Source organism: Uloborus diversus, chromosome 2 (assembly GCF_026930045.1).
Source record: "Uloborus diversus isolate 005 chromosome 2, Udiv.v.3.1, whole genome shotgun sequence".
NCBI classification, from domain to species: Eukaryota; Metazoa; Arthropoda; class Arachnida; order Araneae; family Uloboridae; genus Uloborus; species Uloborus diversus.
The window spans coordinates 100754822-100826910 of record NC_072732.1 but is presented as its reverse complement, the minus strand read 5'-3'; the positions used below and the strand labels follow the sequence as shown (position 1 = coordinate 100826910).

Below are 72089 nucleotides of genomic sequence, written 5' to 3'. Positions count from 1 at the left end.
ACTCACTTTTGGTTTCGCCGTAGGCACTAATGTTAAAAGAAATGAACTGTTCAAAATTGAACGGAAAATAGTTCAAATCAAAAAGATATTTCCTATACATGCTCTTCTTCAAAAACTTTTTCCTACAAAGTTTGTTAGAAGCAAATTCGCCTCTAAGTTCGGGATTCCTTGAATTTTCCCGTAGGCGCTAATGTTAAGTTTTTTTAACTGTTTGAAATTGAACGAAAAATTATTCAAACCAAAAAGTGAAATATGGGAACGAGGTATCCTCGCCGAGATCTTTCGAACAAAAAAAAAATTGTTTGAATCGGACTATTCACTCAAAAGTTAGTTATTAAGGGAGGGGGGCAGATAGACTGACAGACATTTTCCCCCCTCCCAGTACCCTAATTTCCATTTTTATTTTTTAGATATTTATTTAAGTATCTTGTTTATTTATTATTATTTTTTATTTTAAAGTTATATTTTAAAGATGCATTAAGCCTTCTTTCGTGCTTTTTTCTTATTCCTCCGACTTATACTGGAAAAGTAGGCTAAAAAGGTGAAGATTCTCGATATGCAGTTGAACACTAACAATCTGATCAGTTACGCAGCACCAACTATCATCATCATTTTTTTAGTTATAATCCTTTTCACTCTATTTACTGTACAGTAGTATTATAGTGTTGTATTTCATTATTATTATTATTGCATACTCTATACATAGTGTTGTACTTTTATGTCTCTCTCTCCCACTGATTATTGGTTTTGTGCATCTCATAACAGATTTCACGTTAAATAATGTAGGTTTATTTACTTTTTTTCTATACGGTATAAATTTAGGCTTTGTCGTAGGAAACAGTAGATATAATTAAGTAGTGGTCTTTAGACAGCTTGAGGGATGTTTACAAGTGGCTAAAATAATAATGTATGTTTATCAAAAAGTCGTGTGCATACCCTTTTTCACAAAGCGAAATTTTGACTAACTCGAGGAGTCTTACAACGCAACCGTCACGTAAGTTGAGACTCCGCTGTAGTTTTACTTCAGCAAAAAGGTATTCATTTTTTTATTAAATAAATATTTTATTTCGGAAAACAACATTCTTTTCTTACGATTGCTATTACTTTTTGATTAGTAAACAAAAATCTGATATATATTTTTTTTGTCCTTTGTTTTCGTTTTTTTTACATTTAAGGTGTATTTTTCTTTATTTTCAGAACTTTTAACGGGTGCAATAGTTTTTATAACTAACTAGCTGTACCCGACGCGCGTTGCTACGCCAACAAAAAATACATCATTATACTGATTTTCATGACAATTGGTTGAACGGGGCAGAAGTTGCTAGAGGAGTGACTTCAATGAGCATATTATGCACCTTCTCCGTGGAAAAATACACATATATATAGCAATTTTCATAATAATCGGTCCAGGTATCAAGTGAAGCCGTGACTATACTCAAATTTTGTACTCATGCAGTTTGCAAGATCAATCAATCGCTAAAAATATCAAATAGATAAAGTTTTAGATCCCCCCGTTGCATGAAAAGCCAGAAAACAATAAAGAAAGAATTTATTTGTTCAAACTCAAGAAAAATGGCAACAGCTAACTTCTTATCAATGAGATCTTGCACGCGAATTAATTTCTGCAGCCGATAATTTTATTCGTATTTATCCAATGGATTGTGACTCAAATTGGAATAAAAAAGGAACTATCGATCGGATTTTTTTCGAACGGTGTCGGTCTATAAACATTCCCAGTACCAAAAATAACAAACGGTGAAAGTTTCAGCCAAATCTGCCGGGTAGTTTTTGAGTTCATGGATGACATACAGACAAACATTCATTTTTATATATAAAGATTAGGCTCTAATCCATAACAAAAAAGATATACACACCTACATTCCTCACAATTCATGCTCATGTGTAAAAGGTCTGAATTCCATTTCATAGATGAAAATATTTGGGAAAATATAAAGTATAATTGCTGCTCTGCAGCGGGCCCCCATGTCAATTAAGCGGTGATAAGTATGGAATAAAACGAAAAAACAAATACAAATGTAAACTACGGACAGCTTTTAGAAAATCAATTTTTTTAGGCACTCTTGATTTAACAACATTTCATGCTAATTTAATCATTTGACTACTTTTAAAAAAACTCATTTTTCTACTTCAAAATTTTCCTAAACATACACTTTGAAAAAGTTTCATGTTTTTTAAATGCTATAAACAATTATTTTAATATTAATTTAACTCCAATTATAATTTTCCCAGGCAGGCTGCATGGGATTGATACTTTTAGAGAAAGACCCACAGCATAAGAAAACATCTTTTATTACTATAAATAAAATTTTACGATAAAAATGGCAACAAACTATGTTTAAGCAACAACAGCACATAACAGTGAAACAGATATAAGCACAAGATATAAGTTAGGGAAATATCATTTTCAGACATGACAAAGTCCTTTGGCTGATGATAATGGAATGATTTTAAACAGACATGATCCACACAATAGTCATAAAAAGCAGGACCAGCCAGAAGGAAGTGCCAATGTTGCAAGTTCAATATATATCCTACCACTGGCTGCATTTTTAAAAAAATAAATGTACTGAAAAAAAAAAAGCAAACTTTCATATAGCTCAAATGTTCTTCTTACTACAATTTACTCAGATATTCGCAACTCCAATAAACTATAGGGGGCGCTGCTGCCACTGTCTAATGGCGGATGAAAAAGGTAAAACAAACACATGCCGTAACCCCGTAACTTATTATAACTTGCTTTGACGCTTAGTGAATGGCAGAAATTTTTCATCGTGTTTGTGGAAGCTTTCTTTTCTATTGTTCTGAAATTAAATTACACCACAAACTGTATGAAGCCTGTAATTTACCACAAAGAAAACAAATGGAATGGAATGTTTTACCTTTTTCTTAAGTATTATTAATCACCACAAGGGTAGCGTATTGGAGCTCCGGAGTTGCGAATAAGCAGTCCAAGTTAAAAAAAATAAATAAATAATAAATTAATAAATAAAAACAGAAGCTATTCAAATAAAACAATAATAAGCAGATACATAAAATTCACCGCCAACTCGGTCATTCCAGCTGAGGACTGCAGTTTTGTGCTAATTAGCACTCATCAGCCCGGCATAGGAAGTGACTGAGCTGAAGGTGGAAAAGGTCTTAGCCTTGGCTACAGGGCGGTAACTTACTGAAAATAATAAGCAGGTTTACAAATTAACTTTTTTAAATAAAAAGTCCAATTTCAAGGTTTTTGTTAAAAAAAAATAAATAAAACCTAAAAAATAAAATAAAATAGTGAATACATTCAGAGAGCATATAGCCCAACTTTGCCTCCTAGCCATGAGGACCTTTTGGCTAAGAGGTAAAGCATTGGGTTACCATCACAAAGGTCAGCAGATCAATGGATCTAAACCTACTATAGTGCTACATCCATACTATACAAAATAAAAAATAATTTACTTAATTTCAGAAAAGAGAATAAAAGGAGTCGTTTCCGCTGTATTCACCTGTCTATTATGATTCATCATGCTTAAATAAGTACGATACTCCACTTTGCAGTGTTTGTAGTCCCCTATCCCCTTATCGTCAAGTAGTTATAAAAAAATTTCAATTTAAAAAGAATATAAATAAAAACTCAATTTTTTTCTAGCAAATTAAAAGATTTTGCAGTCCAGAATTGTAGATGGCTGATTACTTTTTTTATGTTCCTAAAACTTGTAACTTTGCCAGGGTGCTCATCCCTCTCAAGGGTGATGGCGCACCCCCCCCCCCTCAAACGTTACACAGACCCCCCCCCCCCAAATGAGATAAAAATCCCTGTAAAATCAAAATATCTAAGATGCAGTGCTCCTTTAACTCCCTTTTCTGCATACCCCTGATTTTATTTTAGTTTATCTTTTCAGACATTTTTTTTTCAACCTCAGACTAAATAATGTTACTAGTTCATGGGTTGACATAAGCCTTCGTATATTTTTGGCAGCAGATTATCACATTAATATGACGCAAGCTTTGTTCTTCAGTGACTTGCATTTTTGGAAAAAGAAAAAAGAAGATATTTTTTAGTTTTTACCAAAATGGTGCTTTCGCAGCTACATGTGATTTCATTTAAAAAAAAAACTGCTGAACAAATTGAGGCAGTGAAAATCAAAGGGATGCAAGTGGACATTTTGAAGTTTTGAGTAAAACACGTTTAAAGATCAGATCCTAGGTAGGCTTTCATTGAAATTTTTTTCTAAATCAAGCTGTATACCGGAACCTATCAGGGCTACTAGTACTATATCTTGCTCTAAGATAGAGGAGGGGTTCACCTACCATTTGTACTGGTTATCTCGAAATTTTTAATTTTGCCACTTGCATCCCTTTGTTTCTCACTGCCTCAATTTTGATATTTTGGATGTATTGATAAATAGAAAGTTTGTAAATTGTTTGAGCTATCACATTTTTCCGGATGGTTTTATGGTAAAAAGATATTACAGATGAAAGCATACCTTTTCCCTTCAATGGCATAGTAGATATAACGTATTTTCTTGTGAATGAGTCAACTGGTTAACTTTTCAAAATCATTGAAGTTTTATGTATTTTTGTTGTGAACTCTATACAATCAATTTGCAATGTGGTTCACAACAACAATTCCATGAATCATTTGATTTTATAAAATAGGTTTTAATGCTCCACAAATCAACATCGCACCACATATTGCTGTTTTTCTGGATGGCCCCATTAAAAAGCAGAGGTGGTTGATGACTCATCAAATAATTTGAACATATACATAACAAACATTATAATACTTTGTAAGAAGATTTTTTAAAGTAATTTACTGCAAAAATCATATGTCATACAACAATATCGGGACATAAGTAGTACAATAACATGGTACAATATAATCTATTTTCTAGCGAAAAAAAAAACTGTTTAAACTTACAACTAGCTTTTTGGCAGCAAACTTAATTAACTGATGAAAAAGTAACAAAGTGCATAATGGAGAAAAATGATAGAGTTTTCAAAGAAATTCCTTTAACTTAACAAGTAAAAGAATAAAAGGAAACTATCAGGTTTATTATCACATCTAAAAATGTTTCAACTTTTATCATCCTTTAGACAGTAAAATTTATGAAAAATAATATCGAAGGCCAAATTTTCTATTTAAAAAACATTGAATTTTGGTTTCAATGATATTTGCACACATATTACAATTTTTACAAAAATTCAAGATTTTTTTTTACAAAGCTACAACTTTTATCTCAAAAACAAACAGTAATAATAATAATAACAATAAAAAAAAGGTATGAAACAAACTAAATGTAACTTTTATTGATTGCATGTAGTTATAGTGCCTAGAAAGAGTAGTGTGCCGATCGACGGAGAAAAAGTGAGGTCAGATGTGAGGAAAATCCAGATGGCGTTGCACTCGAGGAGTACGTTAGGCTTCTCAATCAGACTCGTTTTAAATCAGCGATTGCATGCTGATTTCACAGTTTAAAAGCCCCGTTTTTCGGATTGAACTTATTTCAGTGCAAAAGACAAAATCTGTAATAAATGCTATTTGTTACATGGGTGTTCATTTATTTTTTGAAGTATATAAAATTACCTAATGCTATTTTATCTTCAATGAAAATAGTAGACTATAAGTATTCAATAACTGCGCGTCTCAAATTTCTCACTAATAATGAAGCTGAAAGTTTCTTTGTCTGGATTTCTGTCAGGATTTCTGTCTGGATCTCTGTGATGCGCATAGCGCCTAAGACCATTCGGCCGATTTTCATGAAATTTGGTACAAAGTTAGTTTATAGCAATAAAGTGTGCACCTCGAAGCGATTTTTCGAAAATTCGATTTTGTTCTTTTTCTGTTTCAGTTTTAAGAACATTTTCCGGAGCAAAATCATCAAAAGATGGACTTGTAAATTACGAAATTCGCTTATTTTTATATATGACGTGGAACTGTAACATGGAAAGAGTGAATGAACATAGCCAACTGGCGAGAAATTCATCATCCATTATTTGAAAATATACAGGCTAATCAAATGACCTTTTAATTTTCTACTACGGGCAAAGCCCTGTGGGTACCGCTAGTTTCAAAATAAAACTGCTTCTAAATTCTTGAAGCTAATTAAAATTATCAGGGCTTTTCATTCTGAGTCGAAGAGTCGGAGTGCTTGAAAACGTACCGACTCCGACCTGTTTTTTTTATTTTTATTTTCAAGGACTTTCCTTTCATTAAAAAAATAATAGGATCACTTGCTCCGATCACATATATAACTACATACTAATTTGCAAATAACTGCAATTGGCAAACAGCTGGCTTGATTATTTGTTGAATTTTCGGTAATACTAATTAATCAACGACAAACTGCTAGTTCGCTTATTTTTATAACGTTCTTTAGAACCTGTCAGCAAACGGTTTAGTAGTCGATAAGCATCGAAATAGAAGTAGTTTTTGAACCTGACGTTATCACTGTCAAAAAAAAAAAAGTATTAATTTATTTTTACCTTTTATTTCATATGTAAAGTAGCGAAAGAAATGTATCTTTAAAAACTAAAAACAAATGGGGAACCTCCTCGTCCCTCTCCTTTGTCTAACATTGCTTATGATAGCTTTAAAATGTTCTTTTAAAAGGAAGCGCAGCTTCTGAATCTCCTTACCCTTAATCAGGAAACAACATGACAGTGTTACAATTAAAAAATCTAAATAAGTAGCGATCAAAAGAACATTGTGATGCATGTTTTTGGATGCAAAAAATATTTTCCCGTTGTCGATATCTGAGATTTTAAAGCCTATGGGAATTTTAAGAAAAGCGAGTCTCATTGTTTCAAATTTAGCTAGTTTCGATGGGGACAGACATCTTTCTCACGCTCTGTATATATGGATGTCCTGCCACATGCAGACGAGGAAATCGTCTGTGAGAAATTGGTACCTTCGATCCCTTGCCAAGTGTTTAAATTTGTCACTTTTCTTAAAATTTCGGGAGACTTAAATACCTTTCATCTCGATAACGAGGGACAACAACGATAATAATTATCAATTTCGTACAGAATTTTAAAAGGCTGAAATTCAAGAATTTTTTTTTTTAAATATAACTTACGTGCTCGTGGATTCCGTTTGTCAGAAAGTCTTATGGTCGGTCGCTAACAGTTACTAGGCGTAGCGTTGCTGGAGATTTCCAACCTATTCTCCAGAAATATTAACTGTAGAAGTGGTGCTACCATATACCGAACCAAAGTCGGACTCTTTTTCATTTAGGGGCTTCATTGACTCAGAAGTCGCTCCTTTCTGCTTTAAACTCATGCTGGCTATATGAATGGGGCTTGAGACTCCTAAGTGGCATTAAAAACAACAACAAACTGCGCCCTAAGCCATCTCGATTGATAATGCACACGATTCTAGCTTCAACGTCAATAAAAAGTTTTCTGGCATCCGATACTGATTTAAGGACAGGATAATCTACTTTTACACCTTTGACTAAAATAGTAGCATTGATTTGTAAATTTTCTTCTACTTCAGTAATGATCTTTTTATCATCAATATTATTTCCCACATAATTTTCATTATATACAAAAACTACAATATTTGGAGATTTTTTAAATTTCATACAAACCCAATATTCGTTACTTAAAATACACCGCCAGCTCAGTTATTCCATCGGAAGACTGCAGTTTCATGCTTTTTAGCACTCATCAGCCCGGAATAGGAATCACATGAGCTGGAGGCGAAAAATCTCTTAAGGGAGCCAAGAGAGCCAAACAAACTGGTAGCTAATGCAGAATTAGCAAACCAGATGATCGACCGCAGCAATGGTGCGGTTCAACTCAAAGATTGATGGCAAAGCTAAGGTATTTTGTAGTAAGTTACTGCTCTAAAGCCAGGGCTAAGGCAGAAATACTTAAAATACAACCGCACCATTGCTGCGGTCGCTCATCTGGTTTGGTAATTCTGCATTAGCTACCAGTTTGTTTGGTTCTCTTGGCTCCCTTAAGAGATTTTTTGCCTCCAGCTCATGTGATTCCTATTCCGGGCTGATGAGTGCTAAAAAGCATGAAACTGCAGTCCTCAGATGGAATAACTGAGCTGGCGGTGTATTTTAAGTATTTCTGCCTTAGCCCTGGCTTTAGGGCAGTAACTTACTACAAAATACCAATATTCCTTTGGCAAATTAATATTTTATAATAGATTTATACGTGGTTATTTCAGTTTCATATGCGGAAAGATCAAGTTTTATTTTTTTTCAAACAGGGAACATTTTTCTTAACTGCATAATTCCTGATGGACCTTTGCTTTGGTAATTTTTTAGTAAATTATGTTGGCAGATTTGGGAAAATTGTTGGAATTGCCTCATCTTTCAAAAAAGGTTTTCCCCGAGGAATCAAAACTTCCTCACCATTTATAATATGCTTATAATGCGTTTCAATAAAATGTTTTTCGAAATGCAGAGCACAAATTGAGCAATATTTATCAAAAACTTTATCTAACCTGGGAATTAACGAGTTCCACTTCTTTAGTTTTTCTTCATCTGCTGGAGCTTTAAAAAGCGAAACTTTTCTTTGCATGTTTTGTACCCACTTTTGCACTCTGGTATGAAACTAGATGAAGCTTTACTTCTTCTAATGTTTAACTTTGATGCCTCCATTAAAAGCCTTAAATGCTATTTCATGAAATATTCACGAAATAAAGGTAAAAAAGATTAACGCGGAACTAAATTGTAACAAAATCCCGCGTCTACTAATATAAACACCGCGAAATTGAACGTACACCTCGACCGCACTGCCATCTAGCGGTTTTCATACAATTTGTCTTCAATAATCACGGGGGGGAAAGTGCCGATTGGCACACTACTCTTTCTAGGCACTATAGTGTAGTATTTAAATTGCCACTTAAGTTGAAAACATAAAAATTATCTCAGAGAATGAATCAATTTGGTGAATGCTGATTATTAAGATTTTCTGTAGGAATTTCAATTCATCATTACAACCAAGCAAACACAAAAATAAAGGCCTTTACTATCGCTTCTTCCAATAGTAAGGCATAAGTTGGTAAACAAGTACATTAAATAACATTTGTACATTATCAAGATTTAATTAAGATTGAAATGAATAAAATAAAAACATACATTTCAAAATTCTTACAAATTTGTAAATAGAGAAATCAATTTGAAAACATAATGAAAACGGAAATAGCATGAACTGGCTATCGAAATTGGCATGAATATATTACATTAAAAATAAAGAAGAGGCAAAAAAAAAAAAAAAAAAACTAATGGAAAATGCAATTTGCTTTGTTAAATAAATTTAAACCTCCTTAAGTTTGCCAAACTGAGAGGAAAAAAATCTCATGTTTTTCAGATGACCAGCTTTTTTGATTCCATTTTATCACAGGTTAAAAAGCAACTCATCAAAGCATTTAACATTTACATACAATACAAATGAAAAACTTTAAATTAAGTAAAGTTTAAATACAATATTTTTTTTTTCTAATTCTCGGTTAAAAAATATTCAAAGACATTGTTAAAAAAAAGACAGAAGAAAGCTAAAGGATCTTAGTGAAAACATTCAATACATACAAGGTAAAAGGAATAAACTAAATGAAGAAAAAAATTGAAAAATTATTTTCATAAGGCATCTCTACAAGTAAAAACAATGAAAGGATTTTGGCTGAACACACACATACACAAGCAACAAAATCTCATATTAACTCGTTTTAAATTCACCATAAAATAAGTCTCAGTGAATTCTAACTACACCTATGTATAGTTGTAATTAATGCATTACAAATACAAATGTAGAAACAATGTAGAAAATAAAGTAATAGGCAAAAAAAAAAAAAAAATCCGCTTTTTGTTATAATAAAGATATTTTATAAACAAAAAAGTTTCAAACTCATACTTGCTTACATACTCATTAAAACGAAACTATAGTTGTTGATGGTTGACATGAAATTCTTGATTGTTGGCATAAAAATAGAATTGTATAATAGCTGACAGATTATTTATATTTTGTTCATGCAGCAGTTTAAAATTAACAGCATCTATGATTCAAGCAAAAAGATGACTATACTTTTTATATATAAGCTTATGTAAAACCTATTTCATACTTAGCCCAATAACATTTTATTTAAAAAAGCAACAAACACAACAAGATGGTACACAAATCTTTGGCAAATAAATAGAATTAAAAAGCTTAAAAAAGATTTTTCTTATAACATGCAATATAACAAATTAATATGTACAAATAACAAAATGATAACAAGCATTTTAAAATTTAATAGTCCTTTTTTTCAGTAAAATATACAAGTTGTCTAAATTGAAATACCTTATTACTAAGAGTTTTAAAAAACAGTACATTTTTTTTTCAAGTTTTACTTATCCAAGACATATTAATGTCCCTCCTTATTTTTTTTTCTACGTTTGATGTGCTGATATTGTTGCATTGTTGTCAGCAGAGGTAGCTTGATCAATAAGGCAATGAACTCCTATGAGGAGAGTCACATGTTCCATGAGAGCTGGTTGAAGATCCTCCTTGTTCGCCAACTGTGACTAGAGCAATTAAAATATATGGTGATCAAAGTCATCCAAGTTCACACACTCCAAATTAATAAACTCGGGGGGTGCTGGATAAGAGATTGCTTGGCTTCTGGCCTGGATCAAAAAAATAGAACTTTCTTCAGGGCCTCATCCAACTGCTAGAACCACAAACAGTGGTAGGTAGGGGAGAGTGTAGTCTAAGTGTTGTACTGTTGTCTGTCGAAGAGATAATGTCAGTTTAGAAGAAGGCGCAAACTGCTTTGCTTTGTGGAGTTCAAACTCATTGTTATTGTGCAAATGCATATTATACTACTTTCTGAAGAGGACTACTAGATACCAAGAGGATAACATCATTGCATAATCAGTTTGTGGATAATGACAGCATTATGAAGTCCCATGCAGGGAAGCAACATATTTTTGGAGACAAGTTGAGCATGTCTACCAAACGCTCCACACGAATTTAATATCTTAGGGTTCATGCAATGTAAGTTCTTTTCAGAACTAAAAGTGACATACAATTCATATTTGTGTGTGAAAAATACTTGTGTGTGTGTGTAGGGGGAGGGGAGGGGAGTGTAGAGCAAAATTAAAATAGAGCATTTCCATGTAGACAACTTGTACACAAGAATTAAACAACCTTTTTTAAATAACTAAAACAGAGATGATATTTTAAGTGAAAAGAATTCTAAAAATAAAACAATAATCTCTATCTGTACATAAAATAAATACAAGAAGTAAAACATTTGCCTTAGAGCAGAAATAATGAACACAAAAATCAAAACATAAAACATGCATATAGCAATACAACTGCAGAGACTCTTCTGGGTTAAGAAGCTAATTTGTTTTTACTTCTTATTCATACAATTTTTTTTTTCAAATAATGACTTTAATACTAAATATCAATCAGACAGCTTGATTATTTGAAAAATCAATAAAATATTTAATAGATCACCGAGTATTAAAATTTTCCAGTAGATATAACAATGAAAAGTTGATGTACCACAGAATGGAAAAAATAATAATAATAAATTAAAATAAAAAAAGAAGTAACTATTTAATGATGGATGAAAAATGTTCATCTTCTTATGCTTAATTAATACAAATCAATTTTTACAAATAAAAAAGTGATAAAATAAAATAAAAGTAAATGATAAAATAAATAAATGACAAAATTTAGGTAAGAACTCTCAACTAAAATAATACTTTTCAATTATTTTAAGGATAAAAGGATTAATAGAAAGAGATAAAAAAATCTATCATAGAAAAGTGTTTCATTCAATGAACTAAATAGCTTTCCATGATACATTTTTAGAATTATTTCACTTATTTGTTGAACTAAAACAGCTATTATATTGATTAAAATTTGTTCTACTAAAATAATACTTGTTATTTTAAAGATAAATAGATTAATGGAAAAATAAAAAAAAAAGGCATTAGGAAAAATTGTTTTCATTCAATGAAGACTACAAACTCAATAAGATCTTTTTCATCATTCACACACCTAAAATCAGTTAAATAGAATAACTACAAATACAATGTGGATTAGTTTGTAGTTATGCATTTATGTTCAATATAAATCCAGTAAAAACATATCTGAAATGTTTTTTTCCTAATAAGATTTGCCTTGAGGTTACGATCATGTAATACCTATTGCAATCCACAAATAATTTTTAATCAATATTAGTTAACTAACTGAATTAATCAGTACCTGCCAGCATATCCATCACAGTAACCTTATTACTTTTCAATACTTAAGAATCAAAAACCTTTTTACAAATAATTACGGAAAAAAGATATTTAAAATTACATAATACAGGAAATCATGATTCAGGGTGGATTCAGGGGAATGTAACAGTAAAAACTTCTTTTTACAAGTCTTTTGATAGAAATTTTAAGCATTGAATATCTTACAACATGAAAACTGCTATAATGCACATAATAGGTACATTAGTTATGCTTCAGCAAAAAATAATGCAATTATGAAAAATTGGCATTTTGCTGCAACCACTGGATGACTGAGGCTTCAGTATTTTCACGCCAACGAATATTTGCTCGTATCCTTTCAAGACTCTGTTGTAGCGATTGCATTCCAGAACCAACTTCAACTCCACTAAAGAAAGTTTTAACCTAAAATCATTAAACAAATGAGAATCAATTTCACAAACAGAAATTGCTAGAAATTTTTACTAAATATAAAAGGAAAAAAAACTTAAATTTGTTTTTGACAAACTAAAAGTTTTTGCAATCAAGAATTGCTGCCAGGTGTTCCCTCTATATTTCTCAAAGTTTGTAACGTTACACATAGTTCAGTTTACCTTTTCATATTAATTTTAAACATCATAATCTACATTATTTTACACTAGAAAACTGCTGTCAAGACATGATGGGGGAAAATTGCTTCCACATTTGAACGAAGCAATTGCATGTCTGGTTATATTTTGATAGTTGAAATTACCCCCTAGCTCTAGTGGACTAACACTAAACTCTAGGAGATAGTGTTAATTGTTGACCACTTTTTCGTTTCTTCATTCCCCTGAAATGAGTCTTACCAGTAAAACAGTTAAAATACCGGATTCAGTTCAGACTCGTCACAATAAAACTCTTCCCTGCATTTTAAATAATACCAAAACATATTACCAAATTATCATGCCGTGACGTGAGTTTCATTGTGGATGACATCAGGAACGTCACTCAATCATTGGCTATTATATGTATGAGGATTTTTAAGACTTCATAGGAATTAACTTTTTTTTTAATCGTCTGCAGCATTGCTTGCTTAAAATGAAGTTATATTTTACTTTCAGCTGTAATTTCTTTAGTGGCAACCCTTGGTTTGTTTATTATCATTTGTTGTTAAAATTTATTCATTTATTCTATTATAAGAAAGATTAACATGTGCAAAAATTATTGATAGCAAATATTTTTAGTACACGTTGAATAAAATGGATTTTTTCTTGATGACCTAATTTACTTTTTGGCAGATATTTTACATTTTAAAACAACTTTTCGGGGAATTATCAACTTGGAACATGCCAAATTGGTAATAAGTTTCCCATCCAGCATTCATTAAGAATATTTTTTCTGTGATTGAACTTTTGGGTGTGATTTGTTGCCAGATTTCTTTCAACCAAAGTGCAAGAAAAAGTGTATTCTCTACGAAAAAAAAATAAAGATAAAACATCAGCTAGGTTAAGTGAGAACAATAAGCAATTCATGATTGCTCAAAATAAAAAAAAAACGCACACACAGTAAACAAATTAGAAAACCTTTATCTTCAGTTGCACAGTTTTTAACATGCCCTTTCCTTTTTTTTTTTTTTTTTTGGAAGGGAGGAGGGAATTGTAGCTATTTTAGAACATAAAATCTGACATGCAAGAAACTTATGAATGTCACTTATGAAGATTTATAAAATGCCAAGAGCATTTAGAACTAACGCCATAAAATTTAACAGATGAATAGTTGAAATTAAGTCAAAGATAATAATAAAATGTAAAAACCATAATAATTAAATTTTATGAGGAGATAACAATACTTTAAAAAATAATATGTTTTTCCTTAGATTTGTTTTAAACGTACAATCCTGATTATCCACTAACAAATAACTGATTTCTTTCACAAATCTAAATTTAAAGATTATTAATTTTAAGAAATAAACAAAAGTTAAATTCAGTAAGTTGTCTTTTTATCCATAAGCTCACTTTTTCTGCATAGAAAAATTCGTACCTTGTAACCTCCAAACTATTTCTTGCAAATTTGTGCATTCATAACGTCATTTAATTTTCTTCTATAGGTGTTTTTGTTTTCTGTTTCACTTTTTCATCATAGTTCACTTTCTTCTTATTAATAAAATTATTGTTTTTTAGATATATTATCGTTTAGGTTAAATTAGTTAAATGTAATAAAGGCATTCTACAAAAATATAATAGTACTCTCACATACAAACCTCATCATAATCGAATCTGGAGCTGAAATGAGATATAGTCTCAGATATAATCATATCCATTGAAAATGAGCCTTGGCCAAACCTAAAAATATAAAAAATATATCCTTAAAACATGATAGATTTATTTTTCAAATACAACTCTGCAATGTTATTCTATACACTGTGAAAGTCGATCTAGGTATGAGTCAGCTATTAAAGTCAGACCAAACAACGTATGTAGAAGCACAAATTTGTAAATTACAGCAGACACGTGTTTCGGCGTTACAGGGAACGCCTTTTTCAATGCAAAAAATAATGAGCTTATGGATGAAAAGACATCCGACAAAAGCCAAGAGCAGATAAGCATGCAGCTTAAAAGATAAAAACAGCGGATTAGCCAAACACCAATGACAAAGTTATAAACCGAACAGGAACCAATAGAAATGCAAGCAAAGGCCAGGAGCTTTCTCTTAGGTACGAACCCAGAAAGAAAGAATTCAATTGGACAAGGATTAAGCCGAAGCTTAAACAAAAAGAAAAGAAATTGTCAGTAACCGTGAACCGCAAGAAAGGAAAAGCAGAATGGAAAACCATGAAATAAAATAAACAGAAACAAAAAATGTTCGAAAAAAGGAAAAATAAAGATAAATAGAAGAAAATTGGGGGGGGGGGGGGTCAATCAAGACAAAAAGGTAAAAATAAACAAAGGAAGATAGATAAAAATGAGTGGGAAAAAAAAGGGGGGGGGGGATGGGGAAAGAACAGTATTAAAGATATGGGAGCCAAATGTTAGAAAAATATGGAACTGCACTAAGATCGTTAACTAAGTTAGAACTGTTCCTCAAAATATGAAAGGATTCCCAAAAGTCAAGATCTGATGAATTGGGGCATTTTTGGATAATCTGATAAGAGTTAAAATCAAAAGAGTGATTTGAATCCCAACAATGTTGAGCAATACTAGACTTATTTAATTGTTGTTTTTTCACATAATTTTGATGCTCTTTCAAGCGAATTTTTAAAGCACGCCGAGTCTGTCCAATATAGGCAAGTTTACAACTACAATTAATTCTATAAATTCCACAACAATTAAGAGGGTGAATAGGATCTTTAAGAGAAGAGAATGAAAGTTTATTAATAGGAGAGAACACCAACTGGAATTGGAAACGTTTTAGAATCTTAGCAACCTGATAGCTTACAGATGGAAAGAATGGCAAAACAACCAAATTCTTTCTGGTGAAGGTTCGGTTAAGAACATTAGTTTGGGATTTATTTGAAAGCTTTTTATAAATGGAATCAATCAAAGTTGGCGGATAGTCTCTATCAATTGCCACAGCTTTAAGATAATTAAGTTCCACTTTAAGAAGTTCCGACGAAGAACAAATATTAATTGCGCGATAAACAAAAGAATTGAAAGCAGAATATTTTTGATTTGGAGGATGAGACGATAGTCTATGAGGAGGTAAAGTGACAGCAAAAGGTTTGCGATAAACAGTAGTTTCAAAACCAATTTCAGTACGAGAAACAAGTACATCAAGAAATGAAATGCAATTATTCCGTTCTTTCTCACAAGAAAACTGAATATGAGGATCAATGGAGTTTAAAATAGATAAAACCTCATCACTCTCAAACTGATTCTGGTTCATTAGAACAAAACAATCATCAACATACCGAACATAAAATTGGAACTGCAGTTTTTGGAACAGCTTAACCTCAAAATAATGCATGTAAATATCACTAAGAATGGGGCTAAGTGGGTTACCCATAGCCAGACCATCTAACATAATATAAAAATTCCCATTAAAAACAAAAGAACATTGCTTAAGACAAGTACGGGTAAGGAAAATTAAATCCTCAATTTCCGTATTAGTGAAATGAAATTCAGAAAGTCTTCTACGAAGGCATAACAATGAACCCTCGACGGGAACGTTCGTAAATAAAGAGTTAACATCAAAAGAAGCCATAAAAGAATTATTTGGAACGAAACTATGAATTTTTTTTAACAAACTCAACAGAATTTTTAATAGTAAATAAATTGTGACTCCTAAGGGGAGAAAACACAGAGACTAAATATTTTGCAAGTTTGTACGAAGCCGTACCAATATTGGAAACAATCGGCCTGAAAGGAATACCAGCTTTATGCACCTTAGGTAAAGCATAAAATCTAGCACAATTAGCAATAGATGGAACAACAGAGCGTTTAACATTTGAAGGAATAGACTTAACAGACTTGACAGCATCTGCTGTCAAGTCTGTTAAGGTTGGTCGGTCTGACGTTGTTTGGTCTGACTTTACTATTCAGCACAAAGGTATTTATTTATCTTATGAGTGAGCTATGTCCAGACCAAGCTATTGCATATATAGAGCCAGTGAAATTTGGCAGACAGATAGTTTTCAAGGGGCTTCATGCACTTTGAACTGAACTTTAAAATTTTACCACAAAAATATTTAATTTAATGTTCTGGTTTATCTTAACATTTATCAATAGTTGGGGGAAGGGGGAGTATCCCCTCCTGTCTCTCCTAAATGTAGAGCCTGCCTTTAGAATTAACTCTGATATAATATAAGGTTGTTTTGTAGCTATATGGGAACATGTGCATTTAAAATTACAAAAATACATTTAGAATACAAAATAAAGTATTGCTTTCATTCTTCAATACTTTAAGTTTAACAAAAATTGTATTTTTATCAGCTTTCTGTTTAAAATACATTTACAAGCTAATCTGGGACAAAATTTGAATTAGTATTTGCGCTTACATTTATAGTACACTAGCTGTGTTGCCCGGCTTTACCCAGTCTACCTTGAAAAAAACCATTGTGTCAAGTGAAGTATATTCAATAACCAGAATTAAATGAAAGGAAAAAAAAGCCATCATGCAAAATTTCTCCGCCAAACAATGACGACAGGTACTAAAATACTTTGAAGAAATTAAAATAAAATGAGAAAGATGGATTTAAAAGGCGTAACCATGGAAACACAAAATAAAATAAGTTTAAGAATTGAAAATAAGAAAGATGAAAATAAACAATGGATTCAAAAAGCGTTACCGTGGAAACGCAAAATAAAATGGTTAAAAATTTGAATAGAAAAGAGATTTTTAAATTTCCTTTAATTCGCTTGTAACTTTTTTTCTAATGGAAATAGAGGGTTAAACTTTCGACCTTAGGTCGAGTTAGATCTAGAATAAAAAAAGGCAGCTCTTTCCAATGGAGTCAAAACGAAAACTGTGGGACAATTCCTTCACTTTTTATAGATGGATTTAATGAAGAAAGTAATCCCTAAATTTCAACTAAGCCTAAAAAAAAAAAAATCGAGTTAAAAACGCAAATAACTCCCGCCGTAATGAAGTTAGAGCGTTGAGACAAATTACGTAGAACGTGGAAAATTCTACTCTTTCCAACGATATATAATATTAATATATGCAAGTAATTTTTCACCTCCATATTCGGGAATGTATGTGAAAAATTGGGCCTAAATTGGAATAAAAAAAGAACTATTTATTGAATTGCTTTCGAACTGGTCTCTAAACCTTCTCAGGACTTAAAGGAACAAACTGTGAAAATTTCAGCAAAATCGGCCCGGGTAGTTCTCGAGTTTTGAGAGTTCAAACACACAGACGCTTTTTGGAGACTTCATTTTATACTATGTAGAGATTCCTCTACTTGCTTAAATCCATGATATCCAAGAAAGATCTTTACCATTGTAAGCTTTAATAACAAAAATACTAATAGGTGAAATCAAATGCAGTGCATAAGAAAGAAAAACTCTAAAATAAAATTTTCTGGTATGAATGGCCTGGAGTACGGAGCGCCAGTTACTGGCCAATTGAGCTAAGAAGATGGCGACTGCAGAGATAGCATAGTGTTTGTTTGGTTAGATGAGTTCGTCAAAAACCATGCAAAAAATTTTTTGACCATAAAGATCTACCAAGTGTAACATTTGGTGGATCTTTACGGCACATCCAATAGAAATTTCCTTGTAAGTTTATTGGTGGCTTTTTTTCAACTAACTAGATTACATGCCATGCTTTTTCCTATACAGTAGTCATTTTCTTTTCGTAGCTTAACTGGTTAGCAACTGCCATCACTTCAGATGATAAATTCCAAAATAAAAACTTTCAGAGTTTTACATTTTCTTGGTGGAAAATGCATTTTATTTCATTTGTTAGGATTTTTGTTGTTGATGTTTGGAATGATAAAGATTTTTTTTGGGTTCTGATCCCCTGTATTATGCATTGTAAAATCTTAGTAGCATTCCGACTATACTGTGAATAGGACATATTTTTTAAATATTTTCAAATGAGAAAATTAAATATTGGGCAGTAGTTTAAGAAGTTGAGCTGTTCACAATAAAAACATTTACAACAATGGAATGAAATTTACGAGGATGGTTGAATTCACAATAAAATCTAGTAACATAACATAGAATTAACATAATGTGGAATTTATATCTTTAATTTCCAATAGTTAGTTTGTATAAGTATTAGACAGTGGTGTTCCCATACTCCATATATGCCGTACACTCTCCAACATTTTTCAGACACATAGCGTATACCCTCAAGCTTCAAAAATTTTCATATTATGACATATTATATATATGATTGCTTTAGAGTAATTTTAATACTGAATCAAAAGTAGTTTTTAAAAGCCATTTAAAGAAAAGAACGAAAATTAAGTTTCAACAACAGCTATTTAAACAAAAAAAAAAAAAAAAAAAATAACCAGAACAATTTTCAACTTACATTTCCAGCAGCTGAGGCCAATTCATACGGACAAATCTCCAAGTTAGTAATCGCCCAACTGGATTTCGAGCAGCAACAGCAATTACTAAAGTCGTATCTTGTGGCCGAATTTTATTTTTGTCCAGAGAATAATTCAAATACCTGAAGAAAAATATATAGTAGATTAAGTATTAACTACATTTGAAATTACAAAGGATTTAATTTTTGAGTTAAAAAAAAATCTAAAACTATAAATACTAATACTTTGTGTATTTAAGTTCATTTTCTCTTGATATATTCACTTCCAGGCCATAAAACAAGACAAACCTCATTTATGAGTCAAACAGTGTTGAAATTTCGATAAAAAGTACTACATGTAAAATTAAATTTAGTGTTTCGACACATTTAGTGAGGTACTTCTTTTGTCAACAAAATGTAATAAAATTATGTGGTCAAAGTACTTAAATCTGCAAAATGTTAGCATTTGTTTATTTTCCCACTTAAAGTAAGCTGTGATTTGGCACCGTTTTTAAAAAAAGTTGCAAATAAGTAGTTGATGAGAGATGATCCATGTTTAGAATAAACGTTTTTGTTATAGATTTAAATTCCTTGCTACTTATTTCATTTTCAATGAACGTTTCAAATATTTCTGATTTTGTTACAACTCTATTCATTTATTTGTTATATCTAAAATTTATGTTTTTATGTTAAATACAATTTAAAAAAAATCTAAGTATAAGTTATTGGAGCAAACAATAAAACTAGGACATATTAAAATTACCGTTAAATGTTTCATTGTTTATTTTATATTAATTTTATTATAAAATTTATGTGAGAAAAAAGTCAATGAAAGTTAAAAGATAATAAATTAATGAAACTATAAAACCTACTGCAAATTTGAGCAATAGCACCAAATATCTTCTAATACGCCTATTCCCATTTTTGAGTACTGTTTGATTACAACAGGGGCAAGTACATTAGAGTGCCACAAAGCAACCGCCCAACACAGATTGTTTCCATTTTTAATTATATTCTACTTATTTTTCGTGGTAAAAATTTATGAATAAAACTATTTTGAAGATGTAGCCTAAATATTATAATGAATGAGTTATTTTTTAAAGTAAAAAAGTATTAACAAAAGATCAATAACCAGATTTAACAAGTGAAATCTTATTACTGATGAGGTTCATCAATAGTTTTATCCTCACTGTTGACAGCCGCACACCAAAGTATCTTCCAAGATTTTATTATATTTTTGCTAGAAATTTTTTGCCTATCCCATAAAACCGGAAAAATGAGTGTGACCCATTTTACTCATGTTACATTACTAGACAGGCAGATAAGAGTGTTTTTAATATACACTTACTAAGAAGCTTAAGATTAATACAATTATTCAAATAATATTGCACCACATTTGCTCAACTTTTAACTACCCAAAATATTATAAGCATCTTAAAGCCTGATAGAACATCCATATCAAATCTGAAATTCATTGCTTGCTAACGAGTTGAGTTTAAATTAGGGTGAATAAAAATATAAGGTTTGTTGCCATTTTTTTACTCGACTGTGAACAAATAAAATTCTTGATTTTGCTTTGAGGTAATTTTTCCCCCTTTTGATTATTTTTTTGCCCCCCCCCCCTTTTTTTTGTACTGCTAGCAGAAGACATTTAAGGACTTTAGTTGTATTAATGGCGGGTTGAGTTTAATTTATTCGGGACTTTAAGATTTGCCGTTAACAAAATTTAAGAATCTTTATTGTGACAAGAAATTTTATAATTAATAATTGAACATTCGTCACTTGATATAACTTTTGTTTTTGAGGTAGACCGTGCAAAGCTGGGCAACTCAACTAGTTATAATATAAATTTGACATTCAAAAGCAAAAATAAATTTCTTTTTCAGTAAGTTACGCCTTATAGCCAGGGCTAAGGCATGAAATACACCTCCAGCTCAGTTATTTCCAGCCGAGGACAGCAGTTTTGCGCTTATTAGCACTCATCAGCCCGGTATAGGAAAGTGACTGAGCTGGAGATGGAAAACCTCTTAAGGGAGCCAAGAGTTTCAAACAAACTGGTAGCTAAAATAGAATCAGCACAGACCAGACGAATGACCGAAGCAATGGTTCGGTTCAACTCTAAGATTGAAGGCAAGGCATGTTATTTTCAGCAAGTTACCACCCTATAGCCAGGGCTAAGGCAGAAATACATGAAGTTGGTAAAATACAGAAGTGCATTGAATAGAAACATAATTTGTAGCATTGGTTACAAGTCAAAATAACTACGAACTCTGAAATCATTATAATTTGCACATTATAATTAACATTATCTCACACACACAAAAGATATACAATGAAAAAATTTTGACCACCTACTGAGATAGTTGCCACATATCTTGGGTGTTACCAAGAGCAGTCAAAAGTAAACGCTTCTCCGATGGCACCTGAGTTTCTTGGTACTGCTTCCAACAGAACTGCCATTCCTCTTTACTACCGTATTTCACCCCAGCACCATAAACAACATTTCGTAAATTTGGAGGAACTCTACAAATAACATGAAATAATTTTTGCTGAAGTAAATGAAGTAAAAATTTTCCTTAAAATGACAGCCACAATCAATTTAGTGGTCAAAACGATTGAAAGTAGTCATGTTCATTAATAGCAAAGTCGAAGGGACTAAATGAAAATTTTGCTACAGCTGCAATTTTATTACAAAAAGTTAAATGATGCACATTAAAATATGAAAAACATTGAATTTGAGGAATTGATGCTATTTCCTTATAGCCATAGTTGGCTATAAACAGCCATGTATTCGGGAAATTTTTGGAAATAATTTAAGTTAAATGTATTTGTTTCATATTTCATACATAGAAGTTAAAATTTTAAACTTTAAAAAGGACTATGATTTTAAAATAATCAAAACTGCTTTTGTCATATGTAAAACATTTTTTTAAATAGCAGTGCTCTCATGTAATGTGAAGAAATATGAAACTCGTTAAAAGAGTTTAAGTGAAACTTTACATTGTTACAGAACACACAAGTTACATTTGATGTTTTTCAGAACATTTAATATAGTCAAAAAATAATAATTTCTTGTATAAGAGGTTAGGTTTTTTTTTTTTTTTTTTTTTTTTTTTGAGCTACAAACATAGTTACATTCAAGTTAATTAATGAATACAAAAATCATGATCTTAATTAAAGGATGGAGACTCTACTATTTAGCTTCAAAAGAAAAAAAGAGTTACTTTTTGCCATTCTGCATCCAATTTTGAAAGTATTTTTTAGCCTGGGAAACAGTCAGTTCATCATGAAATCTCATTGATGTAACAAGTACAGCAGAACGCAATTTTCTGAAAAGAAATATATATATATATGTGTTCTTTAAAATGTAAGTAAATGACAGTGCAAATACAAGGACACAAGCAAAATACTTAAAAACATTTCATTACTTTTGCAAATGATCACCTTCATCTTCCCATCCCAGAGTTCCAAGTACTGGTTTCAAAAGTTTCAACATGTATTTCTGCATGAAAATAAAACTATTTAATTACCATACATATGAGAATTAAAAAGTTAAGTACCTGGACGACCGAGCCTCGCTCGGTTTTAAAAGAATTATTTTTTGTCAACTCGTGTTTTTTTAAGGTTCAATACTTTTCCAAATATACTTGAAAAGCTTCACGTTAACGAAATATTAAGCACTACCTTCTTTTAACACTAAAGTACCAAGCAAAGAAGATTCTAAATGTAATTAAATCAACATTTTGCTTTAAAATATCTGATACATTTGTGTCCACTATACAATTTTCTTGTCAGTAATTAAAATATTTTGACCTTGGAGCCAGTTTTGCTATGGTGAAATCGGTTTTTAACCTAATACTTCCTTTCATACTATGATGCGTTTCACGATTTTATCCCAATCGAGATTTTCTTTTTGAATAAGTACTTTTAGTGTAGTTGGTCACTTTACGCCAGAAAATGCTACATACAGCATGATATCCATCAAAACTGATGATCCACAAACCATTCCTACAAATGATAACAACTGTCTCAACAAAACAAACAGTCTCAAGACATACGTTTCTTCGAAATAAAATTTAGATGCGTGATTTAAAAAATATGTTAAACTATTTGAAGTGTAAAAAGAAAATAAATAAATAAAATAAAATAGGACAGTCAAGCAGTAGTTTCACTTAAAAAAGAAAAAAAACCTTACATCGACTTACATAATGCTTTTGAATTTGTTTTCAGCCAAATGTATTTAAAATAAGCCAAAATGGCCAATATCAGCCAAACCTGGCAGCCCTAAGCAAGTTTGAAATTTTAAAGCGAGAAGAGACAAATTTTCATTGTTATGGTTGCAAATCGTCTGCCTGATGCGTCAATTCACAATTTACTTCAAGGCTTAACTCAATTAGACTTTGTTTTAAAAAACTTTTTTTGTAAAAAATCGCCTTTTTACAGAAAAAACACTGATGTGGATGAACTTAGAATGCTAAACTACAATTAAATCCAAAATTTCATCCGAATCGTTAGAGCCGTTTCCGAGATAAGAAATATATATATATATATACCCACAAGAATTGCTCGTTGAAAGATATAAGATGTAAAGAGACACATTAGGGTGGATCAAAAATACATGTAAAAAAAAGTTTCTTCTAGATGCCGGGACACCCCTCAATATTTTTAGACTCGTGGTTAGCAATATACTGGATGAATTTTAGCTTCCTATTTCAACTGAAAGAGAGTGCTCAACCCCCTCCCCCAAACTTCAAAAATATGGAAAGGAGGTTAAAAAATACTTTGAACTGAAAAAACAATGCTACATATTATAATATACACAAGAAATATGCATATACATTGCAATAAAACACTTATTTACAAAAAAAAAAAAAAAAAAAAACAAGTGGGGAAATTAAATATTTCTCAATTTGTGGTATTTTCTATGATACGGCTAATGTTAAATTAAGGGTTCGATGAGCACCGTCTTAAAATTTGAGTAAGAAACTAAAACTTTTACAGCATAATACTATCAGTAAGTGTAAAAAAAGGGGGAGGGGGGTCCTGGACTCTAGCTGAAAAAACGTTTTTTTCGAACCACCATAAGACATATTTATTATGTCATTAAACACTCATAACAAACATGCCCCACTTTCTAAATTTCCTTTTAACATCTATAAAAAAAATTCTACAAGTAAAAATATAAGTAGCAAATATACCAGCAGATCCATTGCCCTCCAACGAGCAGGGCCTGATTAAGATATTAGTGAGTATAGGCCAAATACTTTTTTGGGAACCCCCTGTGCTCAATCTTTACAATTATAGCGAATGACTGCAACAATTTTATCCATTTTGAAGTCCCCTAAATAGTGGGGTTCCTAGGCCACAGCCTTGTTGTGGCCACAGACCCGGTTTTAGATGAAAAAGTTTCAAGAGTGCCCACGAAAAATTGTTTTCTGGTTTCATCACTGCCAAAAAAATGTGATTTAGAAGTATGGTACTGATAAATTTCCTAGGAAATTCCGCCGTACCCTTACTGTCACCAAAGACAGCCTGAATTTGCGCCTTAGACTTAAATTTCGAAAAATTTGGATGAGAGGCATTTGAATCCCCTTCTCTTCCATAATGTCAACAAAGATAACTCAAAATTGCGTGTTTAAAACTTCAACTGTGGAGAATTTTCGGGAGTGCCGCGACCCTTCCTAAGCTAAGGTCACCAAAAATAGCTTAAAGTTGACTCCAGTTTTGAAAGAATTTCAGGAGGGAAACCCAAAATAACTTACCCTCAAAGTCTCCAAAAAATTCCTAAAATTGACCTTTGAGGTCAATTTTGAAAAATGTCTTCGTGGACTCAATGTAAAACTTTTCTTACTTTTTATAAATTCATTCTTTTTCTTATTTAGTAAGTTACCGCCCTATAGCCAGGGCTAAGACAGAAATACATGAAATACACCGCCAGTTCAGTCAATTCCAGCCGAGGACTGCAGTTGCGTGCTTATTAGCACTCATCAGCCCGGCACAGGAGTGACTCAGCTGGAGGTGGAAAAACCTCTTAAGGAAGCCAAGAGTGCCAAACAAACTAGTAGCTAATGCAGAATTAGCACTGACCAGATGAGTGACTGAAGCAAAGGTTCGGTTCAACTCGAATATTGAAGACAAGGCCTTGTCTTGTAGTTTGTTTGGCACTGTTGGCTTCCTTAAGAGGTTTTCAACCTCTAGCTCAGTCACCCCTATGCCAGGCTGATGAGTGCTAATAAGCACGAAACTGCAGTCCTTGGCTGGAATTGACTGAGCTGGCAATGTATTTCATGTCATTCTTTTTCTATTTTTATTTATTTTTTTATTTTTAAGATCAAACTTGATTTAGTAATTGGAAGAGCACAGATAAGGATGTTAAGTATTAGTCAAACTATGCAAAATTCTCTAGAGGGGTGACACATTAGGTTTTTGCACATGGGCGGTCGACACCCTAGGATCGGCCCTGAGGCTAAGGCAGCCTCATTAGAAAGAAGAAAGAAAATATTCAAAATTGTGTTATGGAAGTAAAGGAGTCATGGAAGATGTGAAAAGAAGTCAGAATGTATTTTCTGATGAGGCAAAACCTTAACATTTTGCGCCAATCTTCGCAGTATTTTTTTTTCTCTGCAAGACAGATGTTTAAACTAATTTGTTGTCAATATAATTGAATTAATCATCTAGCTGACATGCTATCTACAAGTATGTGAAATGTAGTTTGTATTTTCGGGATGAGCTAGTGAGAAATTTAACAATTAAAGCTTCATTAGCAAAATTATCTTGTTAATAATCAACAATAAAAGCACTTAATTTAAATAAATTTTTGGCTGTAGATACAAAATCGAATTCAACTTCAATGTAACCTCCCAGATATGGGTGCTTTCAAGAAGATTAAAAAAATTTTGTACAAATATATATCACAATCAACATTCTCTTCAATGATACCAATACAAGAGAATTTTTATCTTTGCCCATAAAAACTATAAGTCATGATACAATAATGAAAATTTTGGAAAATGATTTATAAATAAATTAACTATAAATAGAAAACATTACATGAAACAACGACAGGGCTGCACTTTCTTGCATCAATACATCCAAAATTTCGAGATGTAAAATTGCTGTTTCCCATGGAACGTAATCTTCTTCATTTTCTAAGTATCGAGTGAGATTAAGAGCCAAACCACTATCTAAAATCCCCACTCTATAAGAGAAATAAACGTATCATTACATCATTAAGTACACACAAAGTAATCCGAAAGATAAAACAAAAAAGAATTAAGAGCATACTAATTTGTAACAGAAGGTAATGCACATAAAAATATCTAACCAAGAAAAAAAAACATTAATTTTGATTAATAGACATATTCAATCTAAATTTGTAGCATTGTGTTCATAACTAACATTGGTTAAATTTTGCCATTTAATAGCTTCATACTACACTAATATAAACTAAATATTTCTTTTTTATACACGTTTATCATTACTGCATACATTTTCTTAGTTTGTATATTTACATATTTTCAGTATTTTTAACCAATAGTTTGAAATTTGGTTATCTTAGGAAGAATATTTCTTAATATTTGATAGTTTAAAAGAACATATCGCACCCCAGCAAGTAAAGGGACACAACGCAAAATTTTGGAAAAAAAAATACTAACTATTGATTTAAACTCTAAATTTAATGCTCTCTCTTGCCACAAAACTCAAAGTTAGCTCACATAACTGGTGCCTAGTGGCATAAAAACAATATAATCAATAGTGACACATCATTAAAATTCCACAGCTTAGGAGAACAATTTTCAAATGTATGCATTGTTATAATTTATACAACAAAAACTAACTAGCAAACATCACATCTTAATGTTTTTGAGTGTATAGTAATATTTCTCACCTAATCCTTTAGTACTATTGCCTAAAACCTTGAATTACTCCAATGCTTTTTTTTTTTTTTTTTTTTTTTTTTTGAGCTACGCCACTTTTTTTTTTGCCAGGGTGCAATATGTTTTTTTTTTTTTTTTAAAGTAAATTTGCAGGTGTTCCATAACTTTTGGATCATGAGAAACCACCTAGTAAATCAAAAATTGATTCAGTAATTGCAAATTTTAACTATAGGCATGAGAACAAGCCAATTCCTTCTACAAGTTTGTAATTTTACTTCAACAAATTATTTATACATTTGGTCTAATTTTACTGTAATTATTCCTCATTCGTTTTTTAAATAAACTTTTGCTATTGAATTTTGAATATAAATAAACAATCAACAACATAACAAGTATTATCCTAGCTGAATCTAGAGCCTTTGTCCAGCCTACACCTTTACACAGAAAAGTCCTACCAAGGTTTTTTTCCTCTGCTTATTCAACATTTTTAAAATTATTTTTAAAGTGTCTGAGATATGTTACAAGATAAATATCACAGCAAATTTGTTTTTGTTAAGATTCTAAACAGTTAAAAAACTTCACTAAGAACAAAAATAGTTTCTGTCTATTAGAACAAAAGTCATTTTCACATAACTGCTAAAATTATAAGAATCTTGGTTATTTAATTTGCAATTACCTTAAACAGTAAACAATTTAAAGAAAAGAAAGACAGAATAAATATTATATAAACTGCATACAATCGTTGAAAACTATTTACATTACCTACACATTACACATATAACTTAAATCACTTGGTGAGTGTCCTTATCAGTTCTATAGTTCTATGCATACAAAATAGCATTTTCATTTCTCAACTAAAATTCACTTTTCCAGTGGAAAATTTAGATATCACAAACCTAAAAGCTTCGATATTTTTTATAAAGGTTTTAAAGAGTTCTATCAATGACTGAAAATTCTTCTGACCTACTCACTTCAAGGAATAGAAAGAGTTATATATAATTTTTTTTAGTGACAAAAAATTAGTAAAAGTTTTGAAAAAATTCTGTACCATACCGAGAAAGTGTCAAGGCATCATCCAATAGATTAGCTCGATCTGCAGGCTTGAAAACCTATAATAAAAAAAAATTAGAAATTGAAGGAAAATATGTAAAATGAAAAATATTCAAAATTCTATCCAAGTGTCAAACTCTTACTTTGTGATTGGTTCGAAGTAAGTTGATTAGGGTGTTCCATAAACCTTCATCATACATTACCCTAAAAAATCCAGTCTGGTTAACATTCAGCTTAAGCCATTTTGTTCTTGCAGGCAAAAAGAATTGTCCTGTTTGAAACATAGATCTTTAAATATAAAATGCAACTATTGAAACTATATAAAATATGTTTAATGACTGATATCTATAAATAAACATGCTTGTAAATTCCAGTAAAATATGGCACAATATGAATAAATGTAAACAGTTATATGTACATGCAAGATCCAGTCACGTAACTTCAAATTTTTGGCCCCTCTGCAGAATCTGATTTTGGTCCCCCCCCCCTACAAAGCCTGTATTAATCTTTACTCTTAATACAATTTTTTTGAGTTTGTCGGCCCTTATTTTTTTTTCAAACAAATATATATATATATTTACATATATATATATATATATATATATATATATATGTACAGAGAGAAAGAAATAGAGGGGGTGGGAGATTGAGCTTTTAGGAATCATTAGCAGCAGAAGATCAGAATTCGTTACAATGAGAAGGAAAATAAGTAACAATATGAATTTAATTGTTATAATTCTTTCACAGAAATAGAAGGTTGGGGGAGGGAGGGAGGGAGGTTCTAAAATTCTGATTAAATTCTAATTTATAAAACAGAATTTTAGACAATTTTTGGAAGAAGGAGGTTCAGGGCTCTTAGTCGTAAATTTTTCAAAATTGAAGTCTTAAAAAAGTGACTTTGAAACGCAATAGGAAAGGGTCACTGACTCGCTTCCTGCATTATTTTGATACTAGCAGTACCCATACGGCGATGCCTGTGCTAAGAAGTTAAAAAAAATCTGTTGAACAAAAAAAATCTACTCCACCCGCACCCCTTCTGATGCAAAATGATCACTTTTTTTCAGCTTAGAGGCATACACACCTTTTCAAAAGACCTATTAAGTCTCGATGGAATTTAAAACTGTTTGACAAAACACATAAAATATTAACAGTAGCTTTAAAACTCAAAATAATCCTTCAACTACATAGTTCATCGCTTAATGCGCCATGTAACTTTGATACCGTAACCCTGCCCTTTAGCGAGTGAAGCGGTTCTTTTCCCCTGCAATTTAAAATGTTTTGCAAATGAACAATGCTATAATAAAAACGTTGTAAAGAGCAATCACAATTGAATAATACGACAAATCAAATTATTTACTTAGATAAGTAACTATCTTCAACTATAAAAACATAAACAAACATTGAAGAAATAAGGAAAACAAAAAACAATAGAAAAATCCTACAAAATCAAATTATGTACCTGAACATCAAAAAAAAAAAAAAAAACATTCAAAAATATGTTTGCTGATAACAACAGTGTAGCATGGGCTTGGTTCCTTGCAGCTATTGACACTGTCCGCCAGCGCCCTCTCGAAGAGTTAACTTACCCCGCTATCTATTAGGAATTCATAGCACTAAGCTTGCCCCACCACCTATTAGGAGATCATAGAACTAAACAATTAGTTAAACATTTAGTTTGAAAATTACAAATATTGAGGTCAATCTGATTTCAAAAAAAAACCTATAGCCTTCCTCAATAAATGGACTATTCAACACAAAAAGAGTTTTTCGATACGAACCATTAGTTCCTGAGATTAGGGTGTTCGAACAAACTCTTCAGCTTTATATTATTAGTTAATTAATAAGAAAAATAAGACAATGATACATTTGTATACATTTTTTTTGCAAATCATTTTAACATCGTTTAGGTTTTTCTGTGAAAAGTATCCTCGAGATTTGCCATATGGCTGACTCAAACCTATGCCCGCATCTGCAGGTGGAACCACCGTGGCTACTCATTTCCTGCATTCCAAGCATTCATTATTCACTCCTGTTTGTGAAAATTGCAACACTATGAAGGAAGCATCATAGTTGAATGAAATTTAATACACAGTTGAGTGATAATGGTACAAATAAATAATTACATTTTCAAACCAAAGAAACAATAAAAAGAGAGATTTACTGTTGATGACATCAGCGTTATTCAATCAGTGAATTCGCTGTTATATATATATATATATATATATATATATATATATATATATATATATATATATATATATATATATGAGGATGGAAAAAAATAAAAATAAAAAATAATTATGCAAAAACCTTAGTGTTTTTTTTTTTTTAAATCAGTGCAAGACTTGATAAACACCTTGAATATGAACAACCAAACTCAAAGCAAAAATATGCATTTTAATATCCTACCATCTGTCATATTAAGCCAGAACATGTTCTCCTTGTCAGATTGATCTGTAATGTATGTAACAGGAACAAACCATTTATAGCCATATGGTGATAAATCTGAAGGAGCTGCATCATCATATTCAGGGGGAGTTAAAAGAAATCTTCTTTGTTCCAGTATTACTAAGCGATGTTTAAGTCTTACAGTGATGACAGGGTATCCTTTTTGACGAGTCCAAGTGTCCATAATTTTTGATACATTTAAATGAGTGCTAGTCAATGCAACCTGAAAAAGATTAAAATGAATGCTTAAACTTCAGTTTCAACATATGATACTTCATTTGATGCTAATTGGAGCTTAAGTCATGAAGAAAACCTTTCAATAAAATCTTCATAAGCTCGATTTTTTGCAAGGTACAATTTTTTCTATTCTTTTTTTTTTCAATCAATGTTCAATCAAACATCAAATATTACATTAATTACATAAACATCTATTTCAAGAACTTTTGTCTGCACCAAAAATTAGATTAAAAAGCTAATAGTATATTTTAAAGTAAAGAAAGTATATTTTATTTTATTTTTTATTTTCTTTCTTCTTCCTTTTATGATGCTGTTTTAGGTAACTAAGTGGTATATGAAATGGCAAATTGAAAACCAGTAGGCAAAATTGTGCTTTTCAAAGCATTATAAGTCTAAGCAAACTCATACCTGGGTAAAGCAATCCCACAAATCTTCAGTTTGAGCGTTTTTAAAGCGATATTTGTTCAAATAAACACTAAGACCTTTCTTCAGTGTATCCATGCCTAAGAAATTTTTTAACATGTAAAGAATTGCAGCTCCCTATAAAAGAAAAAAAATTTTTTTTTCAGTAAACAAACAGGGAAAAGATATGCCAGATACAAAGAAAATCAAGTAAAACTTGATGAAAGTATTGTTCTAGATAATAGTAGAACAAGAAAATAATAATCTAATGATGCTTATACATCACAAACAAATCATACTGTTCTTATCAGAGATATGTCACTACGAATCTCAGCTGATGATTCACCATGGAAATTCCATGAGCGATGTGAGATACATAAAAATTAAAAAAAAAAAAGAAAGGAAGATACAAAAAGAACAAACAGATATTAGTTTTGTAGAGAAATTAGACAATTAGGTAATTTGCAAGATTTCAACTGCTGCAAACTACTCCTGCTTTTATAAATCTGTAGTGAGGGAAAATAAATGTTAACATGTAGCAAGCATCTTAAACACTGAAAGAATTGGTAGTTTTAAAAGCTATAACAAGGTAAAATATACATATGTCTTTATATACATATATATATACACTGGTGGACAATTGCTAAGGACAGATTCCAATGGGCAATTTAGCGCGTAAAAAAGTGTAATTTGATGCCAAGCCAAATGATGATGATGCCAAATGATTGCAATGATGATAATTTATTGAGCTCTGAAATCCAGAAGGTGTTGAAAAGTGTTCAAAGGACGAAATGGTCATTTTGGATTGAATACTTAAAAGTGAATAAGTGTAATTACCGCCCCCAGGGATTTTGGCGTAAGATGTCAATATGGGATATGGCCACCATGGAAAGCCATGCAAGTTTTCACACGTCATGTGATGCTTAAACAACATTATCCAGCAGCTGTTGGGGTAATTTATCCCATTCTTCTGTCAGCACGGATAAGGGTGTCCTTGCTTATTGGAGGGCGTTGTCGACCAGCAAGACTGCTCCCCAAAGCATCCTAAACATTTTCAATATGATTCAGATCTATAGAACATGGTGGCCAACCGATGGGTTGAATATTTTGAGTGAGCTAGACGCTCTTGGATGGCAATTGATAATGACATGTTATGTTGCCATCCATGAACACAAACAGCACTATACCCCCACAGTACTACAGAACACATGAACATGAGGCAGTAGAACAATATTAATGTATCACTAGCTGTTATATTGTTTTTTGGAAGCACACAAGAAACGTACAGCCATTGCTCATAATCCTACCCATACCATGACACAACTTTCAGGATACTAGTCCTTTTCTTTTATGTTTGCCAGCTTGCATGCTGTACCACTTTCATGTCAGGTTAGTTGTCGTCCACAATTAGACAACAGATTGAACCTGCTTTCATCTGAGAATAGTACACAAGCCCAGTCGACTTCTCTCCAAATGTGATGCTAAAGACATCATTACAAATGAGCAAAACACTAAGTTGTACACAATGGGATGTACAAAACAAGCTGACTAGCGTATAGTCTTACTGCTTGCAAACGTCTGGCTACAGTTTTTTGGGATATTTGCTAGCTAGTAGCAGCAGGAAACTGCTTTGATACCTCAGTAGCTGTGTTGCGCTGGTTCCTTTTCGTTGCTAGCACTAAGTACCAATCTTCTGTTGAAGTTGTATTGCGTACACGACCTCCTTTGCTACACATTCCATTTGTGTGAAATGATTTCTAAACTCTAAAAACAACCCTTTGACCGACGTCGAACTCCCTGGCAACATCTAAATTTTTCTGCCTTTCTTCGATGTTGCCAAGCACACAGCCACCCATAAAATCATCTAAGGGATGTCGGGAAGACATACCAATAAATGCAAGTTTGTCAGTTGATTCTTTCCCGTCAAACTTTGCTTTTGAACAAAAATGTTCATCATGTGACCAATCTTTTATATCACTTATCAGTGCTATCACGTGACCAGCAACGTTGTGAGTCTAAAACTTGCATACTCACAACGCATCTTAATGTGTCCTGAACTTATGCTCATTTCCATATTTCCTTGCCTTCCATTTTGTGGTTGCTAATGCAGCTATTGACATCGGTCCTTAGCAATTGTCCACCAGTGTATATATATATATATATATATATATGCATAAAGAAAGTTTTTTTAGTAGTATACCAACTGCTCCAGCTCTTCAAAAACCTAGCAGTTACTGCCCATTTTATTTTATGCTTTCATGTTCATATTGTTCAATGGTTTTTCGATTTTATATTGTTGAGATTCTGTTAAATTTCTTGTTGTTGTTTCATACACTTAAAATCCTGCTGCCCCCGAGTGTGGCACTAATAATTAATAATATATATATATATATATATATATATATATATATATATATATATATATATATATATATATATATATATATATATATATATATATATTTGAAAACAATAAATAAATAAGTTACTGTTAAAATAAATAAAATCAGAAAACCGAAGGAACAAAATATAAGGTTAAAAGTTATTTAATATACTTTTTATCTTTCTAAAATTGATTGGGCATCAGGGACGTGCACAGAAATTTTGGGGCCCATCACAAATGACTTTTACGGCCCCCTCCATACCAGTTACCCTTAAGTCCCTACATATATTTCACCTCTCATTTTAAAAATCTCGGGGTCCCCTTCAGGCTCGGGCCAACAGGTGAGCTTTCTGGCAACAGGTGTCCTATGCATGCCCCCTGTTCCCAGATTGGGCATGCATAATAGAAGTCACTCAGGAGATTTACTCCATTGAAGAAACTTTCCTCCTAAATAATGCATGCAAAAATTATAGCAAATTATTTTTACAGCAAAAAGCAATGCTATCACAATTAAGAATTAGTATTTAACAAAATATAAATTCTTTTTTATCTTTACAAATTTGATCTGGATAAACAAGGTTCAATTGTAAACTAAAGAAATGTTGATAAAATATCACTCAAGGATACAAACCATTTTGTTTACATTTGAAAAACAAAGTGTAATTTCTTTACATTAAACTAGAAGAAATGCTTTTAAATCTACCTTTTTATATGAAATGGCGTCAAATATTGCCTCAATTTCAACAGGATCATCAACATCAGTCATAACAGGATGTGAACTTTCCAAGCTATCTAAAGACATTGCATCTTGAGTAGTGCTCACAATGAATTGATCCATCTGAAACAAATTTCATAAAATGAGAAGTAAAGACATAAAAGATATTTCTTTTAGTAGTACTAATCTAATGTTGTAATAAAAAGTCACATTAATACTGTTTGACCATGAAATGTATGGAATGGGCAGATGATTCCATTTGAATGAATCTAGCACAGGGAGAAGGGAAAATAGTTATGGGGATATTGATGCACACTTTTTATAATGTTACTAGTGCCTTATTAATTTATTGCATTCTCTAAGTTGAAAATGAGGGGAAACAAATAGAGTTCCTGTGGGAGTAATAAAAAAAACATAAAATGTTTTCATTTTGTCCCGAAATGTAAAAGAAAAATTGTGAGCTCAAAATTTCAATGTAAAAAAATATATTAATTAATTTTTGTGGTGAGAACATAGATCAAATATAGTTTTAGACGTAAAATTCTTTGCCATGAACAAATTGTTCTTCGTACAAAACTGTGTCTAAATAATTAAAAAGCAAAAGCATACTATAAACTGAATGTTTGCCCTTCCATATTATTGTTGGTCAGACTGTACTGTCATAAAAAAAAACTAAATTAAAATTTTTCCGAATAATTTGAAGTTTGGCAAACATAGCAAGAAAACTAATTTTTAGAGCAGTGTTTAAGTTGAGCTACAGGATATTGAAGTTATTTTTGTGATACAGAAAATTTATCACACATGTTAAGATCAGCTCTATGTATTTATATTGCACACAAGATTCTCAATTACACTCTGAAAAAATAAATTAACTTGCAATCAAAACTCCACTACAATAGACATGGAGCTCCACCTAACAGCAATAAGGAATACTCTGCCTGATTAGGATGGAAAAATAAGAGTGGATCCTAATAAGGATGGAAAAGGTTCCATCTAAAACCCCACAGGTGGTACACGTTATGGGTACATGCTGAAAGTCAATTTGAATGGAAATTTATGAGAGTCACATTTGCTGTGAGATAGCTTCGGGAATTAGTCTTTATGTATGACACTTATTACAAAAGGATTAAAATTTTTTAAAACTTGTACACAACAGTTAGAGGCTAACAGTAAGTTAATATTTGAATTCATAAAAATTTGATTTGAAAGTGACATTTTGTTTAATTTAAAAAATCTCATGCATTATAGGATCACAAATTAATTAAATCCAATGACAAAAATCAAAAGCTAATATAATGCCATAACAAAGAGCACAACTACAAAAATTAAAAAAGTTTTTTTCATTACCATTTTCCATTCAGGTTCAACATGATTGGTTCCAAGATACTCCATAAAACTTGCAAAACCCTCATTTAACCATAAATCACTCCACCACTGCATAGTAACAAGATCACCAAACCACTGAAAGAATAAAACATAAAATTAATGTACAGTTATAAATTGCATTGTAAAAGTTCAACTAGAACAAGATTCTCAGTCTTATGTTACTAGCTTTGCCAAAATTTATCAGTACCCATACTTGATAGGCACTTATGCTCAATTAAACCTTGTATTGGAAAAAGATTGCTTCAAAGAGGCCTGACTTAGAAAAATTCTTTAATAGGTATTTATTTTTTGGTAAAAAGAGATTAAAAAGTAGCTTTAATAGAAGGGATGATTTTTAATGATTGAAAATCATTTTAAGACATTTAGTTTTTTTTTTTTTTTAATAGTCCATTATTATGAACAATAGGTAACTTCAAAAATTTAATGGATGCAGGTTTAATATTCAAGATATTGGAGTTGATATACATGAAAGAAAAAAAAGTTTACTGAATATATTTGGATTCTTACAACTTCATTACAAGTTTTAAATAATCAGTAAAATAAAAAAATGGATAATTTCACACAATTTTACTATTAATTTTAAGATATTATTTATTACACCAGATTTACAACTTTAAAAGAAAAGTTTCATGATCAATGCAAATTTACGAACTGCAATGTTCCTAGACATATTAGAAAATTAGTCATCAGGGCATAAAATATTCAGGAAAGCAGAAAGTAATGACTTAATCCAAAGCAATACAAATAAGCTATGATATTTAAAAACTAATAGAAAGTGTTTATCAACAGTAAGCAGTTGAGGGGGAACAAAAGAATTCCGCTCCATAAACTATTAATTAACAGGAGGAAAACCTTTTTTCATGCTTTTTTTCTTATAAAAGCTAATAATGAGTAAGTTACATACTTTGAGGAAATAAAATAATTATACATTAAATATCCTTGGTGTATACTTCATTCTCTTTTTAATTAATTAAGTATACTAGATTTGAATTTTATTCTGAATCCTTGAATCTTTATCCCAAATTAAAATGTCATTAAGATTTAGGAGCATCATTTCTATTCACTACTGATTAAAATCTAAAAACATATTTTATATGAAAGCATTAAGGGGGAAAACCAGTTTAGACAGATCAAAAAGTCTACTTTTTTTATGTCATAAAATGCTAGTAAAACTATTCAAGAATATGTTGCCAAAATTTCAGTTAAAAATTAAGAGTAGTTCTGATGCTATGAGCACTTAAAGTGACGGTGGAAATTTGAACACTTTTTTTTCAAACGAATTTTTCTCGAAACAATTTTTTTTTAACCGGTGGGCATTCTAGCTCAAAAAGTTATTGACCAATTGTTCTGGAAATTTATATGAATATTCTTTATTCAATTATAGGGGAGAGGAGGGAGGATTGGGACACTTTTCACATAAATGATTCTTATTCATAATCCTCTACTTATTCATTAATGCAAAAGCTCACACAATAAACTTGCATATTGTAACTACATTTTAAAAATATACACAATCTTTAAACATTTTATTATTTTCATACTTGACTAATTAGAAATTTCACGAATTTTATCCCATTCCTCCCTCCTGGGTGGGAGGAGTGGGACATGAGTATGGGAGGAGTGGGACACATTTGAAAATTACAGAAAAATTAGCGAATGTCATAATTAGAAAGGTCCACATTAAAAGAAAAACACAAGACTGTGCTCTACTTGTCCCACCAACCAATTGTGGTGGAGGTAATTTCATGATAATATCTGTTTTATCTATAATGCTACAGTTATCCTGTTGAGGAAAATTAAAATTTCATGTCCTTTCTCATAAATTTTGCATTGTAGCTTTCAGTATCATAAATGCTATCCACCCTTGCAACATAGTTAGGGGGGGGGTTAGCAATTTGCTTATTTTTGCTGACAACGGGAGGAGGGAACGTTTGAGTGATGCTTACGTAAGACAGTTTCAAAAATCTTAAATTGTAAAAAAAAACTAGAAAAAAATTTCAAATGGCTAAGTTCTTTTAAAATTGTGGTCTAAGAATTTTTCTTAAATAAGGAAATTAAACAAGCATTTTTTTTAAAAATTAAGTCTCAATTTTTTTAAATTGAATTTTTACTGTTAAGAAAAGTGGGGGGGGGGGGGTTGCTATTAGCTTATGTTATTATTTCTGGGGGTTTGCAATTTGCATATTTCTGCTGACAAGGGGGAGGAGAGGTCAAAAATTGATAAAAAACATGCTTACATAATATTTGAACAGCCCCTTTACAGAAGGGACATATTTATGGGGCATGTCCCATTCCTCCCTCTACACATTGCTTCTAAAAAATAACTTGTCACATAAACCATGCTGGTTTTAGGCTTAATTAAATTGCAGGTAAGCATACATTATGTACTTAAGATTACAATGATAATATATTATGTTAGTTTCACAAATTACATAAATAAAGAAATAAAACTAAAAATAGATTAGAAACTTACTTTGGAGGTGAGAAATTTAACTTTTTCTATTAACTGAAACTTCCTGCTGGATAAACTACAAGTATGAAACAAAAAGAAGCTATAAACAGGCCCTCTAGTGGTCAACCTGACAATAAAATAAAGTGATTTTGCCATAATTTTAGCTGTCCCACTCCTCCCACTGTCCCATTCCTCCCTCCTCTCCCCTACTTTATATGAACCTAACTCTTTAATGATATTATTAATAAAAATGTTTTTTTAATGCAAGAAATGTGAAAAAAAAATGGTAGAAAAACTTGACATTGTAATCAAACACCTCAAAAACGTGCAATTTTCAACTTTTTGGATCACAATTAGATTTATATTCTTAGGAAATATGTTGTTTAGGAGAAAGAAAAATTGTAACGATTACAGACAAAATTTTTGGCTTCCGTAATGCCCACCAGCAACAAGCTCTGATGGCAACCACCCACGGAGAGCTGATTCTAACTCCACTAATTCCAGTGGAAATGACTTCAAAAAATTACAAGGTGTACTTCAAAAGATGAATAAAATATCTGCCAAATTTAAAGAAACTCTGATAATTTCTTTCCTGTTAAAAAAAAATGCATGAAAAACACTAAAATTTCAGCCTCCTAAATTGGTTTCCCCCTTTAAAGTAACATTCGAAAGATTTCAGATGGAAGAAAAAGTACTAAAAAGCATTAAAACATATCTTTTATGCATGAAATTGTATTACTATAAGAAGAGAAATGTACAAACTTGATGAGCTAACTCATGTGCAATGACTGTGGCAACATGTTCCTGACTTTCACTTGAAGTTTCTGATGGATTGTACAAAATAGTTGTCATGCGAAATGTTACAAGCCCCCAATTCTCCATTGCACCAGGTCCAAAATCAGGTATAGCTATCATATCTGCATTAAATGCATAACAAAAAGAGTAAAAGCAGAAGAATTAATTTTAACACAATTAAAATTATGAACAATAATCAAAATGTCAAAAAGAATTTAACTCAAAAAAGGAAATATTTTTATTTTAATTTCATCTTATAATTAATCAATTTAAACGTGTATAGTAGGGGAGACCGGGGCAAGATGACAAGCCGGGCAAGATGACAAATGCCTTAATTTTTCCGTTTTAAACTAGGTAACTGCATCAACTGCATGCTACTGTCTCTCGTATCCGCTGTTCGTTCAGCAATAGTATAGAGACGATGAAATCGCCATATTTGTATTAGTTCTGAAGCTCTGATTGTTTACCGTTGCCACGATATAACTTTTATGCATGTGTAAATGAGCTCTGCTGCATATACATACAAGATATATCGTGTCTCTTGAGTATTTATTAGTAACTTAGTTTAAATACAACCTATTACCATTAATATATGTCAATTAATCGCCTTCTGTTATGGCAATGGAGAAGAATCAGTTCAAACAGGCAGTCTGGGGCAAGATGACGAGCTTGCCTATTGCTCGTGTTTCGGAATTTATTAAACTAACTATGTTATCCACTTTATTAAATTCCTGTGAATGCTGTCTGTTTGTCCATGCGACCTTGCGCTTCTCCTCTGGGGCTAAAGGACGCATTGAATCAAGGTAGGTATCGTTCAAAAGTGGGTGACCAAGGGCTATGTATAAACTAGTTGACCAAATGACTAATTGAATGAATTAAACCAAGCAAAGAATCTCCTGCTCTGCTGATTATTGACAATCGTAAATCTCACAAAGCTTTGCAGGCTATCTTATATCGCAGTGAAAAAACATTATCATAGATGGGTTGCCATTTCACACATCCCATCGTCTCTAGCTCCTAATACGTCATTTTTCTGCCCATTAAAAACCTACTATTGCCAAGCATGTGACAGCTTTATGGTCATTCATCAAGGACAAACTATCACAGAAAAAAAATATTGGTGAGCTTTTGAGCACCGCTTGCTTCAAAGCAGCTATAATTGGAAATGCCGATAAAGGGTTTAAAGAATGAGGTATCGAGTCTCATAATTTTCTTGTTTTTTAGCGGCCTATGATGTTGTTGGCTCTGAAACTGAATAATAGTGCTAATCCTCAGACCTTGGGAGTAGAAAACAAACATATAAACTCTCCAGACGAAGCAGAAGTTATGGCAAATGCTGATTCCGATACACCAAAGAAGCATGTTATGTTTTTGATTTCAATGAATTGCCTAAAGCAACACAATGCGAGAAAACAAAAACTGAAGCTCAAACAGACATTACCGTCAAAGAAATGTCAGAACAAGGAGCAAAGCGGAAAAAAATAATTATTTTAAAAAAAAACAGAGAAAATAAGCTCGTAAAGCTAAAAAGGGAGTAAAAAAAAAAAAAAACCGACCGAATTCCTATAGGCCCAAGTCTATTAGTGCGAGCCCGTATCCATGCCAAGCAATGCAGTTGCAACAAATTCAAAGAATAGTGTTCTAAGATGCCTTGCTTGGAAAGTGGAATTTTGAGACCCTCCAACAGAAGAATGGATCCAGAGCTGTAAAAGCCAAGAGTGGTGGCATGAGGAATGTTCCAATCATGAAAATGGTATTTTTATTTGTGTCTATTTTTAGCTGCAGAACTTAACACTTGAACATTACGCTACAACGAATTACGCTTACTTTGATACTTAGTAAGATGTTAAAACACAGTTATCATTTGTAAAACTAGGTAACATATTCAAAACATAAAATATGTTCAACCTTTTTCAACGTTGTCATCTTGCCCCTAGGTCAAAGTCATCTTGCCCCAGTACTGGGGCAAGATGACGATTTGTTAAGGTTATGAAAAAATAAAAATATCCTTCGTTATTTTTATTTGAAAAATTAAATGGCAATATATTTAATACTACAAAGGACTACTCTAACAGCTCATGTAAAATTAATTTTTCTATCCTTAAAAATAAATTAATAAACCACGAAAATTGTTAGCATAGTCATCTTGCCTCGGTCTTCCCTACACAAAATTCTGTTTTTGATTGAACATTTTTACATAAATTAAAATTTGATTTAAAATATAAGTTCAAATTAAGTAATTTATTCTTTTTTATGAGTCATTTCGTTTTAATATGAGTGATCCAATACTGATTTTTTCTCCCCAATAACTGATTTTTAATTATTCATTTATTTATTTATTCAATGAAAACCAAATTTTATTTGAAGCAAAGAAGTGAACTTCTACTTTCTATGTGTGCTACAATACATAGCTGAGGCACAAATAGCTTCCATATAACAGATATTGAAAGGATCAACAAATACCAGGCATCAGTGCACAGGCGCGGCTAGACTTTCAGTTCTAACATTTAAAAGAATGAAGATAATATTGTATAACATTCTCTACAACTCTATAATATGAACTGGCTGCTGATCCCCCCCCCTCTCTTGCTTATAAATCTTTATACAATTTGTCAACCCATAATTGTCAATCATAATCTCCCACTTTGTCAAGTGCATAACTCTAGATCAACTATGCAGTAGAATCTACGCAGTAAAATTTGCAGACATATACTACATTAATAAAATTTTCAAAAAGCAAATAAATTTGGATTTGTGATAGTATTTAGCAGTCTTTACATAATTTTCCACAATTCACCTGTTACCAAAATAAAAAAAAAAATGATTTCTCTGGAAATTATCATTCAAATTTTAGATTGTCCATCCACTTTTTACATTGAAAGTTTGGCATTGTGCATCATTTTAGTTTATGATTTTTGATCAGTTTTTAATCTGATTTTGTTTTCATTAATTTAGTTAATGGGTTCAAAAAGAAAATAATTCATTTACTTGAGACCAGTTTAGACCATACTTTTTTTTTGTATGTTTAGACTTCTGAGAGTATTGACACACCAACTTCAAAGAAACATGTCAAGGGCAGTGCTGTACCAGTGTTGGTAGTAGCTTATAAAAGTATTTTAAATCTTACCCATTTTTGGTAAGGGATAACTAATGTTAAAAAACATCTGATAAAAGTGTAAAACACTAGCAGCTGTGTCAAGAGCAAACTGAGCTTCTTCAAGTTGCTCAGGAGGAACTGCAACACGAACCTAACAAGGAGATAAAAAAATAAATTAAGAATATTGCATCAACACACCATCCAGCAAAACTTATTATACATATTGTCGCCACAGAGCAACAGGACCATCTTATTCCAGGAATGACACTAAGATATCCTACTGTTGCTCTGAGGCGATGATATGACAAAATATGTAATAGGCACAGGTGTTAATAAATAATGCAGTAAAATTTAAATTTATCTTATTCCAGAGACAATCTAAAGCAGTGGTCCACGAACAATTTTCATGTGGTCTGTGAAATGTGGTCTAATGAAAATTAATCTATATCATTTTAATAATTGTAATTGAATTTGTTAAAGGAAATTTTTGGATTAGTCTCATTTTCCCCTAATGTAATTGCTGTGAAAAAAATAATTCCATCGTCAGGGCCGATCCTAGGGTGTCAGCTGCTCGTGTGCAAAGCCCTAATGTGCCGCCCCTCAAAGAGTAATTTGCATATTTTGACTAATCTTTAACGTTCATATAAATCTTTCTTCAAATTTGTGTCAAAATTTGATTCAAATAACAAAAAAAAAAAAAAAAAAAAACGATGAATTTATAAAAAGGAAGACAAGTTTTATAGTAAGAAACGCCTTAGGTACAATTTGTATCTTTGAAGAAAGTAATAGATATACCAAAATTTACTAGTCTGTCTGTACCATTTTACAGTCTGTCTTCGGTGGCATCAGAAGAAGGACGGAGGAGAGGAAGCAGGGAGGGGAGGGGGGAATTATCCCAGAAAATTATCGAAATTGGCGTATGAAAAATTGTTTTAATTAACCTTTGGTTGTGTTTGGTTGCAATGACTAAAGAGTTGGGTATATTCATGGTGCATGGAAATTTTTTCGAAATTGACGTTAAATATCGCAATTTTGGGAACTTTTTCAAGACTTCATGGAAAGTACTAATGCAAGCTGAAGTTCTTTCCTAAAATTCTTTCAAAATTGAAATCAATTTGAAGCTATTTTTTGTGACCGTAGCTATGGAAGAATCGGCACTCTTCCCGAAAATTTTCCAAAACTGAAGTTTTAAACAAGCAATTTTGGGCTATCTTTGTCGACGTTTCTAAAGGGAGGGAGATTCAATCGTCTCTCATTGAAAGTTTTCGAAATTGAAGTTTAAAACACAAATTTAGGCTGTCTTTGGTGACGGTAAGGGGATCTGGTGGCTTTCCTTTGGTAATTTCTCGGGACTATTATTTTAAAAACCCACTTTTGACTATATTTGAAAACGATAAGGGGAAACGTGAAAATATTCCTAACCGAAATACTTTTCGGAACTGAAATCCATTTTAGGCTATTTTTGGGAAGGAAGGATTTTGGGGTTCCGAAGCGGATATTTCTAAAAGCACAATTTTATACTATCTTTGGTGACGTTAACGAAAATGGGAAGCTTCGGCGGATCTTTCGGATATTTTTCGATATTAATATCTGAAAAATACAACTATAGACTTTTGTCCACCTCACTTCGACAATTGATGGGCCCCAGCGCAGTGAAAAGTTACATAAGCAAGACAGTTCTCCGGAATTCTTTAAAAATTGAAGTGCCAAAATCGTATTTTAAGCATTGTTTGATAACGATAGGACACAGAGAGGGTGGGGGTTCAATGTGCCCTCACTAACTGTTTTTTTGAAACTGAAGTCAATTTCAGGCTAGTTTTGGCAGGAAGGGTTCTGTGGCTCCACGGAACTGTCCAAATTTGAAACCGAGCAGTTCATCTGTAATTTTAATTAGAAAAAATTGCTGCAAAGGGAGAAAATTACAAAATTTTTGTTCGTCAAACGTATATGTTTGACTCTCAAGGGAGTTGTAATTTTCCACTGTCACTCTACCCATCCCTGATTGTTGAACACAGAATTTGTTGTTTTAAACGCTTGCGAGAGTATCTAATTAGTATAGCTTTCTTTGTATATAAAATAAAACTATATCTATAGTCTATAAAAACTTGGAGGGTGGGGTAAACATTAGTGGCCGCCCTCGGTGCTCCTTTTAGAAGGCACCCTTTCATGCTTCAGGAGGGGGCCATTTCCCTTCCCCTGTATCCATGCCTGATTACCAGTTCTGTCACAAATTTTACTACCAAATGAAGCATGTGTGTAAAGAGTAGATAATAATGGACAATGAAAAAAAAAGAAAAGGGTGCTTAACATTCTATTTTTTTTAAACTATGCTATGCTGTCGGGAAATTGGCACTTACTTTGATAATTGAACATTTAAAATTCAGCATATTTATTCGACTTATTATAAGTTATCTTGTGAGAAATTCTTGAGGAATGTTTCTTGATTAAAAGAACTATATGATGCGGGCGGCCGGCGGTCGCCCTTTGCTTTGGCCGCCCTTGTGCAGTGCACACGCTGCACACCTGCTAGGATCGGCCCTGTCCATCGTATGTGGTCGGTTTAGAATTTGGAAGGGCGTCAAGTGGTCCTCAGTAGTGAAAATGTTGAGAACCACTGCTCTAAAACAATGAAAAGGGAGAGAGTACAAGAGATTACAGAATTACCTAATGCTGTTGGCAAAACACAAAGTATATATATTTTTTCATTCCTATCACAAAATGTCACATAAAAAGTAACTTGTTAAGCTCACTGTCAAGTGTTTAAGAGAAATCGATTTTATTACACAAAATTTGATTTGACTCTATATGGACTACAGAAGGAACTCTTTGCTGTTGCTCATAGAAATGAGTAACGAAATTTTCAAAACAAATCTTAATTTAAGAAAACTAAACATACGTTGGATATTAAATGTGTAACATAATATATACCAATAAGCTGCTGACTTGCAGCGCATGAGCGGTTGCCAATGCTTTGGCGGGGAACCCATTCAATGCAGTGTTAATAAAACAGCTAGAAGTTCACACTACTTGTCCTCTTTATTTTGTATTGTGATTCCCCACAAGTTGAAGAACCCCGTGAGGCTTATAAATACAATAAAATCGCAATAACTTGAAGCTTATAACTTGAATCTTCCTTTATCTCAAAGTTTTCATCGGATCCCAAAGTCTTGAGACTGTTGTGGAAACTTCCCATAACTTGAACGTTTTAGCCGGTCTAATTCTTGGGACTTCGAGTTACTGAGAAGTTGACTGTATGTAACAAAATGAAGTTATTTTCTTAGGTTCTTTCATTAGACAATAAATGAAAAAAAAAGAAAAACTAATAACTTACATTTATTCCATCAGCATTTGTCTTTTGTAAAGTCTTAAAGTCACAAACCACAAACGCAACCAAATATGTACTCATTCTTACAGTTTTATCAAATACTGTAATTGAAAGCCCATTTCCATATGATGCAGTCTGGAAAACATCGGCATTAAAATAAGCAGTATGACTTTCATCATGTACAATGGTAAGTTGAAAGGTTGCTTTCATGGCAGGTTCATCAAAACATGGAAATGCAGAACGAGCAGATGTAGGCTCAAAATGAGTTGTAGCTAGATACCTGGAAATAATGCTTTCATTAAATAAATCAGAATTATATAAAGATAAATAATGTCTGAAAATATTTGATAATATTATTAATGTGATTCAAATAATGATTTAATCAACTATCTTGAGTTTTAAGTGAAAAAATACACACATCATTTCAAGGGCGGATTAAGCTTTTAGTTTTGGAGAAGACATTTTCTGGAAAAGAATGTGCCATTTTCGGGCATGAATAGGGAGTCTACAGCAAATTTTACAAACTAAGAGTTCAAAAAACACAGATACAGGCTATTTTTGGTCACTCAAAAAGGGGGCTTTTTCATGACTCCCTGTCTGCACTTTTTCACTTTTAACTCCAGAGTCTCCCGTACCTGCCACTATTTATGGCTTAACCAGTTGGATGGGACCATGAAGACAGCTCTAATTTTTTTGAACCAGAACAGAAATCAATCAATCCCAGGTCCAGCATCCCCAAGGGTATTTTCACTTGGAGAACTTTGTGACAATTAGCATAGTTAAGATCCCCCCAGTCACCATTAATGCAGACGGTGGATCTTTGACCATCGAGGATCGAACCCAGGACAATCTGGTCACAAGTCCGATACCTTATCGATCAGGCCACCATGCCCCTCCCCCCCCCCTCTGCATCTATGCTTGTATCATTCTTATGTAAAAGAGTTCAGGATTTTTTCCTTAGCGCTGTAAACATAAATATTTCATTATATTGCACAAATTTTTTTCAAAAATACATAATACAAATACAAATGTGACGACCAGCAACAGGCTCTGGGCCCAGCTAGGCTGGTCCTAGTCAATTAATTAGTCCCATATGAAGATCAATGGCCCTCTTAAAGCTATCCACTCCCTTGCTCATTACCGCCTCTTCCGGTAAGCTATTCCAAGTGCCCACGACCCTGCTAAAGTAGTAGTTTTTCCTGATTTCCAAGTTAGCCTGAGATTTAAATAGCTTAAAACAATGACCCCTTGTCCTGCTTTCCCCGCAAAAATTTAATCCATTTACATCTTTCATTTTGATAAATTTAAATAACTGTATCATGTCCCCTCTGACTATGCCATACAGAGACGATATAATTATAAATCAGATTCATTGGAACAAAAGATAGAAAACTCATATTTCACTCAATGCTTGAATCTTTTAATTATGTTTGACTTTTATTAAGGAATATGCTTGCATGATCTAACAATATCACTGTACCTGCAGATTGTTCTAACCGGTTTCACAGACCGTTGAATAGATAATGGAAAATTACAATTACTTGATCATGATATACACTGGCCTCAAAAAGTTAAGGTACAACATGTTTTTCGAAGCTCACCATTAAAAAAATGGCAGTAACAATAAAATGCGTAGTTTGCATGAATGATAATAACGAAATTAAAAAATATTTATGAAAAATAGATAGTTGACATTTTTATTTTATAGAAATGAACATATCATTCTGACTGAGGAAAAAATATGCAAATATCAATCTTTCGCACTTTTGTCTGTATGTTGCGTTGATTTTCAACTGTTGTTAGCAATTTCAGTGACAATAGTCAATAGAGTTTAGAAAATGTCTCAGAGACATCATTTGCCCGATTCGTTAAGGCAGGTCCGTGTCCAGGATTTCATAAAGGGAGGGGTTTTGACTTCAATATTTTTCATTCTTAGCTTCATTGATAGGAAAACACAACAGTGTGTCAAATAATTTCTGTTTAATGGTCACAATGAGGGGAGTAGCGAGAGGGGAGGGCGCACCAAGAAGACTAGGTTTTAAGTAACATTACCAATTCTATTACAGTATTTTATACACAGTAGAACCTCGTTTTTTCGACCCCCGTTTATCCGAATCAAATTTGTAGATTTAAAAAAATATATTTACTTAAATAATTATTTAAAATTATGAATGCAAGAACAAAACTATTAAATATGCCAATTATTCGGTTTTTGTTTTGATTAAACACAACTCCTGCATAGAATGTACAATAACGTATGATACTAATTTAACAAACAATATGGCATACTTTGGAGCGTTAGTCCGAAACCACTGCAGCTGAACTTTGTTGTAAGTAAAAGTCTGCTCACTTAAGAATGTGTTTGCTTATTACCCGGATTTTCGTTTAATCGGATTGCCTTTGTTCTCATTTAGTCCGAATATATGTGGTTGTACTGTACATCAGGGCTGTCCAACTGCAAAAAGCCCATGGGCCAGAATTCTGATCACTGATCACCTGGCGGGCTGCAGTTTGAAAAAGGTGAAGAATAACCTCTTACCTTTTATACAAAAACAATTAATAGTAAATTATTACTTATCAAACAATGAAACAGAAGAATTATAAAACAGTTTGCTTACATTTTAATGGGAAATGTGAGGCCGATCCGCCTTTTTTACAAAGGCAGGACTGTCAATATCGATGCGGGCCGCCAGTTGAACAGCCCTGCTGTACAATTAAAGATCGTTAACCCTACGTCCCAGAAGGTTAATTCTGGCTGCTCTAGTAACTGCAGTATTTATTCAGTTTACAGCTTGCTCAGATTCAAACCTATTATCTGTTTACAGGTGCAGTATATTGCAATTAGTACTAAAAAAATTTCACAAATTCTTTTATGACATGTTTTCAAGTTTTATATTCTAGGATAATTCTTAGTAACTAAATAGGAAGGCGTTCGTTGCAGATGCAAATTAAAATACCCAACACAATTATTATACATCTTCATAATGGCAGCATTTATCTTTTTGTGCAACGATCAAGCTATCATAACCTCCTTATGAGAAGCAATATTAAATGCAATGAATGCTTTGGTATATAGAGAACACAAACTGTTCCCCCTTCCTCCATCACTGTTTTTCTAAAACATTATTTTAGTTAATAAAGAGAAGACAGTCGTAAGTTGCTGGGAAACTTCAAAAAGAATGTTTGTATGCTTAAAAAAATGCTGTACACATCTCAACATTAAAGTTAATTTTAAGTCAAATGTGCACTTTCATCCATTTCCCCCCCCTCCCCCCCCAATGGGAGGGGTTTAACCCCTAAAACCCTCCCCTTGGACACGGCGCTGTGTTAAGGTGACGGGCAGTTGGATGGATGGATGGAAATGGAATTGTCTTAGGTTGATGCTGCTAGACGTCACAATATGTCTCGTAGTTGCTCAACGACTTTGGAATCGATAACAATCAGAAGATTCTGTGTCCAGAAGACCTGTTTCAGGCCAATCACAAGCTACAACACCTGTAGAAGAAAGTTTTCTTTTTTTTTTTCAGCCCGAAGGAGAAGAATCACTACTGTGCCGCAGCTCGTTGCAGACCACTTTGTAGCATCAGGAACAAGAATCTCTGCTACTACGGTGCGGAATCATCTTCACAATGCAGGTTTCTATGCAAGACTACCAGTTGTGTGTGTTTTGCTCAAGGGACCACAGCAAAGGATCCGCTTAAGCTGTGCAAGAGACCAGGTTTCCTGGACCCAGCAGCAATGGGCTTCTGTGACGAGACGAGTCCAGATTTGCATTGGAGAGTGATTTAGGGCATCTACTGATCTGGAGGGACCATCAATCTAACACTGTTGAAAGGCACAGTTATAGAGATGGTGGAATTATGGTTAGGGCAGGGATCTCACTCGGTGGTCACACTGACCTGCATGTGTTGCATGGTGACGTTCTGACTGGTCTGAGATATCGGGATGAGATTCTTGATCCATATGTCCTCCTATGCGGGTGCTATTGGTAATGACTTCATTCTGATGGATGGTAATGCACGACCTCACTGAGATCGGATTGATGAGGAGTATCTTGAGGACCAAAGTTTGGAGCAAATGGAATGGCCAGCTCAATCTCCAGACCTGAATGCAATACAACATCTTTGGGACTATCTTGGCAGACAGGTTACTGCTTTAAATCCTCCTCCAAGGTCGTTACATGAGCTGGAACAAGGCTTACTTTGTCTGGTCTTCGCTTCCTATTCCAGTGTCTGATAACTTAATAAACAGCACGGAAAAGGGATGCCACCAATGTATTCAAGTTGGGGGGCGGGGGGAGGGACACATTCCTTATTAGAACCCATTTTTGCTTTGTTTCTATGCGATTTTACTACATAACACTGTAATGTTCTGTTTTCTACAAGAATGCACTTTTCCGCAAAGATTGCTTTTTTTTCCTTATGAATCGTTTTTGCAATACTTATAAATTTTTATGGTGTATTCAATAAAAAACTATTTAATGCATATATCATCCAAGTTTTTTGCTTCTACATTCATTCATTTGCAAATTAGACGCAAAAAAAAAAAAAAAAACAGTTGTACCTTAACTTTTTGAGGCCAGTGTATGACTTGTATTTGGGTTGTAATTGGATTGATAAATAGAATAGCATAAAACATCATTGAAAATTTATTTAAAACATAACTACTCTATTTAAAAAAATGTCTGTCATTGCATTATTTTCTACATAATGAAGATTTTCTGCCATAAGCAGGATGTACAGTAGGATGGTTCGAAAAAATCAAATTTTGTTATTTCGCAATTGTGTTACATCTCATAAGTTCTAATTTGGTATTCTCAATTGGGGAAAAATTAAAAAAATTCTAAGTTGACATCTTCAGTTCACACACAAGACTGAAAGTTAGAAAAAATATGCTAAAAATTGAAATTTTCAGAAAATAATAAAATTAGTTTTTTTCTTATTTTTTGTATTTTTTCTAGTGCAACAGCCATAAATTATCAGTATATAGCATAGTTTAAAGCTAAAAAATATTTTATAGCTTTTACATAAGATCTTTAGTTTGCGCATATGACTTAAGTTAAATTTCAAATTTCAGTTGATTTTAGTCCAATTTAAGGCATATGCGCAAACGCCTAGCCTTAGTAAATCTTATGTAACAGTTATAAAATATATTTTTTTAGATTCAAACTATGCTATATACTGACAATTTATGGCTGTTGCCATGGGCACCCATATGCGAAATTCTAAGGGGGGCTCAGAAATTTTAACCATGGTTTAGCAGGATATTTTCCCATTGGAGGCAGATTTCAGGACTGATTAGAGTCATTAAAATTTGACATTTTTAATGGCTGGAGAAGAAATATTTTTACATTTTTGCAAAGAAAAACGTACTAAAAGTAAGGAAGTTCTAATTTCCAAGGGGGGCTCGAGCCCCCGCTTGCCCCCCTATGTGGGCGCCCTTGGCTGTTGCCTTATAAAAATATTTTTTAAAAAAACTAATTATTTTATTTTTTGAAAAATTCAATTTTTAGCACATTTTTTAAATTTTCAGCTTTATGGGCGAACTGAAGATGTCAACTTACGATTTTTTTATATTTTTCCCCAATTGAGGATACTAAACTACAACTTTTAAGAGGTAACATGATACCGAAATAAAAAAAATGATTCTTTCGAACCACCCAACTGTACAGCTAATAAATAATATTATACCTTTTTTGGCCATCAGTTGACTTGTAGGAACTTATATAAAATCCTTCCAACTTTTCTTCTAAATGTTTTTTAAAATCAATCCACAAAGTATATTCTCGATAAGGCTTCAATGTGCCATCAACTTCAATGTAAAGCTGTTCATGCTTTGGATATTCTAAACGCTGCAAGACTGGTATTGTACGATCATCTCCTTCTAAAACAACAGTGCGGGACAAATTTAACTCTTTTGAATGCAACACAATGAAATTAGTTTGCATCGTGACTTGGAAGGTAATGTTGACGCTTCCAGAATTTTCAAAAGTATTTAAATTTGGATGTAGAAATAAGTTATAATGCACTGGCATGATGAATGGAGGTAATCGAATATCGTGCCAAGGAAATATTTCGCCGGTTTTAGCTGTTGGTATCAGATTCGTGGAGGCAGGAGTTGTGTGGTGAAATTCAGTTGCAGAAGTAACAATTGGACATCGTGGCATTGGCCTTGCAAAAGAAGCAACCATGGCAATTATTAATAAAAATATAAGAACAAATCCTGTTACACAAAATGCTTGTTGCTTGGAGCAAACTATTCTTCTAATCTTTTCTGTCCCAGAATTATCCGAGTACAGGACTTGCTTCTTAGCGTTATTACCTAAAATACAAAATTTAATTAATACTTTAATCAATTGACCAACAGGGTCATTCTATGTCAAATTAACTAGAGATGTACCGAGTAGCACTTTGGCAGAGTACCGAGTACTCGGCCTTTCATTACTCGGCCGAGTACCGAGTTACCGAGTACTCGGCCTTTCACTACTCGGTCGAGTTACCAAGTACCAATTATGTTTTAAGAAGAACCACCGACACACATGTGATGACTTTTGAACTTATTGGAATAGTAGTATAGACCTCCTTGTCCATATAATAGTTTTTAAATCTAAATTCCTGCTGAAATTTAATTACGCATTATATAGGGTCTGGTGGGGGAAAGTGGTCAATGGGGTAAAGTGGTCATAATTCAAATAAATGGCTATACCTTAAAAATAAATGTTCGAATGAATGTGAAAATTTTATTTTAGAGTAGTGCAGTTAGAAACTACATTTTGAATACAAAATTTTACAACTGGCAAAATTTTATTTGGTAAAAAAAAAATATTTTGAGTGATTATGAATTTTTTAAAAATATCAACACCTTTTTTAACTTCCTTGGGAAATTTTGTTTGTTAGAATTATGAACAGATTGACTGCACAGGAAGCTTCCTACATGTCTCAAGAACTCATACTCATTAGCAGTTAGCTGAATCTCTTTTGAATAATTTTTTAGAACAATTTTAGTAAGATGGGGTAAAGTGGTCATAATATTAGGCTTAATGAATATTGTTCTTTTAAAATCACTTAATCTTTAAGTATAAGGCAGGTATCAATTAAATATTAATTTCACTTAATATGTATTGTTTTTACAGTAAACAAGGTTAAATATATGAGTATATGCACATGCATACGCATATACTCGTGTAGGCACGTATATATACGTATTCACATAAATGCACCAATAAACACGTATTTGGGTATCTCGTAGTATTTTTTATCTATACAGATATACATTCGACTATACACGTATATACCCGCTTATTACTCGTACATATACGAACACTTATATACTCAGGTAGACACGACGTATATACACGTACATACTCGAGCTGACACTTACATACTAGTATATGATATACATGCATGCAGGGTGAGTTTAAACTCTTGGTCAAATTTTTAAAAGGTGTTAGAGAGGAGGATAAGAAGCAAGAATCATAAGAAACATATGGCCGCAAACTCAACGCTGACGCGCTACATGCACGCAAAGTCACAAACGCAAAACCTAAGTAAAGTTCCGGGATGATAATATTTTTCATAAATTTATGAAATTAGAAAAAACAAAATTGAATTAATTGACTAGGGCCATTCTAGCTGGGGTCAGTTTTATATTTTCTCTATGTATTAAAAAAAGTAAGGTCAAAGAAATAATGAAAGGAAGTCTGTGGCAGGCTTGCGTCCAGGAGACCCCATAGCACTTACAACCTTGAATACTTGTACAAAATTACTTCGAGCCCCCTCCCCCCAGGGTTTTCACCTGGGGTTTTATGTTTTGAACTTCGAATTAGATTTTTTGTAATTAATTTTTAAGACAGGAATTTTACATTAATTGTCTATTATCGGGATGAAAGATTTCCCATACCCCCGAGCATTCGATGACGTTCGAAAGACATTTTTTTTTCTGAATCAGATGCAGCTTGCTCCAGTTTTATCAATAAATTGAAACAACTCAATCAATTTTTATCTTGGGAACCATACGATCTTGGGTTGGATTTGGCTTACTATTTAATTTTAATGATTTAGAAAGCAAGGTTTTTCAAACAATCGGCATATTTTACTTCTAAATGCGTAAAACTTTTATTTTTTACAGCATATTTATTTTCCTCTTGCCTTTTGTACCAAAATAATGTATTGTGCACATGAGTTCACCTTTTTGATACCGATCATATTGCATCTCCAAAGTTTATTTTAAGTAATAAGTATTATTGTATTAACTTGTGCTTAATTATATGTTTGAACAACACCACACACACATACATACACACACACACACACACACACATATATATATATATATATATATATATATATATATATATATATATATATATATATATATATATATATATATACTAGCAAAAATACCCGGCGTTGCCTTGGTCAGTAATAATTATGAGAAAAAAACGTTACTCGCTTTTGTTTTCTGGTTTAAGTGAAAGAATTTAAAACACATCTTTTTGACGTGATTAAAAATCGAGTTTCTTCCTTACCCATAAAAGTAAAATAGCAATAAGTATAAAGAACAAAATAGTATTGATTGAGAAACGAAAGCACTATATTTAAGCATATACAAATTTCCAAAACATGAAATTATTCTTCTCATGTTTAGAAAGATTAATCTGTTGATACTTTTTTTTTTTAACATGGAGTCTAAAACCTTCTCTGTATTGCTATTGAAATTGCTCTTAATCCCCTTATACTTGCTTTAGTTATTTTTGGAAATTTCAATCATTGTGGGCTCTTGGTGCGATTTTACCGAATTTGCGGGAATCGTTTTGGGATACCTTCGATGATGCTCCCTCCTTCTTTCCTTACTTTAAAACGATATGATATTCATTTTCGTTACAAAGATATTATCGCCAGGTGCTGAGATACTTTTGGTCACCATAAAATGGCGCTAAAGAGTTTCATCCGAAATGTTTCCAAAATAAGTAGCAAAATTTGGAGATTGTTTGAAATTGTGCAAAAAGGAAAATTAATGGAAGTTTTTGTGCTGTTTATGGATTTGCCTAATTTAGTTGCTGGATTATTTAACACAGTAAAAAAAAGTTTTTTAAAGATTCTTTGATTGGCGATATTTTGTTTACATGGTGAAAGCTGAGAAACATTATGACGTGGTCTTCGGCTTCAAAAACAGCGACGTTGAAAAAAACTGCCAAATGCATCAGCTACTTTCTGCAAAAATTTTGGCGATCTGCTGATTGGTTGGATAATGAGTAAGTGTTCAATCAGCATAAATAATAATAAAAACCATTAATTACATTAAAGTTCCATTTAAATGGAAAATGATCAGCCAAATCATATATTACTTGCCAATCTTGTGCAAAAATCTTACTTCAAGATTTGACTTGAGAAAAGCCTTGAACAGTCACGAAAAGCAAGATAGTCAACAATACAACAATTGTCGCTATCGACAGGGAGTTGAGATGATACACTAAATACTGTACTGAGTTGAGGAAAGCCTTCGAACGTGGAACTATAAAGCTCATAACTCGTTTTTTATTCTACTTAGAAATTTCGAATAGGTGCCATCTTCAGCAGAAAAATCAGAGCTTTCGATGAACATATAATGTAAATATGTGCAAGTATTTTTTCATCCCTATATTAGAGAATTTGTACGAAAATTGTATTTTTTTGCTCCAATAAGAGGGTTTTGTGCCCCATAACAGGACGAAAACTACCCTATGTGTTATTCTGATGCATAAGCTATATTATTGTAAAGTTTCATCAAAATCTGCGTGAAAGAGTAACAAACATCCATGCATCCATACAGACAAACTTTCGCATATATAATAGTAGTAAGATATATATATATAAGGGTAAATAATAAAAATCTATCGCCCCCCCCCCCCCTTGAGAAGTTTCTAGATCCGCCCTTGACAGTAGATGAAAGTTTCACGAACATTGCTTGTTACTTGATGCATTGCCTACTAACTCTTCTCTTGCAAGAATATTCTAAAATTTCTTATTTGTGCATACTGAATTGAGAAACTGGTTAGATTTTAGAAACCACCTTTTCTAAGAGCAACTGCAAGGTCCAAACAATGTAACATTTGATTTTGAATTGTGATAATATTGCAATTAAATTTTGTGCTTTGGTTAACAACTAATTATTTTCTCCACGCATTTTCTATTTTATGTCAATGGTTAATTTTTTGTTATTTTGTGAGTTTTTGCCAGTTTCTGCCACAAATGTGGCAGAAAGTGGTTTTTGCCATGCCGGTTTTAACCGGTTTCTACCAGTGGTTTTAACCCCCTTGGCAGAAACTTGCCAACCCTGGTTTAATTTGCATTGGAACTAGGGAATTAAAAATTGTCCGCATAAGAGGGGTGTCCATTAGGAGGGGTTTCACTGTATACCAATCAATTATAGTTCTAGTCTGCCAAACATAAATAACTTTTAAAAGCAGATAAAACAAATGTGCAGGAACACTGCAGAGACGTGTTTCTGCCCCCCCCCCCATTACAAGGAACGTCTTTTTCAGTGTATAACATGTGAGCTAAAGAATGTCAAGACATTCGACACAAAAATCCGACTTCTGTCGGATGCCTTTAAATCTACGAGCTCCCATTTTGTGCATTGAAAAAGGAATTCCTTGTAACACCAAAACACGTGTCTGCAGTGTTCCTGCACTGTGCTTTTAATGTTGTTTTATTTCCTTTTATTTTTAAGCAAAGGTATTTTTACATTTTTTATAACTAATTTTTGTTTGTAGCAAAAATCCATTTTTAATATAAAAATTCCATATTTTCTATGCTTACCTTTTTTTTGCGCAATTTTTAATAAATAAGTTTTATTAACTTTGAGGACATTAAAATAAAGATTTATTCCATTGAAGCATTACAAACTTCATTATTCTCAAAATTTAAATTTGACTTATAAATTTTAATTGTAAGTGATTGCAGAATAAATTTCTTGTTCTTTTTTTTTTATAAATTTTAGTATCTGTCTTGGACAGTATTCAACTTTTTGCAACTACTCGGTATTGGCCGAGTTTCTGATCAGAATTTGGCCGAGTAGGCCGAGTACCGAGTAGTTACCGAGTACTCGGTACGTCTCTAAAATTAACCCAAAAAAATTTATTATCGACCTGACCACTTCAATTTTTTATGAAACCTTCAGAAATCTTGCACATTTTTCTTCTCACACATTTTTCCTCTTTACATTTGTTTCCACAGCACCAATTTTACTAACAAATCAAAAATAAACGTTTATGAGACACTTCTTTCTCGTCACCTATTCTGTGGTATGGCAAAGACCGGGAGACGGCTTATGTTATTCCAGAAACTGTCAACTCTCCACCAGCAGTAACTACAAAATTAAAATAGTCACAATAATGTACCTGCAAACGAGCCTACAACATATGTCGCCAGATATGGATGACGAGTTTGTTTTCGGAAAAACTCAACTACTTATAAACCTAATATATTTTCTTTTCATTACAGAATATCACTGAAAGATTTATTGTACTCTTAATCATAACGTAAACTTTCACATCCTAAATTTATACACAATTTTTCTAAAAAATCTATCATTATTCATAACTGATGAGTAATAAATTTCTGAAATTTGTTAAAATACTTTTTTTTAACTTCCCTGCAGTGATTTAATCTGTTATATCATGTCTCAAGTTTTATGGAAGCTGCAGCGTTGTTTTATAGCTCATTTTAAAGACAATGAGACATACTTTAATTTAATAATTATACTTGAATAATTTTCAAAGAATTTTTTCTTTACAAAATTTCAAAATTAAAAAAATTCCAACCTTTCTATGGTAATTTTTTCACAGAACTTAGCAAAGTAGACTAATGTACCCCATGACTGGGATGTATTGGGTTCGCCTCATGGTAATGTTGAATCGCATACCATAAACAATATTTGTTACAATTTTAGTGATAAATAATATCTAACACTGTAACTAACTTATTTCCTTTAGCGTTTAGAATCAAAAATATAAAGTTTAAAACATTGATTAAAAAACAATCAAACATAAAATTAAAATTAATAAAATATCTTTAATCAAAAATTATTATGCATTTTTAATAGGTTTCCAATTACTTTTTAAAAATCAAAAGGAAAACAATGTTTTTATGAGAAAATTAATTTGTATTAAAGTTAGCAAAAGATATGCTAGTCAAACCTTGTTAAAACGAACTTGCTTAACGCAAAATTTCACTCAGCGCAAAATAAATGCTATTCCCCGTCAGCTAAAGCTACAAATTAGTGTTAAATCAATCGATTTGGACGAAATCCTGCATAAGACAAAGACAATTTCAAGGTCTTGAAAAAAAGAAAAGAAAAAAAAATCCTCATACTTTTACATGAAATTACTTTCGAAAGTCGAAAAAAATTCCTCTCCCTGTGTAGGAAAATCGGGAAAACTAAGTTGCTTCAAGAAAGTATGAACTTTAGCCGTAGACTATGCTTACAGTAAAAATGTTTGTATGAACAGTGAAATCTTCACCAAGTGGCTGACAAACCTAGATTTAAAATTTCATCATTAAAAAAAAAGTCTAATACCCATGTTGAGGTTTAAGGTCTAAAAGCGATAAAGTGTTTTTACCCGTCAACACAGCAGGGAAAATCCAGTCTTGCGATCATGGAAAAATCAGATGTTTGAAAATGAACTGTTGTAAGAAATGATCCGAATAGCCACTCTGTTTCAAATTACTTGTGTTTCTTGCTTAAACTATAAATTTTGATTCTTGGGTGTACATTTTTGTACAAAGGTACATTGGTTCTTTTATTTTCTAAGACATGAAAAAAAATACCTGTTTGCTTTCCAGGGTTGGCAAGTTTCTGCCAAGGAGGTTAAAACCACTGGTAGAAACTGGTTAAAACCGGCATGGCAAAAACCACTTTCTGCCACATTTGTGTGCCACATTTGTGGCAGAAACTGGCAAAAACTCACAAAATAACAAAAAATTAACCATTGACATACAATAGAAAATGCGTGGAGAAAATAATTAGTTGTTAACCAAAGCACAAAATTTAATTGCAATATTATCACAATTCAAAATCAAATGTTACATTGTTTGGACCTTGCAGTTGCTCTTAGAAAAGGTGGTTTCTAAAATCTAACCAGTTTCTCAATTCAATATGCACAAATAAGAAATTTTAGAATATTCTTGCAAGAAAAGAGTTAGTAGGCAATGCATCAAGTAACAAGCAATATTCGTGAAACTTTCATCTACTGTATATTTTTTTTTAACTGGTCCACCATGTAGTAACTGGGGTAATGGTAAAAATTTGAATGGAAAAATAAGTTTCGAGAAATGGAGCCAATTTGTTTTGCAAAGCTGTGACACAGGTACAAAATCTACATTAATAATGATAAGTAAAATTCAGGCAATTTCTTCTTGAAGCACATGATAATTTCAATCACAAGCAATTTAGATGAAGTATATAAGAGAGCAAATTACAATCAGTAATGCTTGTTTAATTCTCTATGTCACTCCTCTTTCCCTAGCCCCAATATGATTTTCGTCCTTTGTTAGATTAATCCAAATATTACTAGCATCTGCAATTGAAAAGTTCCCTTTCCAAACTAAATCAAAGGCACTAGCAGAGGATTTTATTTTTTTAAATGATGAAATGAAGTTTAATAATTTATTTTATTTTAACAAATATCATTTAGTAACTACTGGAGTTATTAAAGACGCTTTTAAGTTTTTGCCAGTTTTTGCCGGTTATAACCAGTTTCTGCCACTGGCACGGCAAAAACTAGTTTCTGCCGGCAGAAAGCCAACCCTGTTGCTTACACAAAATCGGATAAACTTCAAAATCGGTTAAGGGGAAATTTAGTTAACATAAAATATTTTGGCGTCCCCGTGGAGTTTATGTTAACAAGGTTTGACTGCATTTGCAAATATAAGAGTCTGCTACCCTGCCAGCAGACACTGGGTTCTAGAATACTGAGACATATGTGACTTTCATGCACTGTTGTCCAGTGGCATAGCCAGAAGAGTGCAGTGCCAAAGAGGGGTCATAACCACCCATAAAACAACAAAATCATAATGCAATACATCTATTATTGAAATCACTAACCCAACATAATGTTTGTGCTATTGTTTTTTTAGTTGCAAATTTTTCCACTACATGCTCACCCACATTTATTTTTCCACTATTTACGCCAGAATAGTTTACATTTTCCTTTTTTTTTTTTTTTCAAAAATCAGCACAATTTTGATTTTTATCAAAATTTGCAGAGCAGCAAATATTGTGCATCACTGCTATAGAATATTTTTTCCGAATTCTTCCAAAAGTTTTCCCTTTTGTGTTCTTCTACAAATAAACTATAACACTGTGGGTTCTTAGTCTGAAAAAAACTCTTTTTCATATAGATATATATATAATTTTTTTTAATAGGGGAAAAATAAAGAAACTACAAATAATTATGAACTAAAAGCAGAATTTAGTTTAGGAGAGGGATTCAATTTAATGCTTCAGTCTTGGTGAAACTTTGAAAAAATAAATTTGAAGATTTCTGAAAATGACATAACATTGCTGAAATAACTTTCTTTTATAAAATTTGTTCAATATAACTGTAGGTACTATGGGATTTTTGTATTACAGGAGTTTTCGATTGTAGGTTGTTTTTGTTAATCATTCATTGAAACAAAAGTATTAGTAAGTATCAAAATTATTTGGGTGGCAGTTCAAAGTGCCCCAAGGTCCAATGAGCACTATATTTTGATAATAAGAAGTTGAAATGGGTAAAAAATTAGTTATAGTTTGGAGACCTGCTCGAAAGAAAAGGAAAATTTGCGTCCGTCAAACGAACGAATTCACAAGGACTAAGAGTAACATTGTCTTAAAGTACGTTCCTCTTGCCAATAATAAATTAGTAACATTATAATATGTCGTATTAATGAGAATGGAAATACACATACCAGTTAAAAAAGCAACATCGTCGACTTCTGGTTCGTTCATCATGATTATATAGTGGAATTTATAAACTTATTAAATTGACAAACCAAAACAACAATTTTTTATTTTAAATTATCTATAATCCCTAATACAAACAGTGAAACCGTGTAATTCCTCAATGTTTATCATGTTCGTCTGCTGAAGATTTGTTTCTTCTATTATAATGATGCCAGCCAATATCATAAAGTTTTTACATATTACAATACATTGGGTGCAAAGTGCAAAGCATATTAAGAGATAAAGACAATTAAGAGAAATAGGCTTCTCCTCTTCAAAATTCATGGAAAATAAGAATCAAACTCATCTATCCGTGAAAAAATTGCATCAGTAAAAAAAGAAAAAATGTGTGGAGCAATGACATCATTAAAGGATTAACTGAAAAAGATATCTCAGATATAAGTATTATGAGCATTGAAGATCAATCCGATGGGGACTAAGTTTTCAGTATAAGAATTCGAAAGTACCCGAAGAATTTATGAGCATATGAAGTTTTTTTTTTTTTTGCCAGTTAATATTTATGCACAGATCTTTCACAAATGTTGAAAAACTAACTCTTTTCACTATTGAAACCTACACTGTCATAAATTAAAAAGTATGTAGTTACAACTAAAATGAAAAAATAATCGTCTTGGTTATGGTAGTGTATGTAGAATTCAATCATGGAGAGCCAGTAGGACAGTACAAAGGAGAGAGCACTAGCACAACTTGGCTTTTAAAAAAATAAAATAGCGTTAATTTAGTTTTCTATAAATAATCAAAAAAATATTTTTAAGTATTTTCTAATAACTATAAGAATTAAATAAATTAAATTAATTTCACAAGGCTCAAACAAACAAGCAACAATAAAATTAAAAATTAAAAAAAAAAAAAACCGACTAAGTCGCAACTGTAGAATCAAGAGGGAAAATAAAAGTCCTTTTAAAAGCCTTATATTATTGAAAATCAATGTCAAGTATCTTATTTGCTATTATATAGAAACTGAACACGGATAAAAAAAATTTTTAAATCATTGCGTTTTATTTCGTTGTCGGTCAACTATGAATTCAGTTATCAATCGCGTGAATAAAGGCTTAGCTGTTATTAAACACTGTTTAAAAAAAAAAACGTTATAGTTCAAATTCTATGAAAGATTGAAGTTCCAAACGCATTCTATCCGACGCGGAAAAAAAATTCTCTTTATTTTAGTGTTAAATTTTAAAATTTTGTAACTATATTTTCACTGCAAAAATCGCGAAAAATCTTTTAGAGGTTTTTAATTAATATCTTCGTCAATTAATGTCGTCCAAAGATGCAACCTAGTTAAGAACACTCTCAATCAAAACTACTTTCGAACATTTTTTTTTTCCAAAAGCGGTCCATCCGTTTAGGCGCTAGAGTGCCACAGACAGACACACAGATACGCAGACACGTCAAACTTATAACCCCCCTTCTTTGTGTGTCGGAAATTTAAAAAAAAAAAAAAAAATCCTAAAAATACATTTAAAAAAAAATAATAATAATAACAATCTTACGTTTATGCCCATGAGTGCCAGCAGGAAGTGCCGTTTCACCCCTTGACTTTTAAAGATAAAATTTAATTAATCAGAAAAGGAATAGACGCCCAAAATTTCCGTTTTAGATTACATTTGATCACTTATTACTGCTTACCACCGAGTTTCCTGCAAAATTTTATGCTATATGGGTTGCTGGCCCAGGGACAGCTCCAGCACCGGACAAACCGGACCCTTGTCCGGGGCGGCAAATTTTAGGGACGGCATTTTCGTTCGAATGTCTAAAACACATTTTTCATTAGGAACAAACTTGTGCAAAACTATTCTGCAAACATAATTCCTTTTTGTAGCTTGGGAGTCAGAAAAGTACTTGAAGGTTGTTTTTCGATCTTTTCGATGTCCTTTCACATCGTTCACGGTCTTTCCGATGTTCTACGTTTATTGTATCGTAATTGCTGTCGCCTAACATTAGATAGTCATGTATCTAATTGAGAAGCGAGACAAAATGAGTGTTAGATGTAACTGTGAACCGCACGCAATAGTGATGCACGTACATTCGTTTTCCAAATGTTTAAATTATTAGTTGGTTTTAAATAAATGTATTGTGTTGTTTTGTACATGTTTGGCTCCTACTTTTAATATCGCTCTAAATAAATAAACCAAATGACAATGGGTGGGGTCAGGGTCGCGCTGTCCCTGTGTGCGAGGTCGTGCGACGCACGACGGCGCCAGAGTCAGAAAGGCGCCGAGCTCTAGCAAACAAAAATTATCCAAATGGAGGGAAAAAATCTCCAACCAAAAAAATAAACTTTTCATTGTATCTTATGATGATGGCGAGGAAATTTTAAAGCTCATTTAAACAAGCAATCCATCTCGCTGCCTATCTGAAAGGAAAAATTGTTGTCTGATGCATTACAATAGTATTTTACTTCCTGAAGTGGAGCCACGAATGCTATTTTGGTAAGTTATCACCCGTAAATTATTGGACACTAAAGTTCCAAAAGTGTTTTTAAGACAATTTTCGATAAATTTAAGGAAGTTCTCAACTGGAAATGTTTCAGATTTGAAGTTTAAAAAACGCAATTGCTAGCCATCTTTGATGACGTTAAGAGAAGGGATGAGGTTTGGAACTCTCCTCTACCAAAATTTTGAAATTGGGTCTCTAAAAACTGAATTTCATCATCGTATTATACAGTACATACAATAAATTACATTTATAACTTAAAAATTGAAGATGATTTATGCTGCGCAATCTGATCGCCATCCTAATATATTTTTAAATACAGTAGCTTCGCATTTACTTTTATAACATTTACATCTATGGTAACACCCCTCTTTCAGCGTGTCTATAACCTACAATACAAGAGCAGATTCCAATTTCATACTGTTTGCATTTTACATAAACACTACTCTGTGAGCATCAAATGAAAACTTTTGACTTTTAATTATACGTGTGAAAGATTCACTCATTCCTAATTGTTGTGATACCTTCGACCCACTGATGAGCGTATCAAACATAGGTATTTACCTTTTTTTAAGCTGTCGCAAACTTTCGCTTGTTGTTTCCATCTTTAAACTTTAGATGAAACAGTGTGCCTAGGTGCCACAATATTTCATCACCTTTCATATTTAGAATCTTTATCTTTACTAATAATAAAGCTCAAAGTCTCTCTGTCCGGAGGATGTCTGGATCTCTGTGACGCGCATAGCGCCAAGGCCGTTCGGCAGATTTTCATGAAATTTGGCACAAAGTTAGTTTTTAGCATGGGGGTGTGCACCTCGAAGCGATTTTTCGAAAATTCGATGTGGTTCTTTTTCTATTCCAATTTTAAGAACAAAAATATCATAAGATGGACGAGTAAATTACGAAATTATTATAACGTGGAACCGTAACATGGGCACAAGCCAATTGGCGAGATACGAAATTATCATAACGTGGAACCGTAACATGGGCACAAGCCAATTGGCGAGAAAATTCACCATACATTACTTGTAAATATACAGGCAAACCAAAAGACCATTTAATTTTTCTATTACGGGCAAAGCCGTGCGGATACCACTAGTAAATAAATAGAAAATGAGGAGTGGTGATCTATACACACTAATAAAGCTTGAGCAGTCACTGATGCTGAAAGGATGAAAGTACATTGACGAAGTCAATGCTTAGTAGTCAATAACAAAGCCGAAACTTAGCATCACGATTCCTATCCAAAAATGTTCATGTCGAGAGCGAGAAATTAATTCGCTTTTGTTCCAAAACTCGTTGCTCCCGAAAAACTCGCGTTATAGCCATTTCGCGTAGGTCGGATAGCGTGTAGCGGGAGTCTACTGTACATCCAAACCTCTCTTTGTGCGGTGGATAGGGACCGCATAAAAAAAAATCGCATAAAAAAAGTTCGTTCGTTTTATAAATAGCTTCGACTGTTTTATAAATACTATCATCAATTGAGTCCTGATCTGATTGAAATTTTCATGCACCGCACAAAAAAAGTTCGCACAAAAAAATTGCACAAAAAGAGGTTTAGGTGTAAAACGGACAGCCCGGTTATCACATTTTGAGAGTGCAGTTTCGTCAGGAACTGAGATTGCCACTGCAGTTCCGTCAGGAACGAAACTGCAGTGGCAATCTCAGGATGTGATAACCGGGCTGTCTCTCATATTGCATGTAGTTCTGCCTCAGCCTTGGCTTAGGGACGGTAACTCGCTGCTAAATACCCAAGCTTTGCCTTGCCGAACCGCACCATCCTGCGGACTTTCGCTGGTGAGATAAATTCACTTAATCTAACAGTTTGGTGGCACTCTCAGCTTCAGTGAGATGACATCTGCCTCCAGAGCTCGTTTATTCACTATTCCTGACTGAGGAGTTCGAATAAGATCGAAACTATAGTCTCAGGATGTGATAACCGTGCTGTCTGATACATGGTAAAAATAGCTTGATCAGAAAACTAAAACTTATAAATTAAACTATTTAAACAAAGATGAAAATGTATCTCAGCTTGAAGTAAATAAATAAGGAAATGAGTAGGAATAAATAAATACATAATTTGAAAGATAATCAGTAATATATATATATATATATATATATATATATATATATATATATATATATATATATATATATATATATATATATATATATAGTAATTTAAAAACGTTTCAAAAAAAATTGCATAAAAATAAAATAAATCTTTAGTGATGATAAAGCTGAAAGTCTGGATCTCTGTCTCTCTGGATGTTTGTTACGCGCATAACGCCTAGACCGTTCTGTCGATTTTCGTGAAATTTGGCAAACAATTAGTTTGTAGCATGGGAGTCTGCATCTCGAAGCTATTTCTCGAAAGTTCGATTTTGTTCTTTTTCTATTCCAATTTTGAAAATATTTTATCTAGCAAGTTATCATAACATGGACGAGTAAATTACCATAACGTGGACCAGCAAATTACCATAACGTGTTCGAGCAAATGAACATAACATGGGCGAGCAAATGAACATAGCAGATTGGCGAGAAATTCATCATCCAATATACAGGCAAACCAAATGACCTTTTAATTTTTTACTAAGGGCAAAGCCGTGCGGGTACCACTAGTAAATAAAGAAAACTGATTAGTTATTTGCATGCTGGTCGGTACACCTCCCTGTATATAATTCTGCCGACGCAATTGAATCTAGCACTGAACATCGAGGCATTTTATAAATAGTTTTAGAAAATATCTTTCCAAACTGTTTTAAGTAACAGTGCGGTGTCAATGTGTTTACGCTAATTCTATTGCATTTAAACTGTCGTATTTCCACTTTTTCACTTTTCTCTTAAACGTGTTGACATTACTTTGATAATTTGAATCAAATATGCAAATACCAACTCAAATTCTATTGTTAATATTCACTTGTTGAAAGTGTAATAGTAAAAGGGTATAATTTTAGGTAGAGGGGAAAACACTTCAACATCGACCTTAATTTTTCTGAAAATTCATTGTTTAGAAAAGGGAAAAAGAAATTAGCGGCTTATAGATGTGCTATATATTAATATGCCTTTTAATTCCAAAACCAATGAATCCACGCACTTTAATCCCGTTATTTGGTGTATTGAGAAGCAGAAAGAATACAACCTGCAGCATTATTCATGTTTCCAAAAGCATCAGAAAGGGCTTGGAAAACCAAATGACAGGAACGAACAATAAAATAAGTTTGTTGTCTTTCGTTATCAAAGCGGAACAAGGAAAAAAAATGTGGAAGGAGATTTCAGACACGATATCATGAAATTCTAAGGCAGGATAGGTAATAAACATCTATATATATAAAAATCTCTTGTCACGATGTTTGTTCGGGGTAAGCTCCGAAACTACTGGACCGATTTTTATCAAATTTCATACGTATCTGTAATTTGGTCCAACTTAAAAGATAGGATAGTTTCTATAATTTTTTCTTGCTAATAAAATGTTTATTATACATTAATAATGTGTATTGATTGTTTGGTTCTGTAAATTCTTACTAGATGGCGCTGTAAGTTGATTCATCCTTAAAAATTTTATTCTTAAGTTAATTAAAATGTACAAATGATACTGTTACGGATATTGATGGTTATCCACAATATCGCCGCAGAAAGGAAGAGTATAGAGGCCACACTTTTAAATCTAACTGTCAAATTCTACAACGCAAATTGAAATTGATAAGCAGCGGGTAGTTCTATACTCACCACTGCTTTTAAAAACGTATGAGGCTCATATACATATCGAGTTTTACAGTACCGTGAAATCAATTAAGTACTTTTGCCAATACGTTATTAAAGGTTCTAGGTAGAACAAATTTTATGTAAGAAATATGGACAAAAATGACGAAATAACACGATGAGAGATGAGTAAATTATATTAGCAGCAACGAAGCTATCTGGCATAATTTCATTTCGCCATATACGAAAGAGACCCTTCTGTGCAGCATCTTGCAGTACGAAACGAAATGTAGAAAATGACCAACCGGTATATTTTACCAAAGTATTTTCTACGAAGAGCACTTCAACCACCAAAAACAGTTTTTTTTCATTGTGTCAAAAAACTATTTTGTTCTGCCGATTCTCAGAATTAAAACTATTTACCAATATCCCACGCTATTTTATATAAACTGTAAAAAAATACGAAATGTCACTGATTATTTCCGTGGATAGTGTCGGGATTTCATTGGTCCTCAACAATGTCCTTTTAAAATCAAGTATCTGCGTCAAAACTTTTCCTGAATTGCTACAAATATCCTAAATGCAGACTTCTCGCTGTTGTGTAAAATATTTTTACCTCCCAGTTTAAATATCAACTGAGTATATTTATTAAGTGTATCGGCTTCAGCTTGAATTCGTTCCGTCTATAGTGTCTAAGCTCCGCATGAGAGTGAATGAGGTTATGGATTCCGTAGCTTTGCAGAAGTCGCTGGCGAGTAAGTCTGTCTTTCTTTTCGACATGCGTGCAGTAATACTTTTGGACCTTTCTTGCAAAAGTAGAGCTGTTGTATTAAACTTACAGAAGTTTTCTCAGCAGGGTGGGTGCCCAGAAGCACGACTGTCTTATAGCCAGGGAGATTACTGAATTCTTCAAAAAGATTTCAGGATAATTTTCAGGATGTTTAATGAATTTTAGTGGGGAATTGACTTCAATACCTTCATCATTGCCCGTCCAGATTGGCGCAACAAGTGAGTCTTCGGATTCCGTAACTTTTCAAGAGTAACAAACAAGTAGAATTCTTTGTGCAAGCTTGAAAATCCTTCTTAGCAGTGACTATGGTTGCGATTATTATTTTGGTACTTTCTCAGTTAGATGAAAAATGTGCCTCAGCTACATAGTTACATTTGTTACTTAGGTTACCTCGGAAGGTTTTAGTGAAATTATTGTTTAGAATCGGAGAGGTTTCGCAATTCCTCAGAAAGATTTCTGGATAATTTTAGGAAGGTTTCTGACTTTACGTTTAAAACGTCCCTACTTTTTGAAAAAAATGTTACTGGCAGAAATTGGGCCTATTCGCTGCCCATTATTTTTCAGGGCGATTCTTAATTGTTTTATCACAGTGTTGAATAAAATCAGAAAATCACGGAAACCACGTAAACAAAGAATACAACATTCATCAATCTCGGGCGTAAGCGAAGACAATGGGACCAAAACTCCATCGAAAACAAAGTGATTTCCTTTTTTTTTTTTTCCCCGGTAAACATTCCCGAACAGACAGGATTATTTGCGGACTGTTAATTGTCGAGCGTTTAATACATATCACGATGCATGTCGCAAATTGTATTTATTGGTCGCACACAGTCATTGGGAGTTAATACTTACTAGCGCAGGTTTGACATAACACGAAACAGTATTCGTCAACTGTTTAAAACAATTTTGACGACATAATATCTAACACAATCATCATTTCTGTGCGGATCCTATATAAATGTTATGCTTGAACATGTACTCCATAGAGTTAAACAAGCACATCGATGTCCAAATTTAGATTTTACACCAGAGATGCATAATGAAGTTTTAGTGTTGATTGAAGATTTACGCATTTCATTTTCAAATTCGTTATTTAGCCATTATGATGTGCCATTACCAGATCGATTTGCCTCTAACTCACTGATTTGCCACGAGAAAAAACAGTGCAATGACGCTGTCTTAGCCACAATTATTGCGAAAAATGAGCAATTACTGACCGTTGAAACTGAATAAGGCTATAGAGTTGTCGATGAAAACAAAGCCATAAACATACCAACGGAATTTTTAAATTCTTTGAATGCACTAGGATTGCGACTACACGATTTCCTGTTGAAAATTGGTTCACCAATTATTCTTTTTCGCAATTTAAGCCCACCTAGATTATGCAACGGTACACGTTTCTTCATTAAAAGTCAACAATTTTGACGGGAAAGTTTTACGGAGAAATGTTTGTGTTGCCACGTAATCCATTAATAGCTTCATTATTTTCAAACACATTTGGAAGGCTTCAATTTCCAATTTGTTTAGCTTTTGCAAAGGCCATAAATAGATCTCAAGACCAAAAAATGTCTACTTTCAGTTCGGACTTGAAACATACATGTTTCTCTCATGAGCAACTATCTATCGCCTACTCACAAATGGGAAAGCTGTCATACTTCCAAGCAGAGCCGGCCTTAGCGTATGCGGGGCCCGATTGGAGAATTTTAGTGGGCCCCTTACAAAATGATTTCACTTAATTTGAGACACGAAAGCAGAATTAGAGTTAATGCAAAAACTGTAAGACAAACACAGAAATTCCTCATGAACAATGCCGCAGTGCTTCGATGGAAAAGTTATACAAAAAATGCTACAAGACCTAAAGACAAAATATTTGTTTCTATGGTGACGCCCGCCAGCTGTAGCACAGAAGTGGGAGGTCAGGCAACGTAAAGCCCTGAAACAGGGCTTTAGAGCAACGTACCCTCACCCCTGTAAAATTTTAGAAATTGAAGTATTATAAACCTAGTTTTAGTCGGAAGAAGTTTTGGTAAAGGAGCTTGGGGTTGAAGGCTTCTTCCGGAAGAATTTTCAAAACTGACGTCAAAATTGGAAGTTGAAGCTATTTTCGGTAAAATTAAGGGGAAGAGAAAGGAACTCTCAACTTAATTATTTTCAAATTTGAAGTCAAATTTTAGTCAATACTGAAGTGTTAAAAACGCAATTTAGGCCTTTTTTAATTACAAGAGAGGAAAGAGTAGGTGATTCCTTCTAGAAATGTTTTCTAAACTGATGTCAGTTTTTGTCTATCTTTAGGAGGGAGAAAGGTACCACGGAATGTTCTAAAATCTAAAAATTTAGCTATCTGTGTTGATTTTAGGGAAAGGAGTGAAAGGTTCGGGGACCTTCCCCTAGAAAGTTATCGAAATTAGAATTTATATAGCGCGATTTTATGTCATTTTTGGAGGTATAAGGAGAGAAAGGAATCTCCCTCGGAATTTTTTAAAATTATGAATTTTTAGACTGAATTTCATCCAATCTTTGGAGAGCTCCTAACAATCACGTTAGATGAAAGATCAAAGTTTTGGAGGCTGCCCCAAGCAATTTTTTGACACTGAAGTAGTAGAAACCAAATTTTAGGCTATATGTTTAGACTTAAGGGGGGGGGATGAATGTTTTAAGGCCTCATTGCTTAAAAATTTGAAGTTCTAAAAACTGATTTATTGTGGTGGTTCAACTTGTTTACAAAGTGGGGTCTCACAAAAATTTAACTCCTTTCGTATTATTTGGTCTTACGACAGCAATAATACACTATTGAAAACATTGTACCTCTTATTCTGAAAATAAAACAAATAAATGAGCACAATTCTTATATATTCGGCCATAAAATGTGTAGAGAATCAAAAGTAAGAACATTTAACTGCCATGCTGGTGTATGTCTCTTTTCGTAGGAAATTTTTTAATCAATGAAATAACCTTCAAAATTAGAAATTAGACAACCAGTTAAAACTGTAGATAAGACAAGGTGAAAATAACAATCCCAAATACGACCCCCTTTTTATTTTTCTAAAAGACCAAAAAAGAAGGTAGAGGTTCGAAACTGAATCGAAGGTTTAAACCCACATGCGACGTCTTTATGGTTTTGGTTCTGACTACGTGTTGAATAGGACACATAATTGTTTTCTCGATTTTCACAAGTAACTCTTCGCAATTCGTTTTGTATGGAATTATTTTCAGGATGTTTTAAGCATCAATCACGCTGTATTGGTGGGGAAGGGGAGAGAGGTCATTTAGAACTGCAGAATAATAAGAGTACTGGTGATACTTGGGGCAAGTGGCATTCAGGATTAAATTCGGTTCTTTGTAAATTGTGTGTTGCAGAAAAATTCATCGTTGAGTTTTAGCATTTTTTATACCAAAATAAATAAATGAATAAAATAATGTATAAGTAATTAGTAATAAATAACTGAAATAGATTTAAAAGACAGCTTTGGGAGCCACTAAAATTTGGGTGCCTCGGTCAATTCCCAGTTTGCCCATGCGATACTAAGATCTTGGAATGGGGCCCCAGAGGCGTAGGAACTATGTAGAAGTAGGGGGAGCTGGGACACATTATGAGAAGTGTCTGGTATGTAAGGGGCAGAAGCAGTGGCCCCTTAAAATAACTGGGGGGGGGGGGAGACTTTAATTTTTTTTTTCTACATATGAAATTAGCTTCGAAGCTTCCATTTCTTTTTTATCTTGTATCAATTGTTTGTGGAGAGAATGAGGTGATAAAACTTCTGGTTTAGAAAGAAGGTCAGTCAGTACTCGATGATGAGCACGTAGAAATAGAGGAGTTTCGGGGATCCTCCCCCGGAAATTTTTCAGGATTCTTGTTCTAAAAACGAATTTTTAGGCGATCTTTGGTAATGTTAAGGGGAGAAAAGTTTTGAATACCTTCCCTGAAAATTTTTCGAAATTAATGTCTTAAAAACGCGATTGTATACCATATTTGTTGACTTTAGTGAAAATATGACTCGAAGGATTGTCCTCGATTGATTTTTCGAATCGATTTACATTTCCCGCCCAATATTTCGATTTTGAAGTCTTAAACGTAATTGTAGACAACCTTCAAAGATGTCAGAGGAAAAGACTGTACTAGGGCTCTACTTTGGAAACTTTTAAACTTGAAGTCCTACTAGAGAGCGTTTTTCAATGGTCTTATCAGAAAAAGTTCAGAGATTCCTTCTCGTTATTTTTTTCAAAATTGTAATCGCTAAAACACGCGACTGTGGATCATATTTGTTGGCGTTAGGGGCCCAGCAATTTTTTTTAAATTGAAGTCCCAAAAACGGAACATTACATAATCTCCCATGTTGTTGGATGGCAAGATATCGAGGGACTCTCTTCCGGTAATTTTCAGGGAGTCGGAGTCTTGAAAACAAAATTTGAGGTGCTCTGTAATAATTTTGGAGGAAAGGGGAGGATTCGACAGCGTAGCATTTAGAAGAATTTCTTATTTTCTGAGAACTAGAAAAAGGCGAATAGATGAAACAGGTGGGCGGAGAAACAGAACGTTGAAAATGTGTTAAAATGAAGTTTTCGTTATATATTATATTGTTCAGATAAGTTTTTGTAAAAGTCTTTGATAGAAAGTATAAAATATTAATATAAAAATATTGTTGGGATTTTTTTTCTGCAATAGTAGATGAAAAGTAACAATTTTGTCATGAAAATATAGCTGTAAGTGACGAAAAAACCTTAATTTAGAAAGCAAAAAAAACAAGAATAATTGTAACTTCGTAAAGTGTAATCTGAGGCGTCAGATAACTTAAAATGAGATAAGTTTTTGGAAAGTTGAAATTATTTGAACAAGTACAAA

The 72089-nt window shown here is 32.7% G+C and overlaps 1 protein-coding gene across 1 annotated transcript; it reads right to left on the bottom strand.

The window, feature by feature from the left end:
• Positions 1-12488: 12488 nt before the first annotated feature.
• On the bottom strand, positions 12489-60309 carry LOC129216451 (endoplasmic reticulum aminopeptidase 1-like). Its single transcript, XM_054850665.1, has 18 exons — positions 60267-60309; positions 51027-51657; positions 45343-45616; positions 42042-42162; positions 38882-39036; positions 35629-35742; positions 34270-34404; positions 31190-31321; positions 30506-30767; positions 28240-28367; positions 28100-28155; positions 26220-26367; positions 22598-22671; positions 22394-22498; positions 21525-21692; positions 19173-19313; positions 14455-14536; positions 12489-12638 (listed from the first exon to the last, which is right to left on the bottom strand). The coding sequence occupies exons 1-18, from the start codon at positions 60307-60309 to the stop codon at positions 12489-12491; spliced, it is 2919 nt and encodes a 972-aa protein (XP_054706640.1).
• Positions 60310-72089: the final 11780 nt, after the last annotated feature.

What these genes read in the sequence shown, in the direction of transcription:
- LOC129216451 (XM_054850665.1), bottom strand. Translation starts at nt 60,309, where the DNA reads ATGATGAACGAACCAGAAGTCGACGATGTTGCTTTTTTAACTG. An exon ending in CGATGTTGCTTTTTTAACTG is followed by an intron (nt 51,658 to 60,266) that starts GTATGTGTATTT and finishes TTTGTATTTTAG; the next exon opens with GTAATAACGCTAAGAAGCAA. An exon ending in TGGCCTCAGCTGCTGGAAAT is followed by an intron (nt 14,537 to 19,172) that starts GTAAGTTGAAAA and finishes TTATATTTTTAG; the next exon opens with GTTTGGCCAAGGCTCATTTT.